The sequence below is a fragment of the Cavia porcellus genome, unplaced genomic scaffold (assembly GCF_034190915.1).
Source record: "Cavia porcellus strain 051 isolate PalLab524CR breed Dunkin Hartley unplaced genomic scaffold, mCavPor4.1 scaffold_26, whole genome shotgun sequence".
In the NCBI taxonomy this organism is placed as follows: Eukaryota; Metazoa; Chordata; class Mammalia; order Rodentia; family Caviidae; genus Cavia; species Cavia porcellus.
In genome coordinates, this window is record NW_026947509.1 from 26666034 (window position 1) to 26738122 (window position 72089).

Here is a 72089-nt window from a genome sequence, read left to right on the forward strand (position 1 = left end):
TTGAAATTGGGTTATTCAGCAGTTTTACATCTTCTTAACCCAGCTTTGGTACTTCATATGTTTTTAGGAATCTGTCCATTTTTTCTGTGTTATCAAACCTATGAGAGGAGAGGTTTTTGAAATAGATGTTGATGATCTTCTGTATTTCCACAGGGTCTGTAGTGATTTCACCTTTTTATTCCTTATTGCATGAATTTCAGTTTTTTATTTCCATGTTTTAATAATGTTGGCTAGGGGATTATCAATTTTATTTATTCTTTCAGATAACAAACTCTTTGATTCATTGATTCTTTGAGTTGATTTCTTAGTCTCTATTGCATTAATTTCTGCTCTGATTTTTATAATTTCCTCCCTTCTTTTGGCTTTGGGCTTGACTTGCTCTTCTTTTTCTAGATGTTTGAGGTGTAACATCATGTTATTTATTTGTATTTGTTGTTTTCCTGATGTGGGAACTCAGTGCAATAAATGTTCCTCTGAGGAATGCTTGCATTGCATCCCACAGATTCCGGTAAATTGTATTTGTATTTTCATTTGCTTGTAGATATTGTTTAACTTCTTTAATTTCATCTGTGGCCCACTGATTGCTCAAGAGTGTATTATTCAATTTTCATATGTCTCAAGATTAATTGAAGGGTTTTGACCCTCCTGGAGCCCTAAACATCATACAATTTGTCTCTTTTTATTTAACCTCTGCCATACACTCATTTGGGAGATTGGGCATTTAGGGCAGAACCTGATAACTGGCACCCATAACAGGGATTTAAAATCTTTGGACTGGGAATTCATAGCCTGAATGATTAAGCCTGCCCAGAATGGCAAGTTTTTGATATGGAGGAGGCCTTCAAGGAACAAAAGCTTCACTGGGGACACTAGAGAGAAGAGAGGGAAGAAAAAGGGTGAGTCTTCCCACTATGAAAAGCCATTTTATCTGGGAGTAAAATATAGGGCAAAAACTTTCAGCCAAGGAGCAAAGGTATTTACAACTGCTCCAAAGTCTGCTTAAACACTCAGGGGCTCCTGTGGCAAAGAAAGACTTAACAAATTTGTTAAAAGAGGTACCCAAATATAACCCATGGTTTCCTCAAACAGGCACTATAGAGATTGATAATCAAATCATTTCCCCTGAGACATTCTCAACTTGAAAGCTGGTGTGTTCAGTTTTAAGTCCGTTAAAGAACTCACAGTCCACAGACTCTGATTCAGACACAGAAGGAAGAGCGCACCCTTGTGAGGCATCTGTCACCAAAACAAAATCCCCAGAGGGATTACCTAAACAGGAGCCAGAACCTTTACAAAAAATATCTCATAGGTCTCTATCCAGAAACTTATAGGCAGTGCTGGAAGAGGGAGCTGCAAAGGGAGCAAATAATACCTCCCCACTTGCTTTCCAGTTGGAATTGTAACAGATGACAATGATCAGGAGTATTTTATTCATAAGCCTTTTGAAATACAACTGCTAAAAAATCTTAAACAAGGTGTAGTTAACAATGGAGTCCAAAGTCCATTTACTGTGGGCCTCTTACAAAATGTTTTGGATATATATCAATTGACATCTTATGATATCAAACATTTGGCACAAACATGCCTGTGTCCTGCTCAATTCCTTCAGTTTGATGTAAAGCTGAAAACTCTTGTCTTGGAGAAGGCTCATAAAAATAGAGCCAGTCCCAGTCCATGTCCAGTAATAAATGACGAAATGCTTTCTGGGGCAGGAATTTGGGGCTCCCCACCTAAGGGAATCCCAGTTCCTGAACTTGTTCTGGGAAAGGCTGATCTAAATTTAAAAGGAATAACTATTGTGCCTAGTGGTGATTGTAGAAATGAAATACAAGTTCTTGCATGTGCTGGGTTTTTGAACAGGGATACTGTGTGGCACAGTTAATTTTGTTACCTATAGAGAAGCCTTCTTTTGCTAAGTACAGACAGCTCAGGAGGGTGCAAGACCCTCAGAGCAAAACTACAAAAATAGAAATTTATTCTATGCAGGAAGTGACTAAAAACAGGCCTATGTGTTTTATAAAAATTAATGGGAAATATCTTGGGGGTCTGGTAGACACTGGTGCAGATGTCTCTGTAATTGCATTAGAACAATGGCCTGCCATGTGGCCGACACAAAGGGGCCCCTACATCCCTTATCAGACTGGGGACCCCTCAGCACATTTTACAGAGTGCCTCACCTCTGCCTTATGATGGACCATACCAACAAAAGGGTTTCATTTTACCTTATGTGGCACCTATTCCAGTTAACTTGTGGGGAAGAGATTTATTACAGAAGTGGAAATTAGTGCTGACTAGCAATTCTGATTTTAAAACTGAGCAAACAATTTCCAGTTTTGAAACTGAACCAATAGATTCTAATCCAAAAAAAGATGATTAAATGAGATATCAAAAAAGACAAAAGACTAGGAAAAAACTTACAGGGAATCGAAGAGCCTGTTAAGATTACACCTAAAGATGACAGGCAAGGTATCAGATATCAACAGATTTTTTGACAAGGGCCATTGATGTTTCTCCCCCCAAAACAGCTCTGCCTTTACAAAGGAAAACTAAGGAGCCTGTTTGGATAGATCAATGGTCCCTTAAAAAGGAGAAGCAAACTCAATTACACAAATTAGTTAAAGAGCAGTTACAGCAAGGTCATTTAGAAAGCTCAGTTAGCCCTTGGAATACTCCTGTCTTTGTTATTCCAAGGAAGTCAGGCAAGTGGAGGTAGTTACAGGATTTAAGAGCTGTAAATTCCTGCTTACTTTTCTATAGGTCTGCTGCAGCTGGGGCTGCCAAATCCAACTTCAGTTCCCAGAGAATGGCCTCTCATCATAATTGATCTAAAAGACTGCTTTTAAAACATTCTTATTTTACCCACAGATAGACCAAGTTTTGTCTTTTCCAGGCTTAATTTAAACTTTAAAAGATCATTACAGCTAATAACATGGAAGCAAGGTTATGCTTGTGTCTTAACAGGTGAAAGATCCACAAGATATACACAGCATTGATGGGAGAAACAACCAATGCTGAGGACAGCCTTAGGTGATGGTTCCACCAACCTGGACCCAAGAAGACCTGACAATCAGCCAAAAAATCGACCTCCAGCTCCCCCAAGAGACCAGGAAAAAAAAAGACAAGTGATCCAGTGGAACAAAATCCAAGCAACTATCTGTGAAGCTAGAGATATAGTCCCCCAAAGGGGGATTCCACCAACACCTGAAAATCTTTTGGTTGCCTTAATGGCAGTATCTGTATATTAGACACCTTTCTCAGGAGTGGAATAATGGACTATGTCCCCAATCCACCAATCCTCAAACCCATTACTTGGGCAGGTTCTCCACCTGAGATTTATTGTGAACTAGACTTGACTTCCTAAATTGTGCCATTACAAGGCCACTCATTTCTGCATAACTCCCTTGCCTTATAACAAATCTCTGCAGGCTTGGGAGAATATAAAGAAACATATACAAGGATCTTTCCATCAAAATGTTACTATGTATATTGATGCTCTCCAGAAGGAGGTTTTGCCAATGTCTCAACAAACCCAAAAATTTGACAAATGAATTCAAGATTGGGACAAATTTTCTCATGCTTTAGATCAATTAAATCCATTCAACTCTCTAAAGGCACATTTCTGGCCTTATGTTGGTATTCTTGGAGTAATCAATTCATTCTCCTTATTCTACTCATAGTCTGTTGAAGAAGAGCCAAGACAGGCCAACTCCTAAACAACATTCAACCATGCCTCATCCTGCTCTAACTGTTGTTACAAAAACAAAAGGGAGGAGATGTTGGAGACCACTACGAAGTGGCTCTGAGCAGGATTTAAATTTTACTAATTGGATTTCTGTGTTTATCTGTGAATCTGTCCTAGGCCTAGGCCTCTTGCCTGGTGATAGGAGCTGATTCGTAGTAAGTGAAACTCTATGAATCACTGGTCCTGGCTGAGGCCTGTAGTGGTCTGTGAGGCCAGACATACCTCAAAGGACAAGATAAGGCCACAGCTGTGGACACTCTGGCTCCAACCCCAATTAACAAAGTAGAAACTGCAGCTGCAAAGTTAATCCTACAGTGTCACTTCTACCATGTCTTTGTGATAAGACAGTGCTATTAATTGACTTGATTCATGACTTGGATATGACTTTGAAGTGACTTCCAAGGTCCAACTCATTGCCTTCACTTTCCTCTGTCTCTCTACCCTTTGTCCTTGGTACTAATACAAATAGACTGATCCAGAGAATACTTTGTCTTTACCCTCGAAGTTCTCAAACTTAATTAAAGGGTTTTGACCCTCCTGGAGCCCTAAAAATCATACAATTTGTCTCTTTTTATTTAATCTCTGTCATATACTCGTTTGGGAGTTTGAGGATCTATGTCAGAACCTGATGGTTTCCTTTTGGGTTAGATGGGTTTCTTCTAGACAGCACATGGTTGGATGTTGTTTTCTTGACCCATTCTGCCAGTCTGTTTCTTTTAATTGGTGACTTGAGAGCATTTACATTAATGGTTATAAATGTTATATATTGGCTTATTGTTGATATGTTATGTTTCTGCTGTTGTATCATTACCTCTCCATTCTGTTTAATTGTCTGCCTTGATTAGTGGTTTTTCCCTATGTGTATCTAGAATGTCTTTCAGTATTCGTTGCAGAGTTGATTTGGTGATCATGAAGTTCTTCATCTGTTCTTTGTCAGAGAAGTATCTTATTTCTCCATTCATCTTTTTTTTATTTAAAGAGAAAAACAAAACAGTAAAAGGCTACAAATAATACAGAATTCCAAGAGAAAAAATATACAGTAAGAATTCACTAGTTAATAGATTACATGTTGTCATCTCAGAAACAATTGTCCAGGTTACAAAATTAAAACATACAAAGTGGACATTAATACAGTGAGATTGCAGACAGTTCTGTTCAATGATCCAACAAAAACTCAGTAATATGGCTTTCTGTCTGACACACTTAAATACATTTGCAGTTATATCCTTTAGATCACTTTCTTTCCTCTCTATTTTACACTAACAATCACACATGTTGGGTTCCATTACTCCCACAGTTCTTATAACTTTTTCTTTGAAGAGGAAAAGAAAAAAATAAGGCAAGAAACAAGACAAAACAAAAGAAAAAAAACCAATGTGACAAAGCAAAACAGTCAGAACGGGAGGATGGACATAGTATACAATGCAAAAAGAGATTACTAGATGATCAACAATGGTTACCATTATGCCTCTTGTTATCCTACAAAGAGGTGCCTATATCAGCTGGTATAAAAGAATTGAACAAAACAGTACAGAACAAGACCAATAAAACCCACACTGGAGACCTTACAGGACTTCCAAAGAAGATAATAGTCAAACCATAATGGACATCATAAAATATCTGGTTCCCTTCAAAGTTGTTGCCTATACCCTCAAATTTGATACTATTAAACAAAACAGAATATAATAAAGTCAGTCAGAACAAGATGTGGAGAACAATACAGGGGTTCAAATCAGGTTAATAGGAAAACCGAAAAGTTACTATAATATATCCACTATTTTGAATTTAGTTTTAGCTTAATTAAAAGATACTAAGAAATAAATTAATTTTTAAAAGAAAGAAAAAAAGGGGGAGATTGAGATAAAAAAGAACATATCAATAGAACAACACAGGTCAGAACCGAACAATTTAAGCATCATTGTGTTTCACCACCAGATAGCCTGACATTAATAGTAGCTACTATAGTGTCTCTTTCCTTGAAATATTTGAGTCTAACTTCAAATACTATAGCATCAAACATATCAAGACAGTGTAAAGCCCTTCAAGAGAATAAAAAAATTACAGGGTATTTAGAACCAGCTAAAGAAAATGAACAACGGTTTCTATTTGCCTATAAAAAATTTTGTTTATACTATTGCATATAGTAAAATATAATAAGGTACAACATGTTAAAACCAGTGGAAACAGATGAACAACAGCTTGATGGGACTTCAAAACAAGATGATATTAAATCAGCACTAGCTATTATGATGTCTTATTTTCTTCAAAATAGCTATTCATACTATCACAGACAATAAAATTGAACAACCCAGATTAAAACCATTCCAGTTAATGAGTGAAAACATTATATGGCTTCAAACCAATATGATTGGGAATCATGATTACCACATACTGTTATGTATTCTTATCCTTTCTTACACTAGGGAAACAATTTGGTATTTATACATGTGAGTTTGATTTATTTCACTTATGAGTATGGTCTCAAGCTGCATCCATTTATTTATAAATATCTCAATGTGATCATTCTTTATAGCTGAGTAGTACTCCATTGTATAAAAATACCACAATTTTTTAATCCATTCTTTAGTTGATGGACACTTAGGTTGTGTCCAAGATCTGGCAATTATAAATTATGCTGCTATAAACATGGGTGCACATATGTCACTGTGGTATGATGCTTTCAGTTCTTCTGGGAATATGCCTAGAAGTGGAATAGCTGGGTCAAATAGGGCTTCCAGTTCCAGCTTTCTGAGAAATCTCCAGACTGACCTCCACAATGGTTGCACTGGTCTACATTCCCACCAACAGTGCAGGAGAGTTCCTTTTTCTCCACAGCCTCTCCAGCATTTGTTGTTGGTGGTTTTCTTGATCTTGGCCATTCTTTCTGGAGTGAGATGAAATCTCAGTGTGGTTTTAATTTGCATTTCTCTAATGACTAATGATGATGAACATTTTTTCATGTATTTATTTGCCATTTGTATTTCTTCATCTGAAAATTGTTTATTCATCTCAGAGGCCCATTTTTGGATGGGGTCTTTGAATTTTGGGAATCTGATTTTTTTTTAATTCTTTATACAATTTAGACAGAAGTCCTTTGTCTGAGGGGCAGTTCACTAAGATTTTTTCCCAGTTTGTGTGTTTTCTTTTCACTATGTTGGAGATTACTTTTGATGTGCAGAAACTTTTTAATAAAATGTGATTCCAGTTATTGACTCTGGGAAGTATTTCCCATGTGGTTTGAGTCTGGTTCATGTATTCTCTACCTACCCCTATGTCTTCAAGGTTTTTACCCAATTTGTCTTCCAATAAATTTAGTGTTTCTGTTTTAATATTTAGATCTTTGATCCATTTAGATTTTATTTTAGTATATGGTGATAGGCATGGGTCTAGTTTTAGTTTTCGGCACATGAAGAGCCAGTTTTTCCAACACAATTTATTAAAGAGACTGTCATTCTTCCAGTGAATATGTTTGGCCCCTTTATCAAAGATAAGGTGGTTGAGTGTGTTTGTAGTTGTGGTTGCATCTTCTAATCTATTCCACTGATCTTCGGCTCTGTTTTGACTCCAGTACCATGTTGATTTTACTACTGTTGCTTTGTAGTAGAACTTCAAGTCAAGGATTGTGATGCCTCCTGCCTTGCCTTTGCTGCTTAGAACTGTCTTTGCTATTCTACGTCTCTTCTCAATCCAGATGAATTTTAGGAGTGATTTCTCAAGATCTATGAGGTATGTTGATGGTATTTTTTATTGGAATTGCATTGAATCTGTATAACAGTTTTGGGAGAATAGCCATTTTCACAATATTTATTCTTCCTACCCATGAGCAAGGGTTGTTTTTCCATTTTCTGAGATCATCTTCAATTTCATTTTCCAGTGTATTGTAATTTTCCCTGTATAGGTCTTTCACTTCTTTCGTGAGAATAATTCCTAAATGTTTCATTTTTTTGGTTGCTAGTGTGAAGGGTGTGACTTCTCTTATTTCTCTCTCTGTGATTTTATTGTTAGTGTATAGGAATGTTATTGATGTTTGAGTATTGATTTTGTATCCAGCCACATGGCTGAATTTATTTATAATATCCTGGAGTCTTTCAATGGAGTTTTGTGGGTCTTCTATGTAAAGTGTCTTATCATCTGCTAATAGTAATAATTTAACTTCTTTTTTTCTTGTACTTATGCCATTTATTTCTCTCTCTTGTGTAATTGCTCTGGCTAGTATCACCAGTACCATATTAAATAGGAGAGGTGACAGTGGTCATCCTTGTCTTGTGCCTGATTTTAAAGTAAAGGCCTTCAATTTTTGGCCATTTAGTATGATACTGGCTGTTGGTTTGTCAGATGGCCTTTATTTTGTTGAGGTAAAGACCATCTATTCCAATTTTCTGCAAGGTTCTTATCTCATCCAGCCTGCAAATCAATCCATGGGTCTCACCTGGTGGAGGAACGGCATGGGGGGGGGGGACAAAGGACAAGAGGAGAGAGAGACAGAGACAAGTTGAGGATGTCCAATCAAGTCTCGTTTATTCAGGAAGAGGTTGCAGCTTTTATGGGCTAAGGGTGGGCTGGTGGGACAGGAAGAGGCTATGTGGTGATCTCTGGTAGGCCGCCATCTCGTTTGGGTATGTGAGGTGGACAGGAGAGGATCTTGGGTAATGTAGGCAGATGCATTTGGCACCCAAGGGAAAAGGAAATGAGGTGGCAGCAGTGAGACCATCATGCCGCTCTCTACATCTCCTCCCTTTTTATTCTATAAGCTTAGGAGCATGGCAAGCCTTGTGAGGACAGCGCCTGTTAGGTCATGGACCTCTCAAAAAACCCAACTAGACCTTACCTGTCGTAGGCTTGCAGGACAGCAGTTGGTCCTGAGCCTGTCTTAGGTGGCTGGTGGTATGACATAAATGTCCAAGTTGCCCATCTTTGGCTGCCTGTCCAGTGCCTCAAGGCGTTGGGGCCACATCATTATGGGCCACTCGCGGGTGTCATTTCCCAATATGTCTGTCGCTCTGCCATCTCCAGCTGATGATAATATACCTGAATGGGCTTTGCCATGAATGCATCTATCCTATTATTTATGATCATCATGATCCTCTGAAAGATGCAAGGACTCACAGAAAGGAGAAGCAATGGGGCAGCTAGGGGACCCAAAAGAGGTGCTAGGTAAGGGAAAATCTCCCTCACACACATCGAGAAGAAGGGGTTGGCAGCCATTTGTTGTTGTCACTGTTGAAGTCGTTCTTTTATTCCTTGGAGCTTGTCTCGCATAACACAAGACGCAGTCTATTTGGCTAGTTTATGTTCCTCCAGACAGAGAAGAGCCTCCTCTGCAGTCACAGGGGGTTGTGTGCATGGCTGTCAGCAGTTGTAGTCTGTTTGGCAGGGGTCTAAATCCATCATGGGTGTGGTATGGTTTAAGGAGAAGGCTGAGTAGACAGCATAGGGCTCAGGGGAGTTGTGTCACCTATAAGAGAACAAAGGGAGTTGTGCCTCAGGAAATGACATTATTCCTGGGCGTTGCATGGGGTCCTTGAAGAACTGTCTACTTATTTTACAAGGCACTCAGGTAGCCATCTAGCCTCTCTGTCTTGTTGAGAGTAAACACATACTGAACCACATCCCCACGTGAGAACGAGGTCAGGGCCATGCCATGAATTAGTCAGGGGGTCTCGCCGTAGTACAGAAGCAAATTGCATTTGTGTTTCAGTATGCCAAAAATGCATGGCTGCTGACTGTCCAGCAGCATCCAAATTTAAAAAATTAAGGATGAATAAGGCATGAGATAGAATATTTTTATGTGTCCTCCTTGTGGAGTACCATTTCCCCTTCTTTATTTTATCAACAGTGAGTTTTAGGGAACCATGTGCCCTTTTAACTATGCCTTGACCTTGAGGATTATAAGGTATGCCTTTTATATGATCAATATTGAGATGTTGATAGAAATGAGAAAAGTCAGAACTAGCATAGCCTGGACCATTATCAGTCTTTAATTGTTGTGGGCATCTCAGAACTGATAAGGTAGTTAACACATGGCTAATAACGTTTGGTAGCTTTGCCAGTCTGGGGAGAGGTATAATTGAAACCACTAAAGATATCTATAGTTACATGAACATTTTTAAGATTGCCAAACTCAGGAATGTGGGTGATATCCATTTGCCATAATGCATTGGGGATAAATCCTCTAGGATTAACCCCAAAGTGTGGAATTGGGAAGTGCACTGTACAAGAAAGGCAATTTTTTACTATCTGTCTGGCTTGTTGTTTAACAATCTTAATACAGAATTACAGAAAAATAAATGGTAAGAAATCAACAGTTAATAAGCTACACACTGTCATCCCAGAAATAGTTGTTCAGGTTACAAAACCAAAGCATGTAAAGTGACATTCAAACAGTGACATTGCCAAAAGCTCCACTCAATGATCCAACAAAAACTTAGTGATATGTTTATTAGTCCCACACACCTGTCCTCTATCTCAAAGAGGGCAAGACCAAATACCAAAACATAACAAAACCGTTTTTAAAAATATTTTAAGAAATACAGATTTTAAAGCAAGTCTACTAGAGATCTTTACTGTTTATCTAATTATCTCTAGTTTCCTCCAAACAGTTGTGCCCATCTTCACGCACATTAAATACACACTGCATATTATAGAACTAATCAAATCATTACAGGATGATGAAGGCTTCTCAGGTTTTTAAGATCTGACATTGGGGAAGACAATAATAACTACCACAGTGTCTCTCATTCTCCTTTCAGCAGCTGTCCCCATCCTTACATATGCTGAAATTAAACTTAAGAGACTACACCAATATCACTCCGATCAGTTAAATGAGTCAAAGTAATTGACATTGGAATCTCCACCTCTGTTGTACTTATCTAACTTTTTCTGCATTTATAGAAATGATCATGTGATTCTTACTCATGACTCTATTGATATGATGGATTATATTTATTGATTTATGTATGTTGAACCATCCCTGCATACCTGGGATGAACCCCACTTGGTCATAGTGTATAATCTTCTTGATGATTTGCTGCATCCTATTTGCCAATATTTTATTGAGGATTTTTGCATCTGTGTTCATTAGGGAGATTGGCCTGTAGTTCTCTTTTTCAGTTGGGTCTTTCTCAGGTTTAGGTACTAGAGTAATATTTGCTTCCAGGAATGACCTGAGAAGGATTGTTTCCCTTTCAATTTCATTGAAGAGTTTGAGGAGTGTTGGCATTAGGTCTTCTTTGTATTTCTTGTAGAATTCTGCAGTGAATCCGTCTGGGCCTGGGCTCTTCTTTGTAGGTAAGGACTTAATTACATTTTCGATTTCATTAATAGAAATTGGGTTATTCAGCAGTTTTACATCTTCTTGACCTAGCTTTGGTACTTCATATGCTTCTAGGAATCTATTTCTTCTGTGTTATCAAACCTTTGAGAGTAGAGGTTTTTGAAATAGGTGTTGATGATCTTCTGTATTTCTATTGGGTCTGTAGTGATTTCACCTTCTTCATTTCTTATTGCATGAATTTGAGCTTTTTCGTCCCTTTTTAAAAATAAGGTTGACTAGGGGCTTATTAATTTTATTTATTATTTCAAAGAAGCAAGTGTTTCATTCATTGGTTTTTTTGGATTGTTTTCTTAGTCTCTATTGCATTGATTTCTGCTCTGATTTTTATTATTTCCTCTCTTCTTTTGGCTTTGGGCTGATTTGATCTTCTTTTTCTAGATGTTTGAGGTGTAACATCAGGTTATTTATTTGTATTTGTTCTGTTTTCCTGATGTGGGAACTCAGTGCAATAAAATTTCCTCTGAGAACAGCTTTCATTGCATCCCACAGATTACAGTAAGTTGTATTTGTGTTTTCATTTGTTTGTAGGTATTGTTTAATTTCTTTAATTTCCTCTGTGACCCACTGATTACTCAAGAGTGTGTTATTCAGTTTCCATGTGTTTGGGGGATTTTTGCAGTATCTTTTATCATTAATTTCTAATCTCATAGTGCTATGATCTGATAACATGCAAGGGATAATATCAACTCTTTTGCATTTATATAAATATGTTCTGTGAGTTAATATATGGTCTATTTCAGAGAATGACCCATGTGCTGCTGAGAAGAATGTGTATTTTGTTGTTGTTGGGTGGAATACTCTGTTTATGTCTATCAAGTCCATTTGTTCACAGGTGTGATTCAATTCTTTTATTTCTTTGCTGATTTTCTGTCTGGTTGATCTGTCCACTGCTGTCAATGGTGTGTTAAAATCTCCTGTTATAATTGTATTACTGATAATTTGGTTTTTCATTTCTGATATTACTTGTTTTATATAACTGGGTGGTCTGGAATTTGGTGCATTTATATTTAAGATACTTATCTCTTCCTCTTGAAGTTTTCCCGTAACCAGTATGTAGTGACCTTCTTTACCTCTTCTGATCATTATTGGTTTAAAGTTCACATTGTCTGCAAACAGAATAGCTACCTCCACTCTTTTTTGGATTCCTGTTGCATGATGTATTATTTTCCATCCTTTGACTTTCAGTCTGTGAGTATCCTTTTGGGTTAGATGGGTTTCTTTTAGACAGCATATGGTTGAATTTTGTTTCTTGATCCATTCTGACAGTCTGTTTCTTTTCATTGGTGACTTGAGACCATTTACATTAATGGTTATAGCTGTTATATATTGGTTTATTGCTGACATGTTATATTTCTGTTGTTGCATCTTTATCTTTCTCTTCTGTTTAATTTTCTGCTTTGTTTAGTGATTTTTTCCTAAGTATCTAAACTGTCTTTCGGTATTCTTTGCAGGATTGGGTTGGTGATCATGAAGTTCTTCAGCTGTTCTTTGTTGTGGAAGTATCTTATTTCTCCTTCGATTTTGAAGGACAGTTTTTCAGGGTACATCAGTCTAGGTTGGAAATCATTTTCTTTTAGGATCTGAAATACTTCACTCCATGCTCTCCTTGTGTTTATTGTTCATGGTGAGAAGTCTGCTGTGATTCTGATAGGTTTTCCTTTATAGGTGATCTGTCTTTTCTCTCTGACAGCTTTTAATATTCTATTCTTTTGTTTGATTTCTGGAATGGTGATTATTATATGTCTGGGTGTAGTTTTATTTTGGTTATGGCTATTTGGAGTTCTGTATGCCTCATTGATCCTGATATCAGTTTCCAATTTCATGTTTGGGAAATTTTCAACTATTACTTCTCTAAATATCCTCTTGACATCCTTTATGTTGTCTCCTTCTTTTTCATTTATCCCTGTCAACCTTATGTTGTTTTTCTTTGCATCATCTTGCATGTGTTGAATTGTTATTTCTTGATTTCTTGTTATTTTTAAAAGATCTTTTCTTTCGTGTTCACTGGTTGCAATCTTGTCTTCAAGGTCCGAAATTCTATCTTCACATTCATTGAGGTGGTTTTTACAACTTTCAATGGAATTTTTGATTTTCTGTATATCTCTTTCCATCTGTTTTATTTATTCGGTTTGTTTCTTATATTGTTCATCCAGGGATTCTATCTTTTTGTTTAGTTCATCCAATTTTTAACTGTGTCTTCTTTAGATATGTTCAGCATCTCCTTCATTTCTTTTATCATTTCTTCTTTTACCTGGGAGATTATTTCTAGTTTGAATTCCTTTAAAGCTTCCCAGAGTTGCTTCTTTATTTCAGTTACTATTGTTTCAGGTATTTCAGGTATGTGGCATGTATTTTCTTCTATGTACATGGCTCCTAGGCTTTCTTGGGATGGGCTGGATGTTTGCGATTGCATTTTGGTCTTCGTTTTGTCATTTTCCTGTATTTCCATGTTTCAAGTGTTGTTCCAAAGTTCCCCCTGGGCATGTTGGAAATTGTCTCTTATGACCTGGGCTCTTAGGACTCCTCTGGTAGTGTAGCTCCCTCCTTGGGCTGTGGAACCCCTGTATTAAAAGAGGGTTGCCAGGCTCCTCTCAGAGCCTGTCTATTCTGTAAATAGACAGACCTAAAGCCTCCTCAAGCTGCACAGTTTCCCCCTCTGGTAGCAAAGCTCCCCTGAGGGAAAGAATGCTACCTGGTGTGTTCCAGGCAATCCCAAATCCTGCTAAGCCCAAACTAGTGTGCCTGCAAGCCCAGAAGACCCCCAGCTCCCTAAAATCAGGATCTCATACTCTCCCAGGCATTGGATGTTTTGTAGTCATCCAGCTCCTTGGATGGTAAAGCTCCCCAGGCTGATAGAGGGTCCCCCTATGGCCTAGGTAGGCCTCAAACCTCCTCAGCAGGGCTGCTCCCTCCTCCAGGCAGTGGCAGTTGTGCTGGTGCTCTTCAGGTCAAAAGAAGGTCACAGAGGAGGCTGGAGCAGGTTCCAGCTGCTCGGCCCAGCTCCCTCCTTCTGGCAGGCAGCTGTGGTGCACTTCTCAGGTGGCAGAAGTGGTGGGCCGGGCTAGAACGGATTCCCTCCTCTAGGCTGTTCTCTCTCCTTCTGGCCAGCAGCTGTGGTGCACTCCTCTGGTGGGAGAGGCGGCAGGCAGGACTGGAACGGAGTCTCTCTGCTGGGCTGTTTTTTCTCCTTCTGGCCGGCAGCTGTGGTGTGCTCCTCCAGCATTTTCCATCCATCTTTAAGGACAGTTTTTTCAGGGTACATCACTCTGGTTTGGAAGTCTGTTCCTTTAGGATCTGAAATAGTTCACTCCTTGCTCTTCTTGACTTCATTGTTTGTGTTGAGAAGTCTGCTGTGATTCTGATAGGTTTTTCCTTTATAGGTGATCTTTCTTTTCTTTCTAATAGCTTTTAATATTCTGTTCTTATGTTGGATTTCTCAGATGGTAATTATTATATATCTGGGTGTAGTTTTATTTTGGTAATAGCTATTTGCAGTTCTATATGCTTCATTAACCATATGTCAGTTTCCATTCTCATGTTTGGGAAATTTTGGGGTATTACTTCTGTAAATAGTCTTTTGATATCATTTGTGTTGTCTCCTTTTTCATTTATCCCTATCAATCTTATGTTTTTTTTTCATCATCTTGCAGCTGTTGAGCTGATATTTCCTGATTCCTTGTTATTTTTAAAAGATCTTTCCATTCCTGTTCACTACCTGCAATCTTGTCTTCAGGGTCTGAAATTCTAGCTTCACTTTCACTGTGGTTGTTTTGACAACTTTCAATGGAATTTTTGATTTCTTGTATATCTCTTTGAATCTGCTTTATGTATTCTGTTTGTTTCTTATATTGTTCATTCAGGGATTCTATCTTTTTGTATTGTTCCTCTAATTTTTTAAGTATGTCTTCTTTAGATGTGTTCATCATCTCTTTCATTACTTTTATCATTTCTTTTTGTATCTGGAAGATTATTTCTAATTTGAATTCCGTTATAGCTTCCTAGAGTTGCTTCTTTATTTCAATTGCTATCATTTCAGGCATTTCAGTTGTAAGGCTTATATTTTCTTCTATGTACATGGCTCCTAGGCTTTTTTGGGATGGGTCAGAGGTTTGAAATTGCATTTTTGGTCTTTCCTCTTGTCATTTTCCTATATTTCTATGTTTCAAGTGATGTTCCAAAGCTTCCCCTGGAGATGATGGAAATCATCTCCTATTCTCTTGGCTCCTGGTTTTGAATGGAGGTTGCTGAACATAGCCCAGTCAGGCCCGCAGGACCACCCATGCCACCTCTGGTGTTCCAGGAAGGTGAGCAGGGCTCTAACTGCTGGGGGTGATGGTCTAAAGCTCTCCCCAGGCTAATTAATGCTGAGTAGCTGGAACTCATCTCCCATGCTCTCAACTCCCCAGATTGAAGGAATGTCACTGCGTGTGGTCTAATCAGGTCAGGGAAACCTCCAGAGCTTAGTCTAGTGTTTCAGGAAGCTGGTTGGGCACTTAACCCCTGGGAGTGATGATCTTAAACTGTACCCAGGCCAGCACCCCTCACTGGAACTCACATCTCACAGCCTCAGCTCCCCAGATTGAAAGAAGTTTGATGGGCATGGTCCAGATAGGCCCCTTAAATCTCCAGTGCCTACTCCAGTGTGTCTGTAAGCTAGGCAGGCACTTAACCACTGGGAGTTATGGTTTTAAATGCTCCCTGGGCCAGTGCCGTGCACTGGAACTCACCTCACATGGCCTCCTGGGGTGTGTTTCTTGCATACAACATACGGTCAGACTTTTTTCTTGATTCTTACTGCCAGTCAGTGTCTTTTGAGTGTTGAATTGAGATCATGTGCATTGAGTTATTACAAATACATTTTAACTTATTTCTGTCAGTTCCTTATTTTTATTTGCTGATTCCCTACCTTTGCCTTCTCCTTAGCTGTTCACTATCTGATGCAGTTATTGTACTAGATCTTTTGTCATTGTTAGTTTCATTGTATGTTTGAAAGATGTTTAGTGGAATTTTTTATAATACTGATTTTGTGTTCATGAATTTCTCTATTTGCTAATCTTGAAAGTATCTTTTTCTTCAACAATTTTCAAAGACAGTTTTACAAGATATATTAGCCTGCAATGTCAATTGTCTTCTTACAAGCCTTGACACAGCTCATACCAAGCTTGCCCAGCCTTCAAGGTCTGTGTTGTGAAGCATGTTATAGTTTTGTATCTCTTTTTAACCTTTATGTCTGATTTGTTTCTTTTTGTGTAACCATTTCTGTGGTTCCATTCTTAGGTTGGACTTCAAGGATTTTGGTTGTCATATGTTGTGGAGGAGTCCTTTTCTGATTACGGCTATTTTGCATTCTGTATGTTAAATTCTTTATTCATATTTGGAAATTTTTCTGTTATTATTTCAGTAAACAAGTGTTTTTTTTAATGCTCTATGTCTTCTGATTTTTTCACTATTTCAGCTTACTTTCAGATTAGTCATCTAGAATCTGTAGATCCATTTGTATGTTCTCTTATTTTCAAGGTATTCATTAATTAGATGTTTTTACTAATTTGACATTGATGACTTTCTTGTCTTCTAGTATTCACCATCTGTCCTCATATTGTTCACTCTACTACTCATGCTTTTGATAGAATTTTTAAGGTCTTGCATTTCTATTAGGAGCTTTCTAATAGATTCTAACTCTTTTTTTAAAAAAATTCTGATTCTTTTATAAATTTGTTGGTCATGTTTTACAATATTTTATTTATCTCTACTAGCTTTTTATTAGTGTCTTCTTTAGACCTGCTGATTGTTTTGATTATTTGGCCCAATATCTTTTTAGTTATATCTTGTATGAACTTGCCTAATACTTGTTGTTCTGTTTTGTTATTATGCCTGATACAATTTTAAATAATCTGGATATGTGGCTTTTGGTTTCCTTCCATTTGGTGCCACTTGGGTCAGTTTTGTGGGAGCTGGGGATTTTGGGGGGCATTTGTTGACATGTGTTCTTGTGGTTCTGTGTGTGTGTGTGTGTGTGTGTGTGTGTGTGTGTGTATGCATGTGTGTGTGTTGATTGTTAGTGTATGCAGTGGAAAGTGTTTTTCTAGTATGGACACCTCTTGAATTAATGTATGCTTTCAGTGGTATCCCCTAGCTTTTGTCTCTGTTTTAGGGTACAATCTCTTCCATTTACTTGAGATGTGCTATCGAGTGTATTTGTCTCAGTACCTAGTTTTCCACATATTTATATACCAACAAATCAATTATTACTAACAGTTTTATCATTGTGCATATAGTAATAAAATATACATAAGTTACAGTGTCAAATGCAAACAATATTGACAAAGCCTTAAGACAAATAATGTCCATAGATAAGATTTATATAATTATAGAATGAACACTAAGGCAGACCAAACATTTCCCTACTATTCATTTTCAGTAAATATCTACTAAATGGAAATAACTTTACCTCTACTAGCAATCAAACCATATTCAGCATCAACAGTGTAAATTTAACTAGCGTCTTTTGTTTTCATTGCATTTACTCTGCCTTTCTGCAGGCAGTAGTTCTTGACCATGTGCAAAAATTCTACCAATATTTAATAATAAATATTTATATATTACTGGAAACATAATGAATAGAATAGAGGCATATATTGGTTTGTTACTGTTGCTTATGTAGCAGGGATGGAAAGTAGTGGAGTGAAAGTAGCTTGAATAAAAAGTTATGATAGACAGTGGTAGGGAAAAACAAGCAGTTATCTTAAGAAAAACATGTAAATGTTCAACACATGAACAACTGTATGTATGTGTAGATCAGTGTGTATAAAAGAAAACATCGATAATGTTTAATAAAATAATAGTGACCATTATGCTGAATGGCAGGATTTTAGATAATTTTAAAATATTTTTACACTTTGAGAATTGTTACATTGGACATTTACTATATACATACTGAAAAAAAATAAGTCATTTTTACAATTGTGTATGAAAATAAATATTGCATTGAATGTCTTTAGTGAATGAAAATACATGTTAGCAAATCACTTGGAGTTAAAAAGAAAGCAAAATACTGAGTTCATAAAACCAGGTTAGATATCCAAGATATAGTTCAGATAATGTTTTTCTGGCTCAAAGGAAAATAAGTTCTGAATACAAAGTTTTACATATCAATATATAGTATATAGGTTGACATCTTTGGAAGATTAATTTTAACACTCAAGTAATGTCCTTCATTATTATTATTTCTCTCTACATCTATTTATCTATATCTGCTTGATTATTTGTTGAATTGTGAGTTCATATTGCATCTTGGGACCATACTTATATTGATTAAGGATACCCATTAATAAGTCAGTAAGTTCTTTGTAGATAACAATACACATATATTAACCAGTGTTAATCTCCTATTATTTTGTTTTGAAATAGTTTTGAGTCTTTTTGGGGGGTTTTAAAGCTTAAAAAATAAGTCAGTAGGTGAGGCTAATTATAAATCTTGATAGATAGTAAATGTTCTATGGATGTATTTTGTTAGAATTTCTATTCCATGTAATATGATATGGTTGTAAATAGATACTGGCCTGTAAATGGCTAATTTCATCTTTCTGAGCTCTTCATGGTGTTTTCATCCTTTAATACACCTAGCTTTATCTGTATTAGTCTTCTACTTGCTCCTGTGTATTCGCACCATTTCCCTGTTTGTAGAGCATGAATTTATGAGTGAAGAAAGTCTGTCTTACTCATTTGTGAGTAATCATTTACCCACTGACTCAGTATTTAGACTTATTGTGTCTAATTTTTAAAAATGACTCAGTGAACATGTAGAAAAAAGAGCCACTTCCAATTTTTCATACTTTATTTACATTCACAGATCCTTAGAGGAGGAACACATTTTCCTCTTTGTCCCAAAATAAAGAATTTAAGTCAGACAACACAAAGAAGTTGCCAATTTTCTTCTTTTTTATTTCACACCAATTATCATGTCCCTTTCTTTTTTCTTAAAAAGTAATGAAGAAATGTTTCTCTGTTTCTAATTTTATTGGAAGAATGTTTTAAAATTTACTTTTTAAATGTTGACCTCAAATATTTTAATTCAACACCTAAACAGAGTGAAATATAATAAAAAATACACAGGATAATCACTCCTCTCCACATCCTCACACCCAATTCCCTTTCCCCAAATCAGTCATGGTTACTAGTTTCTTCTTCTAAAAATACATTATCTCTTTGTGAACCCACATATTTAGATAAATATATAATTTTTTAATGAAAGAACCCAAGATAGAGCTTTCCTCCTTACTGTTTATCCTTAATAATTAACAGATGCACAGCTCTTCATTTTAAACAAATCTACAATTTTCTGTATTATTGATATAAAAAAATTTATTGGATTAGTTTTTCGTGGGAATTTACAAGTTTCTACTTGTTTGCTCTTAGAAAGAGAGTCAGTACTATAGAACATATGTCATTTTTTATTATTTGCATATACTACAAGATAAATATTGAAAAATGAAATTGCTGGATCAAAGGGAAAACCATCTAAATTTTGGTTGTTGTTGGTAAAATATCTTTGAGGCTATACCAATTTATGTTCTATTAGTAAAGGTTACTATTTCACTCAACATCACTCTTGGTTTTTCAATTTTGGGAGGGAAAGAGGTATATTTATTATAGTTTTATTTGTATTTTTTGTTCTAAAAAACAAAATAAATTGTCTTTTTTAGATGTTTAAAGCTTTTTAATATTTATTTATCATATATTTGGCACTTTTTCAATTTTAGTTATGATACTTTATCTGAAAATTTACATATTTTATCTGAAATATTTACATATTTTAAAGATATTAATATTTTGTCCATTAATTGATACTACTATCACAAATATCCTGGAGGAAAGAAACATAAGCTCAGCTAAAAGAGTAAAGGTAACTTGTGGTTGTTGAAAGTAGAAAATATTACGTTTTTGTCTTATGGTCTGGTCCTGTGTAACTTCTAAGGACAAATATGATAAAAACATGAAAGATTTTATTATTCCTACTGAACGCAGGTGATATTTTCTACTCTTTGTCTTCTTATAAATAATCTTGAGATTATATATGCAATAGTTTGCAATATAAAGAGAGTAGTATTTGTGTTTTCACAGTCACTTAATGTATTGTATAACATGAACATTGAACTCTGGTCTAATATTTATTTAATAATAAAAGTGTTGATGCTGGGGGTTTAGCTCAGCGGTACAAGCACCTACCAGGCAAGTACCAAGTCATGAGTTTGATCTCCGTTACCAAATAATAATAATAATAGTAATAAAGTGTTTCCTTTTTCTTCTACCTTGTGGAGAAATTTTGTTGGCAAGAAATTTGGATTTAATTATACTTTCTTTGTAAATTTAGCTCAATTTCTTGAATTGATAGCTCTATCATGTTAAAATTGGGAAGATGGAGTGCTTCTTTGAAATTGGTTATAGCTCTACACATTCTGGGAAATAATTTTTAAAATGGCCAATTTTATGAGTGATATCAGTTACCTTTCTTTTTTAGCAACAATCTAAAATGGATTCCATCTCTTAAAAATTTTAAAATAAGACTCTTATTTTAATTTTCCCAGTAATTTTTCCATTGCACGTTTCATATCTTTGTTTCTTAGACTATATATAACAGGATTAATGAGTGGAGTAACCACTGAATAAAACAGAGTCACAATCTTCTGCATTCCAGCTTCATGCTCAGATGTTGGGCTGACATACATAACCATCACTGAGCCGTAGAAGAGAGAAACCACAACCAGATGGGACCCACAGGTAGAGAAGGCCTTTCTTCGCCCTGCTGGTGAAGGAACTCTTAGCACAGCTCTGAGAACCAGAGCATAGGAACCCATGATAAAGACAAAGGGAATAAATAATAGTAGAGAACTTAAAGTGGAGCTAGTCAGTTCTATTACACGGTCTCTGGTACAGCTGAGTGCTAATAGAGGACCTGGGTCACACAGAAAGTGGTCAATAATCCTGGGCCCACAGAAGGACATCTGGGATATGATTATAATGGGGACTAGGAACCACAGGAAACCAAGCATCCAGCAGCTGAATATAAGAATGTTGCAGAGATGTGCAGTCATTAGAGTAGGATAGTACAGGGGCCTGCAGACGGCAAGGTAACGATCAAATGCCATAACTGCTAGGAAGAAGCACTCTGTGGAGCCCAAGGAAAAGAAGAGATAGAACTGGAGAAAGCACCCAGAGAAGGAGATGACCTTGGTGTCAGAAAGGAAGTTGGCCAACATGTTGGGGACAGTGGAGGTGATATACCAGATCTCCAGGAAGGAGAAGTTGGCCAGCAGGATGTACATAGGTGTGTGTAGTCTCTGATCCCAGCGCACAGCACAGATGATGGAAGCATTGCCCATGAGGGTGAGGAGGTAGACAGCAGAGAAGAGCACAAAGAGGAGGATCTGACCCTCCCTGGGGCAGGGGAAGCCCAGGAGGATGAAGCCGGCCATGGTGCTGGAGTTGCTGGGGGTGTGGAAAGTTTTCATATACCTATGAGCTAAAAAAGAGAAAAAGAAATAAAATGGATCAAGATATGATAGATTTATGTTACAGGAATGTTATGTATTGTAATCATTCTAATAATCAAAGGGCACCAGCAATCAACAAATGACAATTCAAAGACAAATTCAAATGCTGAAATGTCCTTAAGCTAATTTGGTGGGATGCATTATACATTTATACATTAAAGTAGTGACCCATTAATGTATAAATGTATAATGTAGAAGTGATAAAAAAAAAACTGCCCTCAAACCTGATTCAGTAAAAAGCAAAAGATGCATGCAATGTTAAGAGAAACCAGCGGTATAGTCCAAACCTGATTTAGGATAACATTTTAATTCAGGTTTTAATTTACAGACATTCTGGGAAGCTCATTATTCATCAATGAAACCGATAATCAGCCCAATGATTTAAACTATTTCTTTACTGCATCTTGATTTTGTAATATGTCTCTACCAAGAGAGGAATCTTTAAATTGGCCCATTCAGGAACATTTTCATGTGTTTCCATCAGTTTGTCTGAGAAATTAGTTTATTAGACATGCTTGAAGATGAGTTTAATATTTTTCAGTGAAAATTTGAAAACCTCCAAAAATTATTTATAAAATGAATTAATAAATGCATGAGGGAGAGAGAGGCACACAGAGAAATAGAGAAAGACAGGGAGAGAGAGGGCTCAAATGACACAGGAACTTGGGGATGAAGCTGACCTAGACAGTGTGGAAAAGGGAACACTTAGGACAAACATTTGGCGTCACTGTCTACTTCTGAATTATGGTTTTATGTTTGTATGAATTTGAAAAGCTCCAACAACCTTTGTTAAATAGTCCTGCATTCAAATCTTGGACTTTATTATTGTAACCTTATGTAAATAGAACATGCATAAGAACATGAAAATACTTATTTTTGTTGTCTGGAGTATAGCTTTATTCAATCACAAATTATTTTTTAAAGTTATCATAGTTACTTGAGGACAATAATCTACTTGAAAGATTAAACAGTAAGAATTTTCTGGATAACTGGCAGATGATGTAAGGGGAGAACCAGTATCATGTATTTTTTGGAAGCGGACTAGCAAACCAATGAATAATTAGAAAGTTATAAAATGTGTGCAAAGGCTTTTCTCTCTGACCTTAATGTATTTCTAGATTTTGTTTGACTTCTGTGATAGAGAGCCTCAGATGGCTATAAAATTTCTGAAGATTCTGGTAATCCCTGTCTTAATTTATGTAGTCTCAGCTCCTTCATTGCTTCACCTGCAAGAGGGACGTATTCTAGTCCTTGTACTATTAATTTACATTTTCTAAATGACTTTTCCATTTAGATTTTAAGGATGTGATTAGAGATTCAGAGTAAGTTTCAGATACCATATATTCATGTTTTTTGAAGATGAATTTAAACTAGGTGAACACATATCTAATATATTTTGCCTTAAGTTATTTTCTTTAAGAATGAAGTTGTTAACGTTATAGTCAGTTCTGAAGCAACTATTTAATCAAAACTTTTTTTCTTTGACCGAGATATTTATTTATTTATCTAGTCTTTTTTGAGACAGGGTTTCATATGCAGTTCTGGCTGACCTTGAGTTCACTTCGTAACCCAGGCTGGCCTCAAACTTACAATGATCCTCCTGCGTCAGCCTCCCGAGTGCTGGGATTACAGACATGTGCCGCTATACCTGGTTTGCATGAGGTTTTTAATGATTGTTGGAGCCATAAGAGTGGGTACCTGCTAAAAGAATGGAAGGAATGGCTGAGGGAAATTTACTATGACATGTGCATATGACATGGATTTTAAAAGTCCTTTTTAGGTCTCAAGTGTATTAACAACTTAGATAAAAATCAGTTATTGTAAATCAAAAGAATGTGATACTAAATATAATTGGGTATTTTGAATTAAGATGTTGGGCAAGGTGTTTCTAAAAGGTGGTATTCTGAGATAATCATTTTGTTCATCATTCATATTATATTTAGCAGTGAATGATTTTGCAACTGTTCAAGAATTCATCCTATCTATTTTAGTGTAGCATTATTTCCTTTTCTTTTCTCGCAGATCCAACTCACCAGTAAGACTGATTGCTTCTGCTATTATAGTATGATTCACATTCCTCTTTTTTTCTACAGTCATACCCTACACTCAAGTTACCACAGTTCCCCACTAATTTGTCTGCAGTGGTATCCTAACACAGCTCCTGTTTTTACCCTTTTAAATTTCATTTTCCATTAAGCAACAGCAGCTTACTTTAAAAATAACTGAAAAGTAAATCATGATTTATCTTTGAGTGAAACCATTTTCTCTCAGAACAATTCCGCAGCTGAACTCGTCCAAATCCGTTTAAATAATATTACAGATGTGACACCAATTCTGAGTGGGTCAGCATTATTTTATGTTAAACTTAACATATTTAAGCTGACCTCGCACTTACCTTTTGTTACTTATTCCTCTGTGCAGAAGAAACTATGTTGTGTATTCACCAAAGCCTCAGTTGGAGCTGTCAAAAAAATTGAAACAAACTTAAGTGAAAAATTCTAAGATTGTAGATGTAGCCCTGAATTCCATCCCAAGTAATGAAATTCAAGAACAAACAAGTGAAAACAAAATAAAAAGTCTAGTTAGTGCACCCTGCATGGGCTGCGGTGAACCCTGGTGAAGTGTTCTGTGGCTTTGGCCCCAGGTTCCTTGCACAGTTAACTAACAACCACAGCTGTCTTTTGGAGGATTTATTTACTTGCTAATAAACTCCAGAAAAACCAAAACAGACTGTGACTGAGTAAGGCAGACTGTGTCAAAAATAGATTGAAAAGAAAATGTTTCCTCAAATTTTAATTTCCTCACAATTTGATGTAGTAAAAAACTCTGTAGTTCCCAAGTTTGTTGGCCCACTCTCCATGCTCAGTCCGGAGACGTCTCAAGTTTGTAGTCTTCTCCTCTAACCTCGTTGCACATTTTTTTTGGTGAAAGGACTAATCTGCAGACCTGGGTAATCTGTCTCCAGAAAATACTTTAAAAATAAGGATAATTGTTTAATTTGGGACAAATAGTAGATAGCTCTGTCTAACAGAAACATTCCCAAATTTAGAGTCAGGAGTTTTGCCAGTCATAACAAATTAATACTATCCTACTTATAAAATGTACATAAGTGTGTATTTTTAAAGAGCTCTGGGAGAATCTTGATCAGTGTCTGACCAGTAAGAGGCTAGCAAATATTGATTTCTGTTTGTGGCTGTAAAATTCAAAGAGAACTGTGGGCTATTACATTCTGCAATTACATTTTTTATTCTTATGAATACTATATTGTCTTATTACCTGCATCAGAAAACAGAATCCCAATCTGAAGCTTTCAGGAGTTTCCTTGTTACAGTGGTAATCTTTGTGGCAGAACCAGAGGGAAGAAAAAGTGGTAACTGTGATGAGGATCCTTGAATTATAAACTGAGAATGGAAGGCAGCAAGTTAATCTGTTTCTACTGATCCTTGAGAATATATTTATTGCTTCTAAAAGGAGCACACTGTCAAGAGACAGTCTGGGCTTGTTATCATTTTCCCTGGGGCATGCCTTAATTCTTGGTTTTTTTTTTTAAAGTTTATTTAAAGAGAAAAACAAAACTAAACGAAGCAAAACAGTAAAAGGCTAGAAGTAGTAGGGAATTTCAAGAGAAAAAATATACAGTAAGAATTCACCAGTTAATAGGTCATTTCAGAAACAGTTGTCCAGATTACAAAATTAAAGCATACGAAGTGGACACTAATACAGTGAGATTGCAGACAGTTCTGTTCAATGATCCAACAAAAACTCAGCAATATGGTTCTCTATCCTACACATTTAAATCTACTTGCAGTTATATCCTTTAGATCACTTTCCTTCCTCTCTTTTTTACGCTAACAATCACACTTTTTGGTTCCATTACTCCCACAGTTCTTATAACTTTTTCTTTGAAGAGGAAAAGAAAAAAGATTTAAAAAAACCCAAAAAACAAAACAAGACAGACCAAAGAAAAACCCAATGTGACAAAGCAAAACAAAGTCAGAACAGGAGAATGGACATAGTATATAATGCAAAAAAAAGATTACTAGGTGATCAACAATGGTTACCATTATGCCTCTTGTTATCCTAAAAAGAGTTGCCTATATCAGCTGATATAAAAGAATTGAAAAAAACAGTACAGAAGATCAATAAATTCTTGGGCTTTTTTCCTGTGCAAATTGATACATTTTGTGTGCCTCAAACTTGTCAGAGGCATACTGAAATATTAATAAATAACTGACTAATTGCTTGATTAATTAGTCAAACAGTAATACCATCTCTAAGTATGGCCAATGAATGATTCTGTAAGCCCAAGGGAAGTAAAGCAGCCCTAGATGTCCCCAACACATCTGACAGTTGAAGGGGATCTCAGTTAATCAAATTGAACTGACACAGCTGAATTCTACTATTCTCTTGTTGATCTGATCTTGCAAAATACAACCTCATTCACACTCAGAGACCATCATAAAATGAGATTTTTTTAAAAAAGAACTTATTATAATATTCCCTAAATACAGGCAATAACAACATTGCAGTGCCACCCATAAAATACCAGTTCCCTACCCTGACTAAAACAAGTAACTGATGCTTTATGGGGTGCCAATTACCATTTTACTTTTCTTCATGTCTGTTCTCTCTGCAAGTGAGATTTTTAAGATAACTACTTACTGAATTACCATTATTTTTAGATAACATCCGATTGTACCAAACTGCCATTTCTTTAGACTCTTCCCCAAGTAACCTAATCGAAGGAAAAATCCTTTAATTGGTTCCTTTAAATACCATTTTACACAGAAATTTCAGGGGTTCCCCATAACATATGTTATCACTTGATATAAAAAGAAATGAATATAACATTCATTTCCAGCTATTCCTGTGGTTTTAGACTAAAAGCATTAACAAATCTGAAGTCAAATAAGGTAGCTTTGGGGACAAAAGCTTTCCCATGAGATTTATTCAGAGATCTCTAAGAAAATAGCTTTATCTAAGAACAACTTCCAGGCTGCAGGATGTTCGTGCCATATAAAGGATCAGTCAGTGCAGCACTTCTCCAGCTGTTCTCTGAAGAGAGGTAAATAGGATATTGGCTAAGATTTCTTACCCTCAACAAAGAGGAAGATTCTCTTAACACAACTGATCTTTCATTACTCTGTTCTCCTTATTGTGGCAGAAATTTTCACCCAAAAAACATATGCGTTTAACTCACATTCCCATATAGGAACAATTTATATTTCAAATTCCCCAGACTGGCAAGTCTGAAGCTCTGCAATGAAGACTTGCTCACTTTTCTGCTTCACTTGCAAGTTACTTAAGTAGGCACTTAAGGAATGTGATTTTTACAATGTTAATTAACTCTACCTTAGTGCAGTTGGGCTATGATTGCTAAATACCATAAGTTGATTAAATTTTAAACAATAAAAATTTATTTCTCACCTTTCTGGAGGTTCAAAAATCTAAGATTTAGCTACCAGGAGATTCAGTGTCTAATAAGGTCCAGCTTTCTGGTTCCTAAATGATGCCAATCCACTATGTCTGCACACACATGATGGAAATGTGAGTCATTTCTTGGTCCTCATTTTTTATGCTGGGAACCTCAGGCCCTCCTAAGGGCACTAATATCATTCAGGAGTGTTCAGTCATCCTGGCCTAATCACCTTGCAAGAGGTTCATCTTTGAATAGCCACCACATTTGGAGTTTTAACATGTAAATTTGGAGAGAATGCAGTCATTCCATTCATTGCAAATGTATAGTGTGAAAGACTTGCAGTGAGAAGGCCAAGCCCCGAGGAGAAAATGGCCAAATGTCATTGATTAGTTAATAATACGCAGAGGTATCTGTACTTCTCTTTAGCTCTTTTTGTTCTTCCATTTTTATCTCTTTTCTGCATTTCTTTTTATTTCTCCTCATCTCTAGGTTTGATCTGAGAATATGTCATGTGTTTAAAAGAGTTTTGTGGCTGTACAGTTGACATGCAATAACCTGTATACATTTAAAACCTGTAATTTGATACGACACATAAGCACTATGAAACCTTTACCATAAGCAAGACGAGAAACATAATCCTCATCCCCAAAGTTTCCCCAAGGCCTCTGTAATCTCTTCTCTTTCTCTCCTCTAACAGCCCCCTGTAGGGGAGCTTGGCTCTTCCTGTCACTGTGGATGAGTTTGCATTTCCAACAGTTTAGGTGAAATAGGTCAGGCACAGAAAGACTAAAACTACACACTATTACATGTAGAAGCTAAAAATTGTTCCCATAGAGAAAAAAACAGGATAGTGGTTCTTAGAGGTTATAAATGGTATGTGTGGCATAAGAAGAGATGAAGAGAAGATGATTCACAGGACTGATAGTGCAGTTAGGATAAATCACGTTTAATGGTTGCCAGCACAGTAGGATAAATATGGTTAATTATAATTATTTGAATATTTCAAAATAGTTAATAAAGAAGATTCGGAATATTTAAAACACAAAGAATGATATGTATGCCAATTATACTGTTCTAATCTTTACAGAATATACACATATGTTAAAATATTGTTTTAATGTGGCATTTAATGTGGCATGTTTAATGTGGCATTCACATTTTTAAAGTCATAAGAATATATAATTTGAATTATACCATTATATACTCAGTTTTTAAGCATTCTGGCTTCTTTTATCAGCATAATTATTTTGAAAGTCATTCAAGTTGTTGCAGTTATCAATATTTCACTCTTTTTTCTTACTGAATAATATTCTGTTGTGTAAGTACATGAAAAGTTGCTCATTCATTCACCTGTTGGTAGATGTTTGTATTGTTCAGTTCCTAGTTTTGGATTACTATAAATAAATCTTCTAGGAACATTTGTGTACAAGCTTTGCGTGGCATATAAGAATGTAACTAAAGGTGAAAAGTCTGTATCAATTGATAGTTCTATGCTTAGCTTTTCAAGTAACTTCCAAGCTTTCTTCCACATGTATTATTTTATATTTGCATGAGCAGGGTATGAGAACTCTAATTCCTTAATATAATCAACACTTGTATAGCCGGCCTTTGGTCTTTCTTGTATGAGGGTAGTAGTATCTCATGGAGTTTTAAAATTGTACTTCCTTATGGATTAATAATTTTTTTAGTTTGATTTTTTGAGACAGGGTCTCATTGTGCAGTTCAAGTCTGTCTTTGAATTTATTTTGCAGCCCAGGCTGGCCTTGAACTTGCAGTGATACCCCTGTGTCAGTCTCCAAAATACTGGGTTTGATTAATGATTTTGAACGTGATTTCACTTGCTAATTTGCCACCCTTATATCTTCCATGAATGTCTGCTCAAATCTTTGTCCATTTTTAGTTGAACTATTTGTCTTTAGTTGTTAATTATATAGATTTATGGACTACAGCATGATTTTTGGTGTGTATATGTATATTTAAATTATTAGTACAGTTAAGCCAAATAATACACCTTATACTTTTTATGCTAAGAACAACTAAAATCTATTCTTTTAGAAAATTTCCAGAAGTTAATAAAATAACAACTACAGTACTTTCCTTATGTAGAGGTCTCCAGAATTATTCATTCTGTGTTAGCATAACTTTTACCCCTTCATCTACATTTCCCCTTTACTCTTACGCCTGTGGCTTTCCTAACTATCATTCTATTCTCTTTTTCTATGTTCCACCTGTTTTGGATGCCACCTATAGGAGAATACAGTGTTACATAGATTGTGTAGTAATTTTCTCCTTGCATCTGATTTATTTCACTTAACATAATGCCCTCCACATTCATTCATGCTATTGCAAACGGCAATAACATCTTTTAACTTAATCTTTTCAAAGAATTATACATGTATTTTCTTCATTGCTGGAACAAAATACTCAACACAAGCAACTTAAGGAAAGAAAGGCTTACTTTGGCTCACATTTTAGAAGTATCAGTTCATGCTCAGCAAGCTCAAACATAGAAACCATGTGGACGAAAGGCCCGGGAGTGGAGAGCATCACATCAAGACAGTCAAAAAGCAGAGAGAAGGGAAAAGAACCAGGAAAGGAGATCTAACTTCCAGTAAATAGCTCCATGGACAGGTACCTCTGATCAGGCCCCACCTCCCAATATCAATACCTCCCCATCATTCAATCACCTTCCAAAGCCCCACTTATGAGCATCTGAGATCTTTGGAGGACATTCTCCATCTAAACAATCACGCACACACACACTTGCTGTGTTCTTGGTTGTTGTGAATAATATTGGAATGAATAGGAATGGTAAGATCCCTATCTCTACAAGGTGGTATTTTCTCATTTTTATTGTTATTTATTTCAAAATTTTTATGTGTATTTGCAGCACATAATCATTGTATTCATTGTAGGTAACTGGTACATTTACATAACACATCTCAATCATTTTCTCACTTCTCACCACCACCCTTCTAGTTTGCCAGCATAAGATTCATTATTTCATCTTGAAAGTTTTTAGAATGTTAATTATCATCTATACAGATGACAAACTAATAGACAAAAAATACCTATAAAACGCATATGACAATTATATGAAATAAAGATACATTCTGCATAAATCAGTACAGTAACTGATTTCTCTCTCTCTTTTCCTCCTTTCTGTCTTCTATTTTGTACTTTGTTTATACATTGAGATTTTCATATAAGATAACCCATGTGATAGTCAAGCCTGTGTGTTTGATTTACTTCACTTAAACACTATATTCTCAAGGTGTATCTATTTACCTATAAATGAATCAAGTCCATCCTCCTTTGTGGTTCATTGTTTTATTTTAAAGCACTCTTTAAAAATTCTAAATGCATGTCATTTAGTAGATATATGCTTTGTGAATAATTTTGTTCCCCATGTGGTTGTAATTTTCTTAACAGAGTCTTCCTAAGGGAAACTATATTTAATTTTGATGCAGTCCAATATGCTCTTTTATCAAAAAACTTATCCTAACATTTAAAAAATATTTACCTAAACTAGGCATCACAAGAATATTTTACATTTTTAAAAATTTTCATCTTAAAGAGATTAAGACAAAAGAGGACAGAACAAAGCAGATCAGAATAGAACAATGTAAGCAACACAGCACTTCACAAGAAGACAACCAGATATTAACAGTAGCTACCATAATATCTCTTTCTCTGAAATAGTTGAGCATACCTTCACATACAATAATATCAAACATAATAAAGTAATATAAAACCATTCAAAAGAATGAAAGTATTATATGGCATTCATAACCAAATAACAGAAAATGAACAATGGCTACTATATTATCTCATTTTCCATATAAAATTTGTTGATATGTAGAGGCATTGCACTTTTAGGTTAATTTCAAGTTAAGGAAGCCAAAGTGACCACACAACCTAGATATGGTAAAAGTAGAGAGAACAAATTGTGAGCAAATAAACTGGCTCAGAAGGCTCTAGATTCTGATTGTGCTCACATTTTCTGTTTCATACGACTTCTTGACTGCCAAAATTAATCTTTTCCTCTCCTTTGAAAATGCAAACTTATACCCATCCTATATTTGGTACTTAATCACCTCTTCACAAAAGTTAATCTCTGATCATCTTATCAAATTGTATCCTATTATCCCAACTTTTTCTATATTTATGCTTTCCTTTGTTTCTTACTATTACTTGTGATCACAAGAATTAAAGAATTAAAATTTATTTGCTCACCATTTGTCTTCCTTTCCAGAATGCAAGTTTTACAAAGGAAGGGACTTCATCTTCTAAGTTAGTGTAATTGCATTGCCTTGCCAAAGAGGTATAAAGATAGTTACCGAAGGGATGAGTGATATGCATCAATTCCAGATACTAAATGCCTAATTTATTCCCTCCAGATAGTTGGAAAAAGTCACCTGGAACCATCATTAGTTTTTTTCTGCATCTGTCTTCATCCTGGAATCTTAGACTCGTTGGAATTTGTTCTCTCTACTTTTACCACATCTAGGTTGTGTGGTCACTTTGACTTCCTTAACTTGAAATTAACCTAAAAGTGCAAGGCCTTTACATATCAACCTTCTTTTGAAATGTAGATGTAGGTCCAGGTACGTAAATTATCTTGCACAGGTAGGAAAATTAAGGATACAAAAATCTATTTAATATTTTATGATTGGAGGATTTGAACATTGAGTTAGGAAAAGAAATTATTACTGTTACAATTTTAACTGTTTTCATTATGTACGAAGCTCTTACTCTTCTCTCAATGAATAAATTTTTCTGTTTTTGCTGAATGCCACATATATACAAAACTCAGCTTTATCAGAACAATCTCTGTACCAGTAGTGCAGGGCAGGTGAATTAGATTCAACTGGGTGAAACTGAATATTTCCAGTGAGACTGTAAAGAGTTTGATTTAGGTAATTTGAAGAAAGACCTGGGAATCTTTCCTTTTTAAAAATATTTCCCAAATAATTATGAAACAATCTAGCTGGGGAGACAGTGATATAGATTGTTACTAATCACTTGAATGTCAAATAAAAATTTTGAGTCAGTTATGATTTGTTGATAGGCCTTTATTTATTAGTTAAACAATATTTCCTTATTTATTAGTTTTCCTTATTTATTAGTTAAACAATATGTGAATCCTCCATTGTTCTGTTGAGAGAAAGGAGAGGTTTAGGCCAGAAAAACTGCATCGGCATGAATGCATTTAGTAGAAATAAAAAAAAAAAAAAATCAGGCCAGATCCATCTCTGGTTGCCTGTAGTCTCATGGGTACTTGCAGCCACCTGCAGGGCTGATCCTGCTCTGGGGACTGGCTGCTGCTGCCTTCCTGAGGTTTCTGTAGTTTCCTTTACCATGAAAGAACTGCTGCGAGGCTGTGTGCGGATCTTGTGGGTATCACTGGTGCAGTTTCATCTAGCAACTGGCCACCCTCGCCATATATTTAAAAAGATCAGATACTGTGGAGGAGGAGTTCCCCTCCTCACTCCTCCTTGGTGATGGACTCCAGAAATAATTTATGAACCGTGTAATTTTTAAAAAGTAAACTTGTATTTTATATCAACTTTATAAAGTTATTTATAGTTTTTGGTTTAAGTGTCAAAAAGTGTATACAAAGATGTATAGCTTTATAATATTGCTGTGAAGATTTCAATTATAATCCCTAAAGGATAATTTATTCCCTATACTTCTTCCTGAATAGCACATTCATAACCCGACTTTTCCACTTTAAAAAACTCAGCCTTACCGATTATTCTAAAGAAATAAAACAACTAGGATGAATCTTTCTGACTGCACATCAGAATGTCAATCACTGAAGCATGCTTTGGATGCGCTTTCTGTTGTAACAAAGGGGAGTGAAAACTAGACTAAGGCTTTTCTCTTCAGTCATTGGTACAATGCTGCAACTATCAAAGATGCCGTTGGCAAGAGTGCCCTCCACCTCTTTTCCTCCTGTGGAAAGAAAGGAGTGTATTCATTAGGGAAAGACAAGAAGTCAGGCTGGACAGCTTTGTACAGCAGCACTTTTTAATGGACATGTTGATTGTGTCTAGTCTCTATTGAAGCATGGTATTAGTCTGTACATATAAGATAAAGAAGGCTTGTCAGCTTGGATCTTCTAATGAAGGATAGACCAACTCATGCAGTATTCAAAAGTACTGATTCTATAGATGTATATACCTGGGGCAATAATACAAATTTTACTCTGAGTCATCAAAGCCAGAATTGCAAACATCATCTATAATTGGTGGATCTGTTTTCCAGGAGAGGTATCTATATCAAGCAGGTAGTGCTTTGTAAATTTCATTCAGTGTTTCTGTCTCAGAAAAGGCAGGTTTATACCTGTGGTCCTGGTCCTGGAAGATGTTTAGGCCATGGAGATGAGCAAGCATGATTGGTTCCCAGACTTGTGGAAGGACTGAGTGGTCATAATTGTTCCCAGGTGGCAGCTGCTAAGGATCATGCTGTTGTGTTAACTGAAGATGGACATATTTATAAGTTGGGCCTAAATATTTTTCATTGTTTAGGAACTGTCCCCCTACTTTCCAGTTGTAATGTGCTCAGATAGACGCAGGCAAAATATCTGAAGGAAGGATAATTATTGGAATAGCAGCAGGCAGGTTTCATACAGTGCTTTGGAGTAGAGGAGCTGTTTACACAATGGGACTGAATGGTGGACAGCTAGACAGCTAGACAGCTGAACTTGAAAAAGGTTCTTGTGTCTGGGGGTTGTATGGAATACAAAGCTGACCCTGAACATTTGAAAGAAAAGTCAAGCCAAAAGCTCCACATTCTTGCAATGGAGGGAGCTGGAAGGGTATTTTGCATTCAGCAGTTTTCTGAAGCAATGTCAATGGGCCTATCTGTGGCAGGTCTTCATTTCTGATATTTCTTTAAGTCGAAATAAGATTCTATTAGTCATATAAGATGGAGAAGGATTTAAACTGAGATGGTTTGATGAAAATGAAAGAGTTCTGAAAAGACATTTTACCAAATCTACATAATTCCTCATCAGATGTGTCTTGTGTATCCGATACAAGTAGCATGTATGAAAGAATCCGACTTGAGAAACTTACTTTTGCCTATAGAGTTGTTAGTGCCAGCACAGGTATAAGTAGATGTAACTTTGCAATCTTGCAGTCAGATACTAAAACAAGCCTTTATGAAATTCCAGGTGTCCCTCATCAACCTTTTTTAAAGAGTTTGGCAAACTGTTGAGGGAAACAGATGCAATGGACAATATCCATGATATGACCTTTCAAGTTGGCAATAGAATCTTCCCTGCACATTAATATATTTTGGCTGACTTTTTTCAGAAATTGTTCCTTTTAGATGGTACTACTTTAGAATTTCTAGATGTTGACAGGAAAGATGAAGATTCTTTAGGACACCATCTCTCTGTATTAGAGAAAGTTCATCGTGATTTTTTAATGCATTTTACAATTCATATGTACAGATACTTGTGACTTAACTCATGGCTTCATACCAAGAATACACTCAAGCAAAAAACCAGAAGAGTATCATGACACTCTAAACTCACAGATGAATAAAATGAATTGCTATGAAGATGATAGAGGTCAACATATGAAGTTTACAAAAGTAAGCAAATGCATACGATTAGTGAAAGACATAAAAGCAAACCCAAATTTTTGAGGAAAAAATATTGGTGAAGATGATCCTGTAAGAATGTTGCAAAGAAATTTTGTCTCTGTAATCTGAGTAGGAGGTTAGTTAGATAGAGTCAGCTTTGAAAATGAGAAAATGAAAAGATAATGTTATTGCCAGGAAAACATAATAAATTGAAACTGAGTCATAAAAAATGTTCTTTTCTATGTGATGTAACCATGAAATCAGAGAATGGAAAGGAATTTCCTTTGTCACAAATGGGTTCTTTGTGCTAAACTTGAATATTTTCATAGTATGCTGAGTAGCTCATGGATTGAGACTTCTAGTTTTGCAGCTCTAGAAATGCCAGTACATTCTGACATACTGAAAGTTATATTGGACTACCTCTGTACTGAAGCTGTGATGATAAGATAATCTGAAAATGTGGATTTTATTTATAGAGTTCTTGTGGTGGCTGATAATCTTCTCATAACTCGATGGAAAGATATTTATGAAGTAACATTAACTGAAAAACCCTCAAGAATGCTGTGATGCTACTGCAGTTGTCAGCAATGTACAATGCTGAACAGTTAAAACTGTCCTGTTTACAGTTTATAGGACTGAATACAGAAGTTTTACTTGAAGCAAGGTCTTTTGATGTTTTTGAGTGATAATCTTTTGAAGGATCTTTCAGTATTTTACTGAAAAATGATCCAAGAATGGACAGAAGAATTATCACACCCTATGAAAATGGCCCAATATTAGTTATTTGGACATAGAAGAAGGTGACATCTGTTTGAAAGAAGATATAAATATGGAACAAAGTTATTTGGAAACTGTGTGTAAGAAGGCAAAAACAAAAACTAAAAAGAAGCCACATAAAAGCTCAGATAGTCCTGAGGTTACAGCCTTTCACATGTTATTCAGAATCCACCAACTATAGGATTATTAAAGTTTGGTAAGTTTCCAACTCTGTGGAATCTCTTCCAGAGCTCTTGACATCAGACGCTGAAGGAAGAAGTTATGCAGGAGCCGGTAGTCCTAGAGATTTACAGACCTGGATTCCAGCACAAAATTTCATTCAGATAAGATTGAGGGGAAAGCTAAACCATACTTTAATGAGACACCTACCACATATTCTAAGGGAGATTTAAAACCATGAGAAAAATCACCACTACTTAAAATACCTGCTCCACAGCCCATTCCTAGTAATAGAATTAATATGACAAGCTCTTCCACTTGTGTTCCCGGCTCCTTCAGTCCTGTCAATCCTCAGAGCCATCACTGAAACAGAAGAAAAGGGACAAAAATGTGGAGCCACATGAAACTTAAATTCTGGAAAAATGGTGTCTTGTAGAGTTAAATTTTCTCAGAAGCAAAGAAAAATGATCACATTGATTACCAAAGAGTGTAGTTCAGGAATAAGTAGCATGGAAATGGTTTTAACTGCTTCTTCAAAAGTCCCCAAACCAGTGAATACCTGGACATCTTCTCTACATTCATTTTCATCCAAATCACTACTGGATTTCTCATCAGAAGAAAAAAATTTATTATTAACTGTAGTTCAGGAGATCATATCAAAAAAGTTTGTTTTAAAGGAATTGAAAACTCTCAGGATCCAAAAGTTGTAAGGTTTTCTAGTCATGGTATATCAGGACCAGAAGGTGACTACATTTCAGATTTATCACCTCTAGACTGTCACGACCCCTAGATATCTTTTTCATTGACTGTTTCTATGGTGTAGCTTCAGTCAATTTGCATCTATCGTAGAAGAGCTACAGCAGGACGCAGTTCTTAACGGAAGTCAAGAGAGACCTTTGGTTCCCATCTGGATTGAGGAGTGTGTAATCCAAGATTCACTGTTTTTTTATGAGGCATTTAACAACCCTGATGAGTTTTTCATTGTTGAAAGGACAATGCAGAAACTATTGGTAGTGCCTATGTAAAATAAGCACAGATGCTAGTTCACCGTGGAGTTGGGATGCATTTTTCATAATTTGTGATTGCTGTAACAGTATAAACAGAGTTGATAATAGATCATTCTAGGTAAAATGTGAAAGCATCTAATTTCTTTACAATAGTTTATAATGCTTGTAAAATTTTTAAAAATTGTCAAAATTGTGATTTTGATAACTTTTTATGTGAAACTGTCAGGGAAAGCTTACTAGGCTAAGTTTGAATAGTGTTGCATTTCCTGAATAATCTTATTGAGGAAAACATGAGATGCATAATTTGAGAGTGATGTACAAAAAATAACCTTTTCACTTGAGAGAAATAATTTAAGTCTTTGTCATTTATCTGTCGTCACTCCACTTTTTGAATAAGACATTGGTGAGCTTAAAATAAGCTCATCAGTCATGACTTCTGATCCATTCATGGCCAGAACTTCACATTTGCTACAATATTTACATCTCTATTCTTGTTGGTTTCTAATTAGACTGTTGATGTTCAGATCTGCTTAGAGCCTGATCTGCAAGAGTATCATATTTCATTTTAGATAATATATTGTCTTTTATTTTGCAAACAAAAGGTTATAGTCAAAGAAAGCAAGAACACTTAACTATTCTGGACAGCTTTGTCCAAGATAGTAATTAGCTTTTTGTTTTGCATTATTTTTAAAAGTATTATTATTATTTTTAGTGAGCAAAGATATAATTATGAAAGCCTAATTGTGAAGGAATTAATTCTTAAATTGTTAAAATTTTCTAAGACAAATGTTCAGTTAAACATATAAGAATTGACTAGTTTGAAAGATTGTTGGTTTATAACTACTTATATTATTTAATCATAAGTTATATGAACATGGACTATATGTATAAACATAAAAACTGTATATAGTAGCCTTTTGATATTTTTTGAGTGTTTAATTTTTTTGATATTAAATGTGTACTTTAATACAGATACAGATTGGGAATGCTCTAGTTTCTGGAAAATACACCTAGTGAAACACAGGTTAATTCATTGCTACATTTCACCTGACAGAAATATTATGGAAACTAACTAAATATTTCAGGTTTATCTGTACCCAGAAGTAGCAGATATTTAAGCAGATGTTCAATAAAGAATAATTTTGATGCATTTCCAAAAAATGAAGCCATTTATTAGACCAGTGATCTCAGGTAAATTTGAGCAGATGTTGGACATTAGAGTAAGAGAAGAGTCTAAATAAGAGACATCAAATCAATTAATTCACATTATCAGCTATGATATTCTAAGTTTCAGGAAATGCCTACTCTAATTGACATATTCTTGTCTGGTACTTGCAAGTAAGAAATAGCAAGTAGAGGCTAAGTTTCTAAGAACCAATGAACAAAGCCTTACTTTTAAGTGGGAAAAAAATGGAAAAGAAACAAAGGTAAACATAATTCTTTCATGAGTGTTCATTAACTTGACTAATTTTTGCACAACTGAATTTTCTCAAAGCAGCCTTCATATCCTTGTTCCGGAGACTGTAGATCAGTGGGTTTACAAGTGGGGTCACTGAGGAGTAGATCAAGGTTACAATCTTCTGTGTTCCTGCCGGATTTCCAGAGTTTGGGCTGATGTACATCACCATGATGGTTCCATAGAACAGAGACACCACAACTAGATGCGAGCCACAGGTGGAGAAGGCTTTACGTCTGCCAGCTCCTGAGGGCACACGAAACACTGCTCTGAGAACCAGGGTGTAGGATGTGAGGATGAAAAGGAAGGTGATGAAAATAATGAGTGAGCTCAGTAAAGAACAGGAAAGCTCAATTCCAGGTGCAGGGATGCAGGACAGGGCCAGAAGAGGACCAGGGTCACAGACAAAGTGGTCAATGATATTTGGGCCACAAAAGGGGAGCTGAGTGATAAAATAAATAGGGACTGGATAACAGAGGAAGGCTGTCACCCAGCAGAGAACAACTAAGTTTATGCAGAGACGACGATTCATGATGGCAGGGTAGTGGAGAGGACGACAGATGGCCAAGCATCGGTCAAAAGCCATGAGAGGTAGTAGGAATGTCTCAGTGATGCCCAAGGAGAAGAAGAAGTAGAATTGCAGGAAGCAGGCTGTAAAAGAGATGGTTTTAGACTCAGAAAGGAAGTTTGCTAACATATTTGGAACAGTGGTATTGATGTAACAGATCTCCAAGAATGAGAAGTTGGCCAGTAGGAGATACATAGGGGTATGGAGCCTGTGGTCCACCTTCACTGCACACACGATGGCCCCATTTCCCATCAGTGTCAGGATGTAGGACACAGAGAACAGCAAGAAGAGCAGCATCTGAACCTCTCTGGAGCAAGGAAAGCTCAGGAGTATAAACTCAGTCACTCTGTTGACTTTTGACATATTCATGGTTTCCTAAAATATACAGATGACAAAAATGAAAATGACACAAGTGAGTTTATTTCTTAATCCTGACCAATTTTTCTTTTTTGATACTCTTAATTTTTTCAGGTTCTATTAAGTTAATGAAAAGTATACTATTGAAGACTATCAAACTTTGAGAGAGCTTTATGTTATCAGACACTAAATTGTTTCATCACATCTCATTTCTCTTCCAGAAGTTTCTCACAAGACACAATATCTTTTGCAATAGGCTGCTTAGAGAAGGTTAATTACAGTCCCAGAATCCATGTCTGAAAATGTAAAAGATTGTTAGTTTTGAATGTAGACTTTTACTAACATAGATTTTTGAAAACAGAAAGAGAAACGTGAGGCATCGTAGAAAAAGGAGAGAGTAGGGCAACAAATAGTACAGTGAAAATTTTGCGTATTTCATTTTTATTCTGGATTAGAATTATGATTATCAGTATTCACATCTTATGTGAACTCAGACAAAACATGTCCAAATTGACATTCTATTCTCAGTGTTCATCACAGCTTAACCCAGACATCTACACAGGGAATTCAGTTTGGCTCCCTCTTGTACCAGTTGAATCATAAAACATATGTAAATGTTAGGCTATGTGAAAGTCTCCTTAACTATAGCAAAAACTGAGGTGTGGATTTGATATACTATTGTAGGATTTTGAGCCAGAGGATTCCAGGTTTCTAGAGATACTTGTCTTTTGGTTTACTGATGTATATAGAGGCTCGCTGATGTTTGATCATCCCAAACAGAGGCCTCTGGATATCAAGGCCAAAGTGTGAGCCTTAATTCTTTTCTTATTCCTATCTTATTCCTCTACACTTGCTGTTGTTTGAATCTGACTATAGATCAGAAAGTTGGGGTTTGGGAAAGGCAGGGAAAGAGAAGGAGACACAATAGAAGGAAAAGAATAGAGGAGAAGAAAAGAGGACAGAGAGATTTCATGAAGATGTCCTCCAAAACACTATATTTAGTTGGGCAACTGACTTCCATTGTGAGAGAGGCAAAACCAACTGAATATAGTTGTCCAAGATTTTAGTAGTGGCTTGATCTTAATTTCTGTTTTTCTTTTTTTTTTTTTTTTTTTGTCTTTTTTGTTTTTATCGGTACTGGGGATTGAACTCATGACCGCACTTATGCTGCTGACCTCATCAAGTATTTATGACATGCTATGACCGCACTTGCAAGGCAGGCACTTATGCTGCTGAGCTAAATCCCCAGCCCTTTGATCTTAATTTCTACATTTATTTTCTATATTAATGAGGACATTACATTAATGATGCTAATTATCTTTTGGAATCAAAAGACCCAAAGTGAAAATGATGAAGTAATGATATGCATTCGAGTAAATACAAGTATAAAATACAGCCAAGGACACTTTTTACAAAAAGTGTGCTGAGATTACTTACTAATATATTAGTTACAAAAATTATACTTTCCAGATCATATCATTGGATATCTTTAAGGATAATTTTGAATATTGCATTGAATGAAACGAATCAATAATATTCCAAATTTCACCTTCAAGTTTTCTTTAAATCTTATAAATAGACCTTCTTTTGCTTAGAATAGTTGTAAGCACAGAATCTCAAAGCACCCCAGAAGCCATGAGGAGAGAACACAAAAATCAATAAATACTTGATGAGAAATGTGTATGAGAATCCCCATGATTTTGAAGTGGGATTGACCTCACCAATCTGGAGTCCTAAATTATCTTGTTGCTTTCCTATCCTAGTGGTTGAACAAAATATTGCTTAAAAGAGAAGAGAGTTAAAAGTTTCTCAGCTCTGTTTTTCATAATGCTTTTATCAGTCCTTTCCAGATTCCATTTCACTACATTTTCGGTTCTCCTAAACATCTGGTTTTCAATGGTTCCAACTGCCAGTTAATGAAGACAGAAGTTACACACCTCCGAGTTCTTCCCTCTCACACTTCCTGGCATTTCCCAGTACTCTTACTTGTGAAGATGAATCTCTTTCCATCCTTTCATGTAACTTGAAGGGTTGTTTTTCGACCACACAAATGAAATCAGAGGTAAAATGCTTATTTAGGAGCTCTCTTATACTTGCATTTCTTCTGAGCCCATATCCTTATAGAACTGATAGATCTGACTCGTAGTCTTTCATTTTGACTGTAGCAAAAGGTGGAAAGGACAGAGGCCATGAGATTTTTGGCAACTAATAGCCACAGAGGAAGGCTTGGAGATGGATTGACATATTTACTACACATTGAGATTTATCTGTGTTGCCGTGATACCTTAACTTACTCATCCTAAGGGATACAGCCACCTGTGGATTCCCAAAGTGGGACTTTCTGGTGGAAGATCATCAATTCCAAATGATCCCTTATTTTGAGAGCTTACTAATTGTCTCTTGGGAGTCACTTTCTCTAGTAGTGATCACACTTTCTCCTCCGATTCTTAGAGCACCTGTTTTCCTCTATTGACAAGTTACTGTTATGATGGGTATGAACATTAAGGAGCACAGCTTTGCTAAAACAAGAAATGTTTGTTTATCTTCTTGTTCTTTCACATTCAATTTTATTCATTATTTTGAGTCTTCCTAAAATTTTAGAATCTCTTATTTGTCCATGACAGCACTGAATCCGAAACACTAGTCTATCAGACAAGCGTTAGTCTATATAAGATAATTAACTTTATAAGGTCTTATTAAATAAACAAATTAATCTGATGCTAGAAAACTTAATGAAAGCTAGAGATAAGGGGAAAAAAGAACTGAGTTGTGTCACATGAAGGTAGTAATTATCAATGAGTATAAACATTATGTACTGCAAATATGCGTTAATGAAAGTAAAAAAACAGAACATTATTATTTCTTTATGCTTTTAGATTACTTCAAATTTTTTTAGCAGATATTCCTAAAAGTAGACATGGTTCCTGAAATTTTCTTGTTTTTGATAAGTAAGGTGCTGAATAAAAATATGTTGCAAACTCTTATATCTCTTTGTTTTCATTATGTGTGTGTGTGCCTGGATGTGGCATATGAGCAAGCATGGGTTTTCACACCCGCTTTTCAGTATTTGATGGAATTTTTCTTCTAATCCTGACTCAATATGTCTCTAATGAAAAAGAATGAGTGTAATAATTTTGGTATATGGTATTCAACGAGAAAAATTTGGGGGTCACTACTTGAACTTGCAAGAAAGAGGGTATCATCAGTAATTTTTAGTTTCCTTTTTGAGCATATATTTTTCCAACACACTTTAATTGTGGAAACCTGCTTGGGTGTCCCTCAGTGCTTTCTGGGCTGATACAAAAGAACAACTGTGTGTATTTTACAGTGAACAAAAATTTGTCTTCTCACAGCTCTGGAGCTTAGGAGTCCAAGAAGAATTGCTGGCATCTGGTGAAGACCTCTTAATGCATTATAATGTAGTGTAAAGCAAAAGGGCAAAAAAAGCACACAATTCCAAAAATTCTTTCAGTAGTGCACTGAGTCCACTCATGAGGTTAGAGCACTCACAGCCTAATCACCTCTCAAATTTTCTACTTTTCACTATCATTTCATTGCCAATTTATTTCAGTAGGAAAATAGACAGGGACTTCTGTTTTCTTTGATTTTTATTATGTCTGATGGTATGAGAAGCAATTTTGAAGATAACAAGAGGCATTATGGTAGCCATTGTTGATTTTATATTATCCTGTTTTGAAGTCCTATATCACTTTCACTATTTTGTATTGGTTTTACTCTGTTTTATTTTGTTTGGTATTATTCTCTAAAATAAAATAAAATAAAAAGTAAGAAATTGGGTAGAAACAAATACCTAAGTCTTTGCTGGTCATCTTGATCTAACATCATAGGCTGGGTGGATTAAACAAATGTATCCATTTATCACAATTTTAGGTGTTGGGAGGTGCAGGGTCAGTTGATTTGGTTTCCTAGGGAGGGTTGTTCGCCTGGATGCCAAATATGTCTTTTTAGTATGTTGTCACTGGGTTTGCAATCAATAGAGGAATACAAGCATCCAACCTGACAAATTTTGGGATTCTATTAGCTAAGCTAATAATCATCCATAGACCCTTGTTTTTAGAGTCAGACTGAGTGGCTCCAAACTGGAGGGTTACAGGTCTTTTAATACAGAAAACCTCAAAACAAGACATCCTGTTAGAAACAATTTAGCTAGAATCTTACAGTAATTTTGGCTGACGTCTGTATTTTGCTTCTTTGTTGAGCAGGTTAAATTTTTCTTGTGTATGCAGCTCATTCTGCTTTTCTCATGGGACTTAGAGAGTAATGTTTCACTCTTCTAGGTCACATATAGGGCACAAGATGGCATCAGTTATGTCAAGCTACAACACTCACATGGTGGAGAGAGAATGTGTGAGTGTTGATCTCTTTTCTTTATTTGTAAGCACTTCAGCCTATAATGGGAGCCTTACCTTCACGACCTCTCCAACGGATTAGCTAACTGTCAACTTGATTTATTTTATTTTATTTTAGAAATTAAGACAAAAGAGAACAGAACAATGTAGATCACAATAGAACACAACCGTGTAAGCAACACAGCACTTCACAACAAGACAATTGGATATTAACAGTAGCTACCATAATGTTTCTTTCTTGAAATAGTTGAGCATACCTTCACATATAATAGTATCAAACATAACAAAATAGTATAAAACCATTCAAGACAATGAAAGTATTACAGGCCATTCAGAAGCAAACAACATAAAATGAACAATGGCTACTATATTATCTCATTTTCCATAAAAATTTTATTTATACTATCAAAAATAAGAAAATCCAATAAGGTACAACATGACAGAACCAATGGAAACAGAAGAAAAAAAGCATGGTAGAATTTCAAAGCAAGATGATATTAAATCAGCAATGGCTGCCATATTGTCTTTTTTCCTTCAAAATAGCTGTTCACATTATGTGTGATGACATATAATAAAATAAAACAAAAAGACCATTCCAACTAATGAATGGAAACATTACAATGCTTAAAGCAATTAAATCTTATGTACACTTACTATTTCTTATACTAGGGAGACTATATGGTATTTATACATGTGAGTTTGATTTATTTCACTTATGAGTATGGATTCAGGTTGTATCTATTTATTTATAAATATTTCAATGTGATCATTCTTTATATCTGAGTAGTACTTCATTGTATAAAAATACCACAACTTTTTTATCCATTGCTCAGTTGATGGACGCTTAGACTTTTTCCAACATCTGACTATTACAAATTGTGCTGCTATAAACATGGGTGCACATATATCACTGTGGTATAATGTTTTCCGTTCTTCTGGGAATATGCCTAGAAGTAGAATACCTGAGTCAAATGAGACTTCCAATCCTAGCTTTTTGAGAAATCTCCAGACTGACCTTCACAATGGTTGCACTAGTCTGCACTCCCACCAACAGTCCAGGAGAGTTCCTTTTTCCCTACAGCCTCTCCAGCATTTGTTGATGGTGATTTTCTTTATCCTGGCCATTCTTTCTGGAGTGAGATGGAATCTCAATGTGGTTTTAATTTGCACTTCTCTAATGAGTAATGATGATGAACATTTTCTCATATATTTATTTGCCATTTGTGTTTCTTAATCTGAGAACTGTGTATTCATCTTGGATGCCCATTTATGGATTGGGTCTTTGTATTTCGGGGGTTTGATTTTTAAAAATATTTACTATGTTCTAGACAGAAGTCCTTTGTCTGAGGGAGAGTTCACTAAGATTTTTTCCCAGTTTGTGGGTTTTCTTTTCACTATGCTGGAGATTTCTTTTGACATGCAGAAAATCTTTATAATTAGACATGATCCTAGGTATTGAAACAGGGAAGTATTTTCCATGCAGTTATGATTCCTGTTCATGAATTCTCTACCTACACTTATTGTCTTCAAGATTTTTGCCTAATTTGTCTTCCAACAGCTTTATTGTTTCTGTTTTAATATTTAGATTTTGATCCATTTGATTTTAATTTAGTACATGGTGATAGGCTTGGGTCTAGTTTTAGTTTTTGGCATATGTCAAGCCTGTATTTTCAGCACCATTTATTAAGGAGATTATCTTTATTCCAGTGAACATGTTTGACTCCTTTATCAAAGATATATCATTGAGTGTATTTGTAGTTGTGGTTGTATTTTCTAATCTATTCCATTGATCTTCAGATATGTTTTTATTCCAATATTTTGTTGATTTTATTATAGTAGCTTTGTAGTATAACTTCAAGTCAGGGATTGTGATGCCTCCTGCCTTGCCTTTGCTGCTTGTAATTGCCTTTGCTATTCTAAGTCTCTTCTGGTTCCAGATGAATTTTAGGAGTGATTTCTCTAAATCTATGAGGTATGTTAGTGGTATTTTCATTGGGATTGCATTGAATCTGTATAACAGTTTTGGGAGAATGGCTATTTTCACATTATTTATTCTTCGTATCCATGAACAAGCGATGGCTTTCCGTTTTCTGAGATCCTATTCAATTTCTTTTGCCAGGGTGTTATAATTTTGCCCGAATAGATCTTTTACTTCTTTTGTGAGATTAATTCCTAACTTTTTCATTTTTTTTGGATGCTATTGTGAAGGTTGTGGCTTCTCTTAATTCTCTCTCAGTGATCTTGTTGTTATTGTATAGGAATGCTATTGATTTTTGAATATTGATTTTGTATCCAGATACTTTGCTGAATTTATTTATTATACTTAAGAGTCTTTCAATGGAGTTTTGGGGGTCTTCTATGTACAGAACATGTCATCTGCAAACAATAATTTAACTTCTTCTTTTCCTGTCTTTACCCCTTTTATTTCTCTCTTGTCTAATTGCTCTGGCTAGTATTTCCAGTACTATATTAAATAGGAGTGGTGATAAGGGACATCCTTGTCTTGTGCCTGATTTTAAAGTAAAGGCCTTCAGTTTTGGGGCATTTAGTATGATACTGGTTGTTGATTGGTCATAGATGGCCTTTATTATATTGAGGTAAAGGCCATACATTCCAATTTTCTATAAGGTTCTTATCTTGAATGAATGTTAGACCTTATCAAAAGCTTTTTCTGCACCAAAGAAATGATCATGTGATTCTTATATTTGGCTCTATTGACATGGTAGATTACTTTATTGATTTACATATGTTGAATCATCCATGCATGCCTGGGATGAATCCCACTTGGTCATGCTGTTTAATGTTTTGATGATTTGCTGCATCCTGTTTACCAATATTTCATTGAGGATTTTTTGCATCTGTGTTCATTATGGAGATTGGCCTTTGTTCTCTTTTTCAGTTGGGTCTTTCTCCAGTATTAGTACTAGAGTAATATTTGCTTTCTGGAATGACTTAGGAAGAATTGCTTCCCTTTTGAATTAATTGAAGAGTTTGAGGAGTGTTGGCATTAAGTCTTCCTTGTATTTTTTGTAGAATTCCTCAGTGAATCTGTCTGGGCCTGGGCTATTCTTTGTAAGTAAGGACTCAATTACATTTTTCAATTTCATTAATAGAAACTGACTTATTCAGCAGTTTTGCAACTTCTTGACCCAGCTTTGATAGTTCACATGTTTCTAGGAATCTGAAACTTCTCTGTTACCAAATTTATGAGAGTAGAGGTTTTTGAAATAGATATTGATGATCTTCTGTATTTCCACAGAGTCTGTGGTGATTTCACCTTTTTCACTCCTTATTGCATGAATTTGAGTTTTTTCTTTCCTTTGTAAATAAGATTGGCTAGGGGCTTATCAATTTTATTTATTCTTCCAAACAACCAACTCTTTGATTCATTGATTCTTTGGGTTGTTTTCTTAGTCTCTATTGCATTAATTTCTGCTCTTATTTTTGTAATTTCCTCTCTTTTTTTGACTTTGGGCTTGACTTCCTCTTTTTTTCCTAGATGTTAGAGGTGTAGCATCAGGTTGTTTACTTGTGTTCATTCTGTTTTCCTGGTGTGGGAACTCAGTGCAAAAATTTTTGTCTGAAGACGATTTTCATTGCATCCCACAAATTCTGGTAAATTGTATTTATATTTTCATTTGCTTGTGGGTATTGTTTAATTTCTTCTTTAATTTCCTCTGTGACACACTGATTGCAGAGGAGTGCATTATTCAATTTCCATGTGTTTGTGCGGGTTTTGCAGTTTCTATTATCATTAATTTCTAGTTTCATGGTGCTATGATTTGATAACATGCATGGGATAAATTTAATACTTTTACATTTACATAAATATGTTCTTTGGTCTGGTATGTGGTCTATTTTAGAGAATGTTCTATGTACTGCTGAGAAGGATGTATATTCTAATATTGTTGGACAGAACACTCTGTATACATCTATCAAGTCCATACGTTCACAGGTGTGATTCTGTCCTGTTATTTATTTGCTGATTTTCTGTTTGGTTGATCTGTCCCTTGGTGTCAGTGGTGTGTTGAGGTCTCCTGTTATAATTGTGTCATTGCTTATTTAACTTTTGATTTCTGTTAGTACTTGCTTTGTATAGCTGGGTGCTCTGAAATTTGGTGCATATATATTTAAGATTGTTATCTCTTCCTCTTGAAGTTTTCCCCTAACTAGTATGTAGTGGCCTTCTTTATCCCTTTGAATCATTCTTGGCTTGAAATTCACATTGTGTTCAAACAGACTAGCCACACCCACTTTCTTTTGGGTTCCTGTTGCATGAATTATTGGTTTCTATCCTTTAACTTTCAGTCTATGAGTCTTCTTTTGGGTTAGATGGGTTTTGTGTAGACAGCATATGGTTGGATGTTGTTTCTTGATCCATTTTGCCAGTCTGTTTCTTTTAATTGGTGAATTGACCATTTACATTTATAACTGTTATATATATATATATTGGTTTATCATTGACACATGTTATCCTTCTACTGTTGGATCTTTACCCTTTTATTCTGTTTGTTTGTCTGCCTTGTTTAGTATTTTTTTCTATGTGTATCTAGAATGTCTTTCAGTATTCTTTGCAGTGTAGGTTTGGTGATCATGAAATTCTTCAGCTGTTCTTTGTTATCAAAGTATCTTATTTCTCTATTCATTTTAAAGGACAGTTTTTCAGGGTACATCAGTCTGGGTTGGAAGTCATTTTCCTTTAGGATCTGAAATACTTCACTCCATGCTCTTTATGACTTCATTGTTTGTGTTGAGAAGTTTGCTGTGATTCTGATAGGTTTTCCTTTATCAGTGATCTGTCTTCTATCAGCTTTTAATGCTCTGGTTTTTTGTTTTAGCAATAAAATTTTTTTATTTTAAAAAATATTAAGATAAAAGGGGACGTAACAACACAGGTCAGAACAGAATAATTTAAGCAACATAGTGTTTCACCACAAGACAACCCGACATAACGGTAGCTACCATAATGTCTCTTTCCTTGAAATATTTGAGTATACCTTCATGCACTATAGTATCAAACATAACAAGACAGTATAAAACCATTCAAATGAATGAAAGTATTACAGGGTATTCAGAACCAACTAACAGAAAATGAATGATTATTATATTATCTTCTTGTCCATAAACAATTATGTGATGTTTATACTATCACATATGATAAAATACAATAAGATACAGCATGATAAAACTAATGTTCTGTTCTTATGTTGGATTTCTAGGATGGTGATTATTATACATCTGGGTATAGTTTCATTTTAATTATGACTATTTGGAGTTCTATATGCTTCAGTAATCCATATGCCAGTTTCCATTCTCATGTTTGGGAAATTTTCAGCTATTACTTCTGTAAATAGCCTCTAGATATAGTTTATGTTGTCACCTTCTTTTTCATTTATACCTATCAATTTTGTGTTGTTTTTCTTTACATCATCTTGTAGTTGTTGAATTGTTATTTCCTGGTTCCTTGTTATTTTTACAAGATCTTTCCTTTCCTGTTCCCTAGCAGCAATCATGTCTCTGAGGTCTGAAATTCTATCTTCACATTCATTGAGGCAATTTTGAAAACTTTTAATGAACTTTTTGATTTCCTGTATATCTCTTTGAATCTCTTTCATGTATTGCTTGCTTCTTGTCTTCTTCATTCAGAGTTTCCTTCTTTTTGCATTGTTTCTCTAATTTTTTAACTGTGTCTTCTTTAGATGTATTCAGCATTTCTTTCATTACTTTTATCATTTATTTTTTTTAACTGGGAGGTTATTTCTAATTTGAATTCCTTCATAGCTTCCTGGAGTTGCTTCTTTATTTCATTTGCTATCATCAGGCATTTCAGTTTTTTGGCTTATATTTTCTTCTATGTTCCTGGCTCCTAAGCTTTCATGGGATGGGCTGGAGGTTTGAGATTGTATTTTGGTCTTTCATCTTGTCATTTTCCTGTATTTCCATGTTTCCAGCAATGTTCCGAAGCTTCCTCTGGTCATGTTGGAAATCACTTCCTATGCCCTCGGCTCCTGAGACTGAATGTAGCTTGCTGAGCATAGCCCAGTCAGGCCTGTAGGCTCTCCCATGCCACCTCTGGTGTTCCAGAAAGCTGGGCAGGCTCCTAACCAATGTGGGTGATGGTGAAAAGCTCTCCCTGAGCTAGCGCCGATGCACTGGAATTTACCTCGTGTGCCCTCAGCTCTCCAGGTTGAAAGAAAGTCCCTGGGTGTGATCCATCTAGGCCCACAAAACCTGCTGGGCCCAGTCCAGTGTGTCTGGAAGCTGGGCAGACACTTAACCACTGGGAACGATGGTCTTAAACTATGCCTGGGCCTGTGCTGGTGCACTGGTACTCACCTTGTGCAGCCCCAGCTCCTGGGTTAAATGGTCACTGGGCATTATCCAGTTAGGCCAGTGAAACCTGCCGAGCCTAGCTCAGTGTGTCTGGAAGCTGGCCACACACTTAACCTCTGGGAGCAATGGTCTTAAACTCTTCCCGGACCTGCACCAGTATGCTGGAACTCCTTAATGCCAGTTTGATTGAAATTCTAACAACATACCATTGCACATCTTGAGGGTCTCCTAGGGTCTTTCTTATGCTACTTGTAGATGTCACAGAAAGCAGCCCATCCAGCTCAGGTCCTCTCAGTAATGTGCTACTAACAAACACTTTCTAATTATGAACTTGTAACACCCAGTATTGTGTTCAGTATTGTGATCACTGTGGAATCAGTATTGTGATCACTGTGGAAGGCCCACCCAAGAACTGCTGTCAGCAGCATAAAAGGAGAACTGGAGGGGAAGATGCCAATACTGTAGATTTTTCTGGAGATGCTTGTCATGCTGACTTCTTGATATGAACTTGGCTGTTCTCTGTGTTGAAGGATCTCAGGTCCTGGCTGTCACTGAGGATGGATATGATTCTCTTCGGAGGAGTTCTGATCCTTACTCTAAGTGTTGCTTACTTGCTCCAGTGTAGAACCCTCAGCTCATTAGCACAGATTCTTCATCCTGCTGGCACAGGCTTTCTAGCTTTCACCACTGACGTTTAGGCCTTCTCAGTGCAGGTCCTTGATACAGACTTGCATGAGACATTGTCATGGGCTTGAGGCTTCCATGTGAACTCATGAGATACAGACTTGCATGAGACATTGTCATGGGCTTGAGGCTTCCATGTGAACTCATGAAGGACATTGTCATGGGATTCAGGTCCTTAGCTGTATTATTTGGGTCTCTAGTGTATGGACAGATCTCCTACACTCTTCTGCATTTGACTCTTTTGGTGAATATTATAAAATAATACTATAAATTTTGTGTCTTGTATTAAATCTATTCCCCTGTAACCCTTGATTACAACAACATTCCCTAAGCCTATTTATTCTTGGAAAGTCTTACCTCCATATATCATCATATTTGAAATTCAGGATATGAATTCTAGGGCAACCATTAAGTCTGTAGCATGGCTCTTTGCTTTATATTTTTTACTAATCTACCAAAAGTACTTTGATTTTGACTGTTTTAAAACTTCAAAAAATGAAATCATTTAATCTATTTTCAAAAAAATTATTTTTAACTTTATGTATAATAAAATTCACTTCTTGAATTCAGTTTAGTTTGCTCATATTATTCTTCATGTATTTTGGCTTGTTGTTAGTTATATATCAAATTCATAGTTTTTTTTTACTTTCTGGAATTTTATCCCTTATTCATTGTGCAATATCCTTCCTTATTCCTCGGTAAAATTTCTTATTCCAAAGTCTAATTTGTGTAATATTCTTTAGAGCTATGCCAAATTTTCTTTTGATTAAATGTAGTATGGTCTATATTTTTAACATACTTTTATTTAAAGTAAATTTGTTATAGACAATATACAGTTGGGTCTTGCTTATCTCCCCACTTTTGCAGTCTCAGGTCTTTACTCATTTAGTTATTATTCGTATTTAATTTAATTCTGATATGGATGAATTAAAATGTATTATTTTGTAGGTACTCTAATTAGTATATCTATTTATTTTTTTCAGCTTTTCAATGCCTTCTTTCAAATTGAGTGTATTTTATTATGTTAGTTTATTAATACATGTGTGCAGTACATAATGTTTACATTCTTTATGGAAAATTAGGACACGTACATAAAACCTTTTAATAGTTTTTTTCATCTTTCTTTTCCCTCCCTCCCTCGTACCACTATCCCTGATCCCCCTCTTTTTTGTTGGTACATGTTTGCAGTAAATAATGTTTATATTTCTTGTGTGGAGTTGGTGCATGTATGCTGAGTATATTTGAGAATCCATGTCAACACTGTTTTTAACATTTTATTTATTTATTTATTTATTTATTTATTTAATGGTTCTGCTGTGTAGCTCAGTCTGGTCCTTGAATTCATTGCATAGTTTATGCTGGCCTTAAAGTCACGGCAATCTTCTTGCTTCAGTGAACTGAGTGCTGGTGTTACAGGAATTAACCCTCATGTATGACTTCTATTCATTTCTTAAGGAATATTTAAACTAGAATTATAATGTACATTGTTATTAAAAATCCAACTTTAAGCAATATCTTTGTGTTTGTTGTGTTTTACGGTGGTATATTATAAACTCTTTATGCTAATCTCTTGGATTATTTCTTTTGTCACAATATTTACTTTTGTGTTTTCATAAACACACAATATTGTTACATTATATATTTCAATTTTTCCATTTCTAATGCTTTTCATTTCTAGTGGATCCATTACATCATATTATCTTTTGAAAAACTTAAATGTTTGTTGTGTTGTGGGTCTGGTATTAAAAAATTCTCTTAGTTTTGTTCCATAGGAAAATATTTTTCTGTTGGGTATAGAATGTTCTTTCACAGAATTCTGTTTTTAGTACTTTAAAACATCAATCCATTATATGTTAGCTTACTTTTTTTCTAGTGTAATTCTAATTTCTACTTTTGTTCCTTTGTCTGTAGTATGACTTTTTCTCTGTCTTCATAAAGTTTTACCTTTGGTCTCCAGCAGGTTGAACATGCTTATATTTTTGTGACAGTGTGTGTGTGTGTGTGTGTGAGCACAACGTGAGTTTTGTTCTTTCAATTTCTTGTATATGTAACTGGGAAACATTAATTCTAGAAAACTCTTAGCTATTATTTCTTGAAATGTTTTTTAGTGTATCTACAGTATAACAGATCTTACCTAGAGCTACAATAGGATGAACAGAAATGAATAGTTGACTAGAGGTTAATCTCCCACTTCATTTTATTCTGTGATTTGAACACTTGACCCCTTTAGTATCTTTGAAGGTGCAGTACAAAAGTGCTTTGAATCTAAGTGTGCTCACTGTGCCATATTATGTTATAAAAAATGTTACCAGCAAGGAAGAGGAAAGTAGCAGTAGTATAAGAACTTGAAAATGAAGTGAAGCTCATTCTTCAGTGAGATTTTACCCACTGACTGAGAACTTAGAAGTAGTGGAATGTGAATCTTGACTTTTGTTCTTTGAAGTAACAGTTTGTGAATTATGGAATAATTTAGAACAATTGTTTCAGCCATTGACACTGGTCTTCTCAGAAAGTGTGGTTTTAAGAACAATTTTTGTGATTTTTGAGTTGTTTTTTCTCTGAGTTTCCTCATCTTTAAAGTGACAATAATAATTCTATTTATTTCACATATTTTCTGTGAGAATTAACTAGGCTTATTAAAGCAATTATATTTGAAGATAATGCCTGGCATAGATTTTTGGATTTATTTTTAAATTTTATTTTAAAAAGAAAAAATTCAGAAAAGAAAAACGAAAAGCAAAAGAGATAAACAACAACAGCAAACCCAAGACAATAACAATATAGATTTTCAAAACAGAATGAAAGAAATTTAACAATGATTATTATATTGCATATTATTCTTTTTCCCAAGAAAGAAAAGAAAATAGAAAAACAGAAAAAAGGGTAGAACAATACCAAATTTTTAAAAATTAACATCATAAAATCACTAGTTGATACATTACCCATTGTCATCTTAAAAAATAGTTTCCAAAGTCACAAAATCAAAGCATAAACCATGACTAGATATTCAAACATTGATAGTGCAAATCTTTATGTTCAATGTTTCAAAAGAAATTGAGTAATATGGCCATCTATCTTACACACTATACATACCATTATACCCTTTAGAGCACTTCCCTTTCACTTTCACAATATCTATTGTAATTTTGGATCCCATTATTCTGTCAGTTTTTATACTAGAGATACAATGTGAGTTTTACCAATGTGAGTCTTGTTTATTTCACTAATGAGAATATTCTCAAGTTGCCTCCATTTAGCTATAAAAACCTCAAGATCATCATTTTTATAGCTAAGTAGTATTCCTTATATAAAAATACAACTTTTTTTCATCTACTATGCGTTGGTGGGCATTTTGATTGTTTCCAAGACTTAGTTATCTCAAATTGTGCTGCTATGAACATGGGTGTGCATATATCTTTGTGACATGATCTTTCAATTTTCTGGGAAAATACCAGGAGGGCAATAGCTAGATTGAATGAAACCTCCAATCTTAGTTTTCTGTGGACTCTCCATACTGATTTCCACAGTGGTTGTACCAGTCTGCACTCCCACCAAATTTTAATTTGCATTTCTGAAATGACCAATGATGGTCAACGTTTCTTCATGTATTGATTTGCCATTTATATATCTTCATCTGAGAACTTCATGTTCATTTCTGATGCCCATTTTTGGAGAGGGTTTTGAATTTGGGGGGTTTGATGTTTTTCAGTTATGTGTCCTGGATAGATCTTTTGTCCAAGAGATTGTTGGCTAAAATTATTTCCCATTCTGTATGCTTTCTTTCAACTTTGTTGGTGATTTCTATGAAGTGCAGAAAGTTTTTAGTAATATGAGATCCCAGTTGTTGATTCTTTGAAGTATTTCCCATGCAGTTTGTGTTTTATTCATGAAATCTCTGCATACACCTACATCTCCAAGATTTCTACCTACCTTTTCCTCCAGTAGATTTAGTGTTTCTGTTTTAATGTTTAGGTCCTTGATCCATTTTGACTTTAATGTATGGTGATAGGCATGGGTCTATTTTCAGTCTTCGGCATGTGAAGAGCTAATTTTTCCAACATCATTTATTAAAGAGGCTATCTTTTTCCCAGTAAACATGTTTTGCCCCTTTGTCAAATATAAGGTGGCTGAGTGTCTTTGTAGTAGGTTTCTATCTTCTAATCAGTTCCACTGGTCCTCAGGTTTATTTCTTTGCCAGTACCATGCTGATTTTATTAATGTGGCTTTCTAGTATAGTTTAAATCAGGGACTGAGATGCCTCTTGTCTTGCCTTTCTTGCCCAGAATTGCTTTTGCTATTATAGGTTTCTTCTGTTTCCAAATGAATTTAAGAATATTTTCTCTATATCTGTAAGATATGTTGGCATTTTGACTGGGATTGCATTGAATCTGTTTAACAATTTTGGGAGTATGGCTGTTTTCACAATGTTGTTTCTTCTTAACCAAGAGTAAGGAATATCCTTTCATTTTCTAATATCCTCTTCATTTTCCTTTTTTAGAGTAGTATAATTTTCAGCATGTAGATCTTTTACATTCTTGGTTGATTCCTAAGTATCTGATTTTTTAGGACGCTATTGTGAAAGGCAGTATTTCCTTAATTTCTCTCTCAGTGAGTTTTTTGTTTGTGTTCAAGAATGTTATTGATTTTTGAGTGTTGACTGATCTAGATATGCTGCTAAATTTGTTTATTAACTCTAGTAGTCTTTTAATGGAGTTTCTGGGGTCTTCGATGTAAAGTATCGTGTTGTCTGCAAATAATGATAATTTAGCTTCTTCTTTTCCCATTTTTATTCATGTTATTTCTCCCTCTTGCCTGATTGCTCTTGTTAATATTTCCAGAACTATATTGAATAGGAGTGGTGATAGTGGACATCCTTGTCTTGTTCCTGATTTTAGAGTGAGGACTTTCAGTTTTTGCCCATTTAGTAGAATATTAGCTGTTGGGTTGTCATAAATGGCCTTTATGAGATTGAGGTACATACTATCTATTCCAAGTTTCTATAGAGTTTTTATCATGAAATATGTTGGTCTTTATCAAAAGCTTTTTCTGCATCTATTAAGATGGTCATGTGATTTTTGTTTTGGGCTCTGTTGATATGTATATTGCATTTATTGATTTGCATATGTTGAACCATCCCTGCATTCCTGGAATAAATCCCACTTGGTCATCTTGTATAATCTTCTTGATGGTTTGCTGCATTCTATTTGCCAGTATTTTATTGAGAATCTTTTCATCAATGTTCATTAGTGAGACTGGCCTATACTTGTCCTATTTGTTTGGGTCTTTGTTTTGGTTATCAGGGTGACAGTTGCCTCCAAGAATAATTTAGGGAGTACTGCTTCTCTTTAAATTTCATTGAAAGGTTTAAGGAGTATTGGCATTAAATCTTCTCTAAACTTCTTATAGAATTCAGCCATGAATTCATCAGGACCTTGGCTTTGTAAGTTTTTAATCACATTTTTTATTTCAGTAACTGATATTGGGTTATTCAAAATAGTTATATCTTCTTGATTGAGCTTTTGTAGTTCATATGTTTCTAGAAATCTGTCCATTCCCTCTGTGTTTTCCACCCTATGCGAGTAGAGATTTTCAAAGTAGGTATTCATGATCTTTTGAATTTCCATGGAACCTGTAGTAATTTGCTTCTTTTCAGTCTTTAATTCATAGATTTGAGTTTTTCTTTTTTTTTTCTTGATAAGGTTGGCTAGAGGTTTATCACTTTTGTTTAATCTCTCAAAAAACCCAGCTCTGTGATTCAATTATTCTTTGTATTGTTCTTTGCCTCAATTGAATTAACTTCTGCTCTGATCTTTATAATTTCCTATCTTCTATGAGCTTTGGGTTCGACTTGCTCTTCTTTTTCTAGAAGCTTGAGATGTAGCATTAGGTTATGTATTTGTGCTCATTCTATTTTCTTCATATTACAATTTAGTGCTATATATTTTACTCTTAGAGCTGCCTTCATTGCATACCACAGGTTTCAGTATGTTATATCTGCATTTTCATTAAATTGTAGGTATTACTTAATTTCTTCTTTAATTTTGCCTGTAACCCATTGATTGTTCAAGAGGTTGTTATTTAATTTACATGTATTTAAGATGGCTTTGCAATTTCTTTTGCCATTAAATTCCAATTTTAGTGCACTATGGTCAGATATTATGCATGGGATAATTTCACTCCCTTTGCATTTGCCTAAGAATGTTTTATGTGTTAATATATGGTCTATTTTGGAGAATGTCTCATGTGCAGCTGAGAAGAATGTATATTCTGATGTGATTGGGCAGAACACTCTGTAAACATCCACTAATTCCATTCATTAACAGGTATGATTCAGCTCTGTTATTTCTTTGCTGACTTTTTGTCTAGTTAATATATCTCTTTGTGACGGTGGGGTGTTAAGGTCTCCAATTACAATCGTGTTCTTGTGTATTTGGTTTTCCATGTCCATTAGTGTTTGCCTTACATAGCTGGATGCTCTTGTATTTGGTGCATATATGTTTATAATTGTTAGTTCTTCCTCTTGTAGTTTTCCACTTACAAGTGTGTGGTGGCCTTCTTTATTTCTTTTAATCATTTTAGATTTGAAGTTCACTTTGTCTGCAAACAGAATAGATAGCTACCCCTGCTTTTTTCTGGATTCCTGTTGCATGGAATACTGTTTTTCATCCTTTGACTTTTAGTCTATGAGTCTCTTTTTGAGTCATGTTGTTTCTTGTGTACAGCATATTGTGGGGTTTTGTTTCTTGATTCATTCTGTCACCCAAGTCCATATGGATCCAAATGCATAATAGGTCCTGTTTCTTCAGACTTTCTTCTAAATAAGCAGAACAAATAATAAACCAGTCTCAGCTGTGGCTAGTGATACCATTGTTAAGTTGGGATAGCCCTTTTATAGAAGAACACAAACATAATTAATTATACTCCCATTAATTTCTTATGGAAAAACTCATCACCTTTATCTTAAAAGATCCTTACATTCCTGGTTCTGGTTATTTTAATGGTCTTATTTTCACTTCTTCCAAACGAGCCACACAGGCACATCATGTGAGTTTTTGTACTAGAGATTCTAGTTTTTATTAGTGCATATTTGCTGTACATAACATTTGTGCTATTTGTGGGTAGCTGGCACATGTACATAACACATCTTAATTACTTTTTTGCTCCCCTTCCCCACCTCCATATCTTGCTCTCCTTCCCATTTGATAAAGATCTCCTGACTTCCTATTATCTATCTTTTGATCTTCATTTGTATTATGATAGTTGAATTTGTATGTTTGATTTAGTTCACTTTACATTAAGGTCTCAAAGTGCATTCATTTTCATAAAAATGACTCATGTTTATGTTTCTTTATGGTAAAGTAGTGCTCCATTGATTTTTTTTATGCCTGGATTATTCTTTTCACAGCTGCATATTTATCTAACTTCCTTGCTTCATTCAGGTCTAATCACTGTCATATCCTCAGAGAACATCTTTTTCAAAATATATCCTATTTTCTCTCCAATGATCTCTATTCTCTTATTCTATTTTCTCATTCTAATTAATAAAGAATTAGGTTACATATTGATTTAGTAGCAAACCCATCAGAATGGACTTTTCTTTGTTGACAAGTTATTAATTACATCTTCAATTTCATTGACAGATTAGAATTATTTAGAATTTTATATCTTCTTGATTTGGTTTTGGTAATTCATATGTATCTAGGAATATGTCAATGTCTTCTGTGTTTTTCATCTTATTAGAATACAGGGTTTTTAAATATAGATATGATAATATTATGGATTTCTTCAGAATCTGTTGTGATTTCAGCCTTTCCATACCTAATTACTTAGATTTGATTCTTTTTTCCTCTTTTGATAAGATTTGCTAAAAGTTTGCTAACATTATTTAACTTTTCAAAGGAAAACTCTTCTATTCATTGTTTGTATTGTTTTGTTAGTCTCAATTGCATTGATTTCCACTCAGATCATTATAGTTTTCTCCCTGGTATGAATGTTGACTTGCTCTTCTTTTTCTAGAAACTTGATGATCAACATTAGGTTGTTTACTTGAACTAACTCTATTTTTTTTTGATACTGGAATTCACTACTGTTATGTTGCATTGGTATTATTGTTCAATCTCTAGAAGTTTTTTTTTTTTTTACTAAATTCAGTGTATGATTTTTCTTTTTTATTTTAAAAATAATAAAACCCAACAGAACAAAGCTGGTCAAAATAAAACAGTGAAAGTGGTTCAGAACTTTAAAACAGGATAATAGGAAATTAACAATGACTAGCATAGTATATCTTGTTATTTTCACTATAGTTGGTCATTCCACCACACATAGCAAAATCAAATAATAGAATGAAACAATCAAACCAGAATATTGAATAAAGCAAAACAATAAATTGGAATAAAACAATACATTGAGAAGAACATTGGATTTCAAAAATAAGACAGAAGGAAATTCCCCATATTTGCTATATTGCATTCTGTCATCCTTCAAATAAATGCTCAGACTACTTGTCCCAGGCCTGAAAAGTCAAGCAAACAATATAAGCATTCAGTTGTTTTTGTACTTCAGTTGCTCTCAACTCAGCCTGTCCTGCAAACCAACTGATTGCTCAGCAGCGGGAAGAGGGAGGATGCTTCTTGATTCTCAGCCCACGTGCTGGTTGGCTCATGGAAAAGGCATTCTGGCTTCTCTCTTCCTGGTCCCTGAATGGCATGCATGGCTTATTGGAAGGTAAGGTGAATTGCTTCCTTGGTTTTGATGTGTTCCTCCCAGATGCAGCATGGCTTCTGCTGATTCACTGGAGGGGCAATATGGCTTCTCTAATTGTAAAAACTTTTTATTTTCTTTTTAATTTCAACTGTGACTCACTGGTTGCTCAAGAGAGTGTTTAACTTCCATGTGTTCATGAAGTTCTTGTGGTTTCTTTTACCATTAATTTCCAATTTCATTGCAAAATTGCCTGATAATGTACATGACACAATTTCTGTTTCTTTACATCTTCTATGAGCTAGTATGTGGTGTAATTTTGAGAACATTCTGTATGCAGCTGAATGGAATTTGTACTTTCATTTTGTGGGGTAGAACACTTTGTAGACATCTATGTAGTCCATTTTTTCAGAGATTTAGTTCAGTTCTGATTTTTTTGTTGATGTTTTATCCAGTTGATCTATTTGTGACAGTAGGGGGTATGGCGGTCCCCCATTACAATTATATTAGTGCATATTTGATATTTTATGTTCATTAATATTTGTCAGAATCTTGACTTTTCTTTGTTGGTAGGTTATTAATTACATCTTCAATTTCTATTTGTTTGTTGTTTCTATTTGTTTCTCATAGTTGGGTATGTTGATCTTTTGTCTATATACATATTTGTTGTGATTGTTATCTCTTGGATTGTTCCCCCTATTAGCATTCTTAAAACTTTTGCATAGAAATATTTTAAATGAATAATTGCATAAATCCTTTACAGGATTTTCCACTTTTTGTTCTGTTAATGTGTATACACAAATTAATTGGCTTCATTGTAATGTTTCAATACATTCACACACTGTGCTGTGATCATAATTAGTGCTCCTTTATCTACTCTCCTCACTTTACCAATTCCTAGTAATCACTACTATACATTCAGATTAACATTTTTTAAAACTTCCACATTTGAGAAAGAATGCACATTTTTTTCTGGGTCTGGCTTATTTCACTTAACATGGTACCATCCAATTTTATCCATTTTTTGAAAAACACAGAATATCATTCTTCTTTATAACTAATATTACATTGTGTGCATGTACCATACTTTATTGATCTACTCATCTACTGATAGGATCCAATCTGACTCCATATCTTTGCTGTTGTAAATCATGCCAGAAAAAAACACAGGCCTGTAGGTATCTCTTTGGTATGGTGCTCTGATTTCCTCTGGAGATGTACCAGAAGTGTGATACCTGTATATATGGCTGATCTCCTTTTACTTTTTTGGAGAACCCCTATTATGTTCTCATAATGGATATACTAATTTACATTTTGTGGAAGTGTTTCAGTGTTCCTTTTTCTCTAGCTCCTTACCATTTGTTATTATTTTTTATAATAGCGTTCTAGCGGGGGTGAAATGGTATTTCATCTTGGTTTTGATTTGCACTTCCAAATGGTTAATGATATTGATCCTTTTCCTACGTGTGTTTTAGTTATTTGTGTTTCTTCTTTTGAGAAGTGACTATTCAGATAACTTCCCAGTTTCATTTATTTTTCTGTTTTTTATTAAAGTTTTTGAGTTCCTTATGCATTCTGGAAACTAATATTTTCTCATATGAACTTTTAGGGTATAGTTTTTAAATTATGCAGGTTTTTTCATTCTGTCAATTGTTTCCTTTGCTATGAAGAATCCTTATTTTGATGTATCCAATTTTTCTAATTTTGCTTTTGTTTATTATGCTTTTGGGTTACATACAAATCACTTCCAATACCAATGTCTTGGAGCCTTTCTCTTGTTTTCTTCTATTACTTTCATAATTTCAGGTCTAACTTTTAGATCTTTAATCTATTTTGAATTTTTATTTTGTATAGGATGAGGGTGCTCAAGTTTTAATCTTTTGCATATGGATCTCAATCTTTTCTATACCATTTATAAAGGAAGCTATTTGCCCCCAGCATATATTCTTAACACTTTTGTAGATGTGTGGGTTTATTTCTGGAACTTCTATTCTATTCAGTTTGTCTATGTATTTTTTATGTCAGTGCTATACTATTTTGGTTCTGAGGTATGTCTTATAACTAAGTATTGTAATGTCTCCAGATTTGTACCTTTTCTCCATATTCTCACTTACTTTTTACTATGTATAATCTCCCAAACGTTAGCATATTAAGAATATTTAAAAAGGACCATCTATATATAATTTTTGGCAAAGCAATGGTTAATACAGTTGAGTGATCATATTGCAATTTAATATTTATTGAATTTGATTGATTTGCACCACAGTAACTTTGGAAAGGGAATAGAATTTGGATATGACTTCATTTCATATTATTCCATGCAGGTTTTAGAATTTTAAAAATTCAAATGTGATGGTTCTCATTTGTCTCTGAATGTTACAAACTTTTGGAAGAACTTTTCAAAAATACTTACGACTATGTTCCACCTTCAGTTCTGAGGTTGGTTGAGATGAAAGTAGGTGTCAATAGAAAGTCCATGTGATGGTGGTTATTATAGCCATTTCATAAATTCTGAGGAGGGAAACCTATTTTTGAGACTCTTCCTTTGTCTCAAGAAATATTCCTATCCCCCATTCCTATTCTTCACTTTTCATCTCTGATAAATTTTCCTACTCTTAACCTCTGATGTCCCTTAGCATTCACTTTGACTTCAGGGAACTTGAACTTGGCATATATGATAACTAGTATTTCCCCCTATATCATTTTGGAGGTCCCACTGAGACACTTGGAAGGAGAGGCTACCAAACTCCAAACAGTCATGCATATGGAACCAATGACAAATGTGTAAGATTCCTTTTCCAAGATCCGCTGGGTCAATCTTGTAAAAAATTCATAACTGCTAAACTACAACATGACTTCTATCTGAAGCACATAGATCAGATCTCTGAAGAAGACCCCTGACTGTAGTTTCCCTTACACTAATCCTTCTCAGTTTGAAGCAGCTAGATGGAAACCATTTCTTTCTCCCCTAACTTCAGCTAGAGATACTGTTTTAGAGTGGTGAAATATTACACAGTTAAGTTAGATAGAAGGGAATCAGTGCAGAAAATGAGGACCATGGCTGGAGGCATATCTGAAGTTTAAGGTTATAATGGCTAGATTTACATACATCCAAAAGACATGAACAGAGGCTTGGGATTATTGGTATCCCCCTTTTGTGATATTCAATTATCTCATTAGAGGTGGATTATCCTTTCCTACTCACTATGACTAAGTCTAAGACTAATTCTAAGTCTTAAACCCATAAAACTAATATTAAGACTACATTGTATTGATCAAGGTTAATGTCAGTCATGTATCCTTGCTAACAGTGAGTCAATATTAACTAAGCAGAAAAAATTTTCTGAGGGAGCCTGATCTTTAATGTGCATACAAATATACTTACGATATCATTAAAATACAGATTCTAATTTGACAGTGTCCTGAGGTCTTTTAAAATACTGCCTGGTGAAGCTTACCTGGAGATCACACCATTAATGATGTATAATTTATTTTCAAGTGTGTAGTGTAGGTGTGGAAGCATTAGTAATAGATAAGTTAATGAAGCAGCTATATTGCAAAAAGGGGTTGATAAAGGGATGAAAGAAATAACTGTCTGTACATTATGTTTTTAAAAATTTTATCATATAAAATAAAACAGGGCAAAGCCAATCAAAACAAGCCAATGTAAGTGACACAAGACTTCAAAACAATAGGGAATCAACAAGGGTTATCATAATGCCTCTTACTGTCCTCAAAATAGCTCCAAATATATTCAGAAACAGTAAAAGTCAAACAGAACAGAACAGAATAAAACCAATGAACGCCAAAAAGGACTTCAAAACAAAATAATAGTAAATCCAAAATTGCTATCATAATATACTTTGTTATCTTTGAAATAGCTGCCCATGCCATTGAATACAATAAAATCAAACAGAACAAAACCCAACCCAACAAAACAATGAAAATGACACAGGACTTCAAAACAAGACAGCGGGGAATCAACAATGGCCACCACCTTCAGAAGGAGATCCTCCATAGATGCCACACTGCGTATTGCCATCCTCTGAATAGATGAGCAGACTACCAGCTTTAGATCTGCAAAGTCAATGAAACACTAAACACTGCAAGCATTGAACTGTATTCCTCTGCAGTAGCCATAATTGCAGCTTATGTTTCTTCAGATCAGCTGGTTGCTTACAGCTGGTGTGTCGGGGATGGGTTGACTCTTATTTCCCAGTCCACGTGCCAGAAAGGGGCTGACATCTGGCTCTCTCCACAGCAACCCATGCATGGCCCGATTGACAGGGAGAGCTTACTTCTTGGTGACTTCTTGTACACTGTTTCATCTGCTGAAATTTTTCCATTGATTTGAGTAACATTTAATTATTTGTTCACATTAGGTTGACCTCACTTTTTTTTCTAGGGTAGTTCTTTTCATCTTGTATACATAAAAACAGATGATTACAGAATGTAGTTACTTTAGATATTGTTTGACCATGAAGGATGACAGAATCAGATAAGGAAATAGGAACAGATACATTTGTTTTATTTATATTGATATATTGACATCAATGTGCTGGTAGAGTTTTGAATTTATGAAATTAAATAAAAGATAGTTGCCACTCTTAAGGAAATTATAGTCCAGTAGGGATAGGGAGACATGTGGAAACAGATTTGTATACAGGTAAATACAGTATGAAGAAGAATGAAAGACATGGTCAACAGAAGCATTAGTAACCTAATACACAAGACACAATTGATTTTTCCTGGCAGAAGGCTTCAATTTTGCTATGGCATTTAGCATTTTGAAATACACCCTTTAAAAAATTCACATCTACTTGCCAGTTGTGTTGCTCTTCACTGCAGGAGGGTTACAGTATAAATTCATTTGAATATAACTCATAGACCAGTCATAGACCAACTTAGAAACTTCCCAGAACTTTCTTTAAGGCATCCTTCATTTCTTTATTCCGGAGACTATAAATCATAGGATTGAATAAAGGGGTCAAAACCGAGTAGAACAGTGTTGTAAACTTCTGCATGCCCTTTGCTTGTCCTGACCCTGGACTCACATATGTCAGCATCACTGATCCATAGAAGAGACATACAACAGCCAGATGTGAGGAGCAGGTGGAGAAGGCCTTCTTCCAGCTAGCAGAGGAGGGTACCTGAATAACAGCTCTTAGCACCAGGGTGTAGGAGCTGATAATATAGAAAAAGGTGGCAAAGATGAGGAGGGAGCTCATGGTGCCACATATGAGAACAGTCCCTGGGATTGGGACACAGGCTGAGGCAAGGGCCAGCAGGGGACCAAGGTCACACAGGAAGTCATCAATCACATTTGGTCCACAAAATGGCAGTTGGGTAATGAGTATCACTGGAATCAGAAACCAAAGGAAACCATAGACCCAGCAAAAGCTGACTAAGCTGTAGCAGAACTTTGTAGTCATGATGTTGGGGTAGTGCAGGGGGCGGCAGATTGCAAGGAACCGGTCATAGGCCATGATGGAGAGAAATAGGCATTCAGTTGTACCCAGAGAGAAGAAGAAGTACAATTGCAGGAGGCACCTAGTGAAGGAGATGGTTTTGGACCTTGAGAGGAAGTTAGCCAGCATGTTGGGCACATCAGAGTTGACGTAGCAGATCTCCAGGAAAGAGAAGTTTGCCAGAAGAGTGTACATCGGTGTGTGGAGCCGGTGGTCCCAGTGCACTGCACATATGATGGCTGTATTTCCAAACAGAGTCAGGATGTAAGTCACAAAGAATATGGAGAAAAGGAAGCTTTGTACTTCCCAGCCACTAGGGAAGCCCAAGAGGATGAAATAACTCACAGCATGGGAAATATTTCTGCCTCTCAGAGTATTACCTTCCATCCTGTGAGGATTTCCACATGAATTACATATCCAGAGGAAGTTTTGCCTTCTTATTCCTCCTTATTTACTGATCACACTTCCTTTGTCATATGATGTGCAGTCTAGACTGGAATTACTTATTTTTTTCACTGGACACTCCAAAATATTGTTGTTGGGATATGCTTTGATATTCTTCTATTAATTTATGCACCATATATAAATCAGTGCCTATCAATATGATAAATAATGATTTTGCAAAAGTTTTCTTGAAATACAAAGAAAAACAGAAGTTCAAATACATGATGTGAGTAGGTTTCCTGGTGCACCCAGATTCTGAGACTGTGACCTAAAAAATGCAGATTAATGTTTGGGTTAAACCAAGCAGAGATGTCAACTTTATCCTAAGTAATTCACTCACAACAGTTAGAATTGGCAGATTTACTGACCAGCCCAGTTTTATAGTCTAAGCAAAGTAAAGGAGAGAATTTAGGGACATATAAACCAAATGTTAAAAAAATAACCACATAAGGCCAGAATGACTATAAGTTACAATTTGGCTACATTAAGTGACAGCTCAGAGCTACTACTAATATCCATTGTCTTTTTATAGGACAGTTTCATACATGGGGCCATGACTTTGTATTATCAGAACACACAGGGAATCTTTGAAAGTCACAGCTGCAGGCAGGTTTGAAATCCATTATGGTGACCCACCTAGTCCTTTGCAGACATCATAGATATGGGCTTGAATTCTTCATACGCAGTGTTTTCTCAGGAAAATTTTCACTCCAAGGCTACATTATTTTCTCTGCAAAAATGTGAATATTAATATGCACATAGCAAGGTTGAACAGAGACTTGCATAAAACAGTATGAGTGCAACAGTGCAAAAACAGTTTACAGTTTATAAGATGTTAACAAATAAAAACATACAAACTGCTTATGAATTATTATGCTGGATATTATATTCCCTTTAATCATGTAAATCAATCTAGTTTTTAAATGATGACAAGATTCTCTACATAAAGGATCCAAAATAGTACCAGGAATATAGTTCAGTGGCATAAGTGCTTGTCTGGCAAGTACAAGGTCCTGAGTTTTATTCCCAGTACCAAAAAATCTGAAATAATCCATCAAAAGATTCCTAAAATTAATAGTCTAATTCAGTAATGCAGCAGGATATAAAATCAATGCACAAAAAGCAGTAACATCCCTGCATACCAAACAGTAAATCACTGAGAAGAAATTAGGACAAAATAGTGTGTGCAATAGCATTGAGAAATATTGAATAATGAGTTACCTAAATAAGCAAGTGAAAGACCTCTACAGTGAAAACTAAGTTACTCTGAAAAAGAAAATTGAAGAAGGCATCAGAAAATGGAAAGATATCTCCTGTTCCTGGATAGGCAGAGTATATGTAGGATGATTGGCTATCCTTCAAAAATTGATACACAGATTTAACACAATCCTGACTAAATATCAACACCATTCTTCACAGTACTGGAAAGAAACATTTTAAATTCATAAGGAACCAGAAGAAACTCAGAATAACAGAAGCAATGTTGAGCAACAATAGCAAAGCAGAAGGCATCATCATTCTGGACTTGAAGTTATATTACATAACTACAGTGATAAAAACAGCATGGCACAAAAACAGATGTGAGAATCAATAGAATAGAGGATGCAGAAAAAAGCCCAAACATATTCAACTACTGGATCTTTGACAAAGGAGCAAGAAACATTCATTGGAGAAAAGACAGCCTCTTTGGGTTAGGAAAGCTGGCTATCCATATGCAGAAGATTGAATTTAGATCCATATCTCTCATTATGTGCTAAATTAAAATCAAAATAGATCAAAGAACTAAATGTTAAGACAAACACATTTTACCTTTTGGAAGACAAAACAGTTAAAACTCTTCAAATCATAGAACTTTCTATACAAGGAATTTCTGAACAGAACCTTGGTTGTCCATGAAATAGTATCAAGAACCAACAAAAAGCATTACAAATTAAAGAGCATCTGCACAACGAAACAAACAGCGAACAGTAAAAAGACAACCTGCAGTATGGGAAAATACATCTGCCACCTAATCCTCAGCAGAGGATAGTATCTGGAATGTATAAAGAGTTTTTTAAAAATGGACCCCAAATTTAAAGACCTAAACAAAAAACTGGCAAGCAAAATAAATAGATACTTCTCAGAAAAAGTACAAAAGGCTAATAAAATACATGAAGATGACAAAATTGTGTTTTTTCAGCATCACTGGCCATTACAGAAGTGCAAATGAACAACAATGAGATTACGTCTTATCCCAGAAAGAATAGGCATCAAGCAGTCAAACAATAAATGCTGGCTAGGCTGTAGGAGTAAGAAACCCTTTGACACTGTTTATGGGAATGTAAACTGCTATAACTTCTATGTAAATTGGTATGGAGATTTCTCAGAAAACTAAAAGTAGAAATTCCCCAGTTATCCCCCAACCAGTTATCTTTCTGTGTTAAAGTCATCACATTACAGATGTATATATATATACATGTTTATAGAAGCAAAATTGATAATAGCTAAATCTTGGAGTTATACAGCTTATATGTTCATCAGCAAATCAATGGATAAAGAAATTGCGGTATTATAGACAGTGGTATAGTGCTAACAATAAAGATTGTCATTTGTAGAAAAATGGACACAACTTGAGATCATCATGCCAAGTGAAATAAATCAGACACACAAGCTTAAATATTCCATGGTTTCTATTAAATGTGAAACACAAATTATAAATAAAGAGCAAAATAAAGCATAGATAATAGGAAGTCAGGAAATCTTTCTCAAATGGGAAGGGAATCAAGAGAAGGAGGAGTGTGGAGAGTGGTGAGGAAAAGGGATTTAGATGTAGCATGTGCATGCACCTGTTCCACTCAAGGAATGTAAACATTATGTACTGAAAATATGTATTAATAAAACAAATAATATAAAATAAATAAAATATAGGAGAATACTTTCTATCTGCAGAATTGTAACCGAGGGACAGGTTAGGTGTGAATATGTTGACCAGGAGAAAGTTCCTGAGGTGTTTCAGACCACACTAAAGACTTAACTCCCTGGTAAGCTTCCTTAAGACCGCTTTTTGCTGATCAAACACCTTGAGCTCCTACTTTCTTAATGGCTATCTTCCCTAGCAAGACTGCAGACTGAAGTGGTGGGATCATTTCCTGTGGCAGCACTTGTGTTCAGGCCAGCTAGGTTTCAATACACAGAGGTTTCTGGGTGATACCTTTCCACCTTGCACCTTCCTAGTCATGCTTTTCTGTGGGGCTTCCTGTGGAACTGAAGATCAGACTTCCCTCAACTGATCATAACAGATCAGCACCTAAAAAAGCACCATTTCAGTAAAGGTAGCCTTGCAAAAGCCAGGTTTTGATGCTACCTTTTTTCTCTCTAGTATTCTGTGATTTAATACTTTATTTTACACTGGAGAATTCTGGCTGTAATTTTTTAATTCAAGGGAATAGAGTAAGGTTTTTCTAAATTTTAGGCCTTGATCTAAGACCAAGTTTAATCCAGAGAAATATAGAGTGTAGGTTTTTCATCTTTGTTCATCTATCTTTTTTCTTACTTTGCAATATTATAAACCTAAAGTTCAAAGGCTTTCTTCACCTTTTCTAACATTATTTCTTTAGGGAAAAATTAATAATCTCATGCATAAATCTAACACACCGCATTTTAGCTCTTTTTATCTTCTTTGTAATATACACCAGGATACATGACCTTGTGGTCACTGAAAGTAAGATGTTCTGCTGTTGTAATTTTGTAGCAGTATTTCAGAATGAGGTAGCTCTCAAAAATTAACTGAATTATAAAGAGCAGAGCAACCAGCTAACGGTAGGGTTATGCTGGACTTGCCTTACTTTTGTTGAAACACTTTACCTCCTTTATGGTTATCTGTGGCTTAATCAGATCGCCTTTCTTTTCTTTTTTTTTTTTTAACCAGTTTAGCTATTTTGAAATTTTTTTTATTTTTAAGAGAAAAAAACACAGAAAAGAGAAACAAAAATAAGAGACATACAAATAACTATAACAGCAACAAAAAAAAACCCCCAAAAATATGAGTAGTATATGCTTTCAAAACAAGATGATAGGAATTTAACAATAATGGTAATATTGTATATTGTTTTCTTCAAAGGAGCTGTTTAGATTACCAGATATAGCCATGTGAACTGATTTAATCATACAAGTATTAACTGTTCTTTTCCAAGAACTAATAGAATTAGTAGTATAATCATCTTAGCTATTTTAAGTATTTATAAACAAATTTATATCTCTTTCCTTTTCCCTTCCTTTTCCTCTTTCCCCTATCCTAGTTATTTTTCCCCTTTGAGCAGTTTCTTATCCTTTCACAACATCTGCTGCAGATTTTGGATCTTAATTACTCTTTAAATTTCTTATGCTAGGGAGACAAAGCATCCTTCATTCACTTATTAAAAATCAAAATATATAAAGAAACAACATTAAGATAAATAGAGAAAAATGTAGTGGAATGCCGGTGAGCTCTACTTTGGGGTATTATATTTATTGCAGTCTTTGATTTACCATTATTAATTTTATTTTCATTTAGATACTACTCCTCTTTCACTTCTCTCTGAGTCCCTATTTCATACTCTTTTTTTTTTTCATAGTATGGAGGCCGTGGATTCAACATACCACGTCCTAGGGACCCACTTAAGGGAATGCTACAATGTTCTTATTCATTTGTTTTCTCATGCACAGTGGAAAAAGTAAACTGCCACCCAAACTGGCCTTCTGTTTTCTTCATGGGGTCGTGTATTGCTCATATTCCCTGACCTCAGAAAAATCATATTAGAATGGAATATTAGGGATCACATATTCTGTTTTATTTGAACTCACTAATCTTTAAATTTGAAGGATATTAGCCCTTTTCCAGACTCTCTTCCACCAGCAGCTAGAGTCTCTCTTCTGTCTTCTGCATTGTTGGTTTCTAGCTTCTGCTGGGAAAAGCAAAGACAAAGAGTCCATTAAAGGAAGGCAGAACACCACCTCTGAGCAGGCTTCATTTTTAGAAGTTGCAAAAAAATTCCTTGATCTCTCTTTACATTCTAAATTCAGTTACTGTTTTGATCTTGTTTCTACCTCAAGAAAGAGAAAGTGACTTATGTGCTCGTCGTATGAACACACTTTGTAGGATTTTGAATATGCACTGTCCTTATCACCTCACCAATGATAAATAATAATAGAACTATGAGTATACTTAGTGAGCAGTCCAGCGGTATTGACAGTAAGTGGCAGCACCAGAGAGATTAATGACTACCTATTATAGTATACAGATGCTCAGAATAAGTGACTACAGTGTTACTTAATATCTGGAGGAAAGGTTTTTTCAATTCACTCAAAACATATTCTGTGTGAACATATAATATTATCAATGATTGATATAAATAGTTAAATTAAAAATTGATGCTTCAAAGGCAGTGAAAATGACATTTTACCTCTGGGAAGCATTCTGGCCCATACTGTTAATGGTTTATTAAAAATCTGGTAGAGGCAACTTTTGGACTTCACCTTAAAGATTGTTGCCTTTCTTCAATTTCAGTTTTTAAAATTCTTTTTCATACGATTCTTTTATATAACAATAATAATTTCGAAACTACATCTGAGATTCTTTTAGCACCCTGGGATATAACTTATGTAGGTCTGAAGACTCAAAATATAGAAAAAATTGAGCTTACTTAACAGTCATGTAGGTTCTCTCTTACAAGTTCTTTCTCCTCTGGAAAGCCATTGAGTTATCTGTATCCTAATTTATGATGGGTCTAGTGGCTCTTTCTTTTCAGAGTTTAGGATGGCCCATTCTTTTTTACTTTTTTTTTGTGCCAACTCCTAAGTCCTGTAAGCAGGGAGACTCTCATTACAGTGCTAGCTTCTGAACTTTGAAAGGCTTCATCTGATTGTATTCAAGTGAAAAGCTCACTAAATTTCTTAGAGCCATTGATTTTACTTCCCTCATTGCCCTCTATGTTTCTACATTACAGTGACAAGATGATTTGGGATTTCTGGAAAATACCTTATATAGTTTCAGTTCTTACATAATTACAGGACAATATTTCATACTATATTTTCAGTAAAACTTAGAAAATATCATTCATTTTTATTACCATCTGTCATGAACTTGGTTAATTTTTATTACTGCTTCTTTGTGACTGTTACTTAATAGTTATGTAACAGGTTCAGTTAATTTTTTCAGGCTTACTTAAATTTCATTTTGCTTGATAGCTATTTATTGATCTTTAAAGTCATTTTAAAAATTCAATGAAAGTTTACTGAGTGCTTCTCCTATTTTTGTATGTTTTTCAGTGTAATGAGTGTTTTAGATTATATATTTATATACCTGCACATATTAAATGTTTTAAGTAAGAAATAATATTTTTAATAAAATTAAGGAACATGTTAAAAGTGAATGAATTTTTATGTATATTATGGAAGTAAAATCAATAACCTTGATAGATGAAGATTATTAGCTTGAGTATGAAAAATATAATTTTATTTTGTCCTTTAAATGATCAAAAATGAGTAACTACGATATAATATGAGCAAGCAGAATGGATGAATGTACAGTAAAATGATAGAAAAACTGCTGGAGGGAGTATAAATGTGTAATTTTTTCTGATAGACAATTTAGGTACAACCAGAGCTTTTAAAACATTTATATCCACTAACTAAAAATTAGGAATATACAAAAATTAATAAGTTAATTCTGGAAGTGCTGAAGAATTGCCTTCAGGGTCTGTTAACATGAAGATTTTGATTCAAAAAGAAGAGACGGGGCTAGATATTCTAAATTTCCAGTGATTAATAAGATAATGCTGAATCTTTGGCAAAACTTTATACAATTCCTTGCTTTTGGTAGCATTATTTACATAGTAAAATTTTATGTAGTTTATTATACATTTTGATAGAACAGTAAATAATACAAAGGAATAGATAAGTTCTTGGAAAAAATAAAGATTTAATAGTAGTGTTACAAATCAGATGATGAGTTATAACTTTCTTTTTATATATGTCTATATTTCTCAAAGTTTCTATGAGAAGCCTGTATTACTCTTATACTATTAAAAGATAACTATAAAATATTGATTTTGAAGATCCTTGTCTTGGGGATCATCTACCTTTCCCAAGCACCTTTTGTGAATTTTTG

At 35.1% G+C, this 72089-nt stretch overlaps 3 protein-coding genes and 1 pseudogene across 3 annotated transcripts; 1 reads left to right on the plus strand and 3 right to left on the minus strand.

The window, feature by feature from the left end:
* Nucleotides 1-20641: 20641 nt before the first annotated feature.
* On the minus strand, nt 20642-21586 carry LOC100726131 (olfactory receptor 11G2-like). Its single transcript, XM_003474351.4, has one exon. The coding sequence runs from the start codon at nt 21581-21583 to the stop codon at nt 20642-20644; it is 942 nt and encodes a 313-aa protein (XP_003474399.2). The 5' UTR covers nt 21584-21586.
* Nucleotides 21587-32826: 11240 nt separating this feature from the next.
* On the plus strand, nt 32827-36619 carry LOC100726407 (inhibitor of Bruton tyrosine kinase-like; annotated as a pseudogene).
* A 1406-nt stretch (nt 36620-38025) lies between these two features.
* Nucleotides 38026-38976, minus strand: LOC100726676 (olfactory receptor 11H6-like). The gene has a single exon (XM_013157299.2). It carries the CDS (start codon nt 38974-38976, stop codon nt 38026-38028), a length of 951 nt encoding a protein of 316 aa, XP_013012753.2.
* A 24979-nt stretch (nt 38977-63955) lies between these two features.
* Nucleotides 63956-64906, minus strand: LOC100726960 (olfactory receptor 11H6-like). The gene has a single exon (XM_003474352.1). The coding sequence runs from the start codon at nt 64904-64906 to the stop codon at nt 63956-63958; it is 951 nt and encodes a 316-aa protein (XP_003474400.1).
* Between the last annotated feature and the right edge of the window lie 7183 nt (nt 64907-72089).

Bases quoted from the DNA above. Each gene is read 5' to 3' on its own strand.
- LOC100726131 (XM_003474351.4), bottom strand. From the start codon at position 21,583: ATGAAAACTTTCCACACCCCCAGCAACTCCAGCACCATGGCCGGCTTC.
- LOC100726960 (XM_003474352.1), bottom strand. From the start codon at position 64,906: ATGGAAGGTAATACTCTGAGAGGCAGAAATATTTCCCATGCTGTGAGT.
- LOC100726676 (XM_013157299.2), bottom strand. From the start codon at position 38,976: ATGAATATGTCAAAAGTCAACAGAGTGACTGAGTTTATACTCCTGAGC.